Source organism: Hyperolius riggenbachi, chromosome 11 (genome assembly GCF_040937935.1).
Source record: "Hyperolius riggenbachi isolate aHypRig1 chromosome 11, aHypRig1.pri, whole genome shotgun sequence".
Taxonomy (NCBI): Eukaryota; Metazoa; Chordata; class Amphibia; order Anura; family Hyperoliidae; genus Hyperolius; species Hyperolius riggenbachi.
Window position 1 is genome coordinate 243,978,537 of NC_090656.1, and position 72,089 is coordinate 244,050,625.

The following is a 72,089-nucleotide window of genomic DNA, read 5'->3' on the forward strand; positions in this document are numbered from 1 at the left end:
CAAATGGAACCTCTCTATAAGGGAGATTTGGAACTTGGTATGGGGGTTAGGGAGCACCATTTCTTACCTGGGGGCTGCTCGTATAGCCCCTTGTCCCTGTGATGATTGCCAGCTGCAGCTTGCCGCACCTAAAAGAATCCCACTGTAGAGTGCGCTCCTGGCCGCACAGCATACTACAGCTCCCAGTATACATTGCGGCATGCATTGTGGCTGAGAGTGTACTCTACTGCAGGATTCTTTGAAGCAGCCCCCAGTAGGTAAGTCATGGTGCTGCCCTTAACACCCCCACCCCAAAGTATACTAAGTTAGGAACCTCACTTATGGTAATTCTGTTTGCAAGAAAATAGAGGTTTATCTTTTTTATGAATTAGTGCTCGATGGGCTCTATTCACAATAAGCAGTTCGGTAAGAAAAAAAAAATTGGAGATAAAATACCTTATGCGGTATTTTACACTTTTTATTCCAAATCCACAAACATTTTCTCCCATGAGGCAGAAGTTTGGTAATTTACCGAACAAACTGCCTCAATCCACTAAGCCCTGGTCAGTAAGTTTCACTTAGCAGCCTTCTAGCAGGGCAGCTGTGTGTGTGACTCAGAGGTTTTCCAGACTGTGCCGCCTGTCATTCCTGTAGATGTGCTGGAGCCACCAGGGGGAGCTCTTCTATGTGCTAAAATACAAATATGCACATCTAAATGCATGCCGGCAGAGTTGTAGCTTGTCTCTGCATTAATACACTGAAAGTCCCACCTGCATACCTATTGCATCCAATCAGGGCAGTTTCTAGGCTAAAATACACCCAGGGTGAGGGTTAACATTGTGCCCCCCCCCCCTCTCCCGCGAAGCCAGTGCATGTCCGCAGTGTAGGTTAGCCAGGTCTAGTTGCACTCAGTATAGGTAGCCAGCTATAGGTCCCCCCAGTATAGGTAGCTAGGCATAGTATAGGTAGCCAGGCATAGGTGCCCCAGTATAGGTTAGCCAGGTAGGTGCCTCCAGTATAGGTAGCCGGTATAGTTGCCCCCGGTATAGGTTAGATAGGTGCCCCTAATATAGGGAGTCAGAATAGTTGCCCCCATCCTAGGTTAGATAGGTAGGTGCCCCCAGTATAGGTTAGTTAGGTAGGTGCCTCCAATATAGGTAGCCAGTATAGTTAACACCAGTATAAGCTAGGTAGATAGGTGCCCCCAATACAGGTTAGATAGGTAGGTGCCCCCCAGTGTGGTTAGATTAGGTAGGTGCCCCTCAGTATAGGTTAGATTAGGTAGGTGCCCCCCAGTATAGGTTAGATTAGGTAGGTGCCCCACAGTATAGGTTAGATTAGGTAGGTGCCCCCAGTATAGGTTAGATAGGTAGCTTCCCCCCAGTATAGGTTAGATTAGGTAGGTGCCCCCCAGTATAGGTTAGATTAGGTAGGTGCCCTCCCAGTGTGGTTGATTAGGTAGGTGCCCCTCAGTATAGGTTAGATTAGGTAGGTGCCCCCCCCCCCCCAGTGTGGTTAGATTAGGTAGGTGCCCCCCAGTATAGGTTAGATTAGGTAGGTGCCCCCCAGTATAGGTTAGATTAGGTAGGTGCCCAACAGTATATGTTAGATAGGAAGCTGCCCCCCATAATGGAGGGGGGAGCTGCAGCTGCGGGGAGGACAGCCCGACCTCTCCCTCCCTTCCTCTCCGGGCGCCCTCTGTGCTCCCCCCTCCGAGTCTGACTGCACAGGAGCGCTGTGTACAGAGCGCATTAGCGCAACTCACCTCCCTGGTTCCAATCGCCGCCGGTCTCCTCTCCTGTCTTCTCCTCATAGCCGCTGACACGCTGCTTCCGGGTAAACAGGAAGCAGCGTGTGTATGAGCGGCTATGAAGAGAAGAGGAGACCGGCGGCGATTGGAACCAGGGAGGGAGGTGAGTTGCGCTAATGCGCTCTGTATACAGCGCTTCCTGTGCAGTCAGACTCGGAGGGGGGAGCACAGAGGGCGCCCGGAGAGGAAGGGAGGGAGAGGTCGGGCTGCCCTCCCCGCGGCTGCGGCTCGCCCCTCCGTTACTGCGCCCACAGTCCTTCGGCGCCCTAGAAACGGGCCTGCATCCAATTAGCATGAGAAGCAGGCTGTGTGGCTCTCCCTATTGGCTGCCAGGTTCTCCCCAAAGGCTGTCTGTCAAGTTACTGCACAGAGACAGCATGAGGAGAGCAGGTTGTTGGCTGCTGTGACCTGGAGAAAATTACCAAACGCTTTTGTCCGGTAAATGAAGTGTGCAAAGCATTGTGAATTGACATTTCCCGGCAAAAGTCGGTAATTTACCTCACTAGTCGGGAACTGGTTTGTTTCTGTTTTTGTTTCTGTGGTAACAAGTTTAGTGAATTGTAATTTATTAAGGTGATCAGAAAAATCAGCTGTTTTGAGCATTAACAAATGCAATAGTGCTTTCTGAATAGAGCCCACTGTACTTTAAAGTAGTGATGATCAATGAAACACAAATAGGTTCATGCGTATTTGTCTAAATGTTTATGCAAATATATGCAGCTTGAAAATGAACCAATCAATTGAACCTGTGTGGGACTTGACTGGTCAAATTCCAAGCTGAATATATTTGCATACAAATTTACATACATCCTGAGCTGTGGAGCCGAAGTCAGTTGAAGCAATTTTGGTACCTGGAATCGTTGGTTTCACTAAACTGAGGAGTCAGAGTTGGATGATTTTTGTAGCTACTCCACAGCTCTGCATAAATCTGCATGAACTCAAATATTTGCATCTCATTGGTCATCCCTACTTTACAGTGTACAAGCATTTATACTTGGCACTTCCTCCAGCCCCCTGTGGGCTCCCTCGCCATCCTCCAGGGCTGCTCCGTTCCTCCGCTGGCTGGCCTGGTTTAAGGGAACCTTAACTGAGGGGTATGGATGTTTCCTTTTAAACAATACCAGTTGCTTGGCACTCCTGATGATCTCTTTTGCTGCAGTAGTGGCTGAATCACACACCTGAAACAAGCTTGCAGCTAATCCAGTCTGACTTCAGTCAGAGCACCTGATCTGCATGTCTGTTCAGGGGCTGTGGCTAAAAGTATTAGAGACATAGGCTCAGCAGGGGAGTCGGGCAACTGGTATTATTTTTAAAGGAAAAATCCATATCCTTCTCAGTTTAGGTTACCTTTAAAGCTGTGACTGGGCTCAGTCATGTTCCCCTGTGTATACCTGACTGTGTGCAGCCCCAATGGTGCTTCTGTGGCCGGTTGTCTGCGCAGAATACTCCTAGCCACAGGAGTGCGGCCACGGATGCTCACAGTCATGCATTTGCAGAACTTCCAGACTACCGAGCTGGACAGCAGATAAATGGATGGGACTGGGAGGATGGTGAGGAAGCCCACGGCTGGAGAAAGCACCCAGGTAACTATAAATGCTTGCAGTCTGGAAGTCTTGGGTTTCCTTAATTACAAACAGGAGGTTGAACTGTGCTTGTTGGGCAGTTCCGTGGGTACTTATCCGTTAGCCGAGCGCATCCCGCAGGTGGTGCTAATTACTATTCCCCCTCCAGGCTGCCATGGATAGTAGGGAAAGATGTAACTCTGGTAGAGATTTGGGTACTTATCCGTTAGCCGAGCGCATCCGGCAGGTGGCGCTAATTACTATTCCCCCTCCAGGCCGACATGGATAGTAGGGAAAGATGTAACTCTGGTAGAGATTTGGGTGCTTATCCGTTAGCCGAGCGCATCCGGCAGGTGGCGCTAATTACTATTCCCCCTCCAGGCCGACATGGATAGTAGGGAAAGATGTAACTCTGGTAGAGATTTGGGTACTTATCCGTTAGCCGGGCGCATCCGGCAGTGGCGCTAATTACTATTCCCCCTCCAGGCCGCCATGGATAGTAGGGAAAGATGTAACTCTGGTAGAGATTTGGGTACTTATCCGTTAGCCGAGCGCATCCGGCTGGTGGCGCTAATTACTATTCCCCCTCCAGGCCGACATGGATAGTAGGGAAAGATGTAACTCTGGTGGAGATTTGGGTACTTATCCGTTAGCCGAGCGCATCCGGCAGTGGCGCTAATTACTATTCCCCCTCCAGGCCGACATGGATAGTAGGGAAAGGTGTAACTCTGGTAGAGATTTGGGTACTTATCCGTTAGCCGAGCGCATCCGGCAGGTGGCGCTAATTACTATTCCCCCTCCAGGCCGACATGGATAGTAGGGAAAGATGTAACTCTGGTGGAGTTTTGTCGCCACCTAGAGGATGCGCCCGGCTAACGGATAAGTACCGAGATTTGTTGCCTCCAACAGGATGCGCCCAGCTAAGGGAAAAGAACCGTTCACTGTACCGTCTGCTGCCTGCCAGTTGGTATGGGTCAGCCATCCTGCAGTACTTTAGGTCAGGCCCAGTGCACACAAAGCGGATTTGGATGCGATCCGCCAGCCGCATCCTCCTGTAAATCCGCTTGGCTAATGTATTTTAATGGGCTGGTGCACACCGGCGGGTTTTTTTTTTTTTTTGCCAAACTGCAAACGTGCCTCCTGCTGCACATTTGCAGTTTGCTAAAAACCTCAAACCGCCGGTTTGCACCAGCCCATTGACATACAATAGCCAAGCGGATTTACAGGCGGATGTGGCCGGCAGATCGCATCCAAATCCGCTTGGTGTGCACTGGGCCAAATCTCTGAAATCTGCACCAAAAATTGTTAGCGGTTTTGGTGTGCACTGGGCCTCACACAGCATAGCATCACCAGGTCAGTTGGTCACTCAGCCAGCTGACACAACACAGTCCGCATCAGCAGTTCATTAAGCCAGGCAGCACAATACCACAAGCTTGTTAAGCCAGCACTGCTCCCATCACTGCCAGTCCAGCCAGCACAACATCACCGGCAGGCCAGCCGAGCACAACACCCAGGCCAACACAGAAGCTCTGCCATTATTGTAAAATGCTGCCTGTTTATGGTATTTCTATGTGGGAACACGTGTCACAGCTTGACTCTGGCCTGGTGCCCCAGATCTCCCAGGGCCCTAGCAATGCCCCTGGTCAATGAAATGGTAACAATTTTGTGTTGATGTCAATTTTATATTGATTGGAGGCAATTTTTTGCTGCTTAGAATTTGACCATTAAAATATAGCCAGTATTTGTTACAGAGTCCCTGACTAGGGATCGGCAATGAAATGCAAATGATAGCAAGCTGGTGTAGTATTATGCAAAATTTACATGCAAATGTATGCATCTTGAAAATGGATAATCACCATGGCAGGATTTATCTGGCCAATTTCCAAGCTGTATATATTTGCATATAAAATTGCATGATCCTGCATCAACTTGTTAGCATTTGCATCTTATTGACCCTCCCTACTACTGCATTGTGGGAGTTCCCGCCTCCTGCACACAGGTGGTCTTAGCTCCAACTATAAGCTGTTTTCTGACTACCAGGGGAATTGGTCTGGTGTGAAGTGCATTCCTAAAGGTTGTTTTTTTTGAGGGGGAGGGGTGATGTGTTATTTTGGAAGGCAGGTGGGGTATACATCAGTACACATGGTGGATATGCTGCTGTGGTGGATAACAGGTCTGTATTAAGTGTGTGTGTGTGTGTGTGTGTGTGTGTGTATATATTATATGGGGCCTGGATCAATATAATACACTTTCTATTGGTTTTCAGGGGTGCTCTGATACTCCTTTTCAAAATCCGAATTGATCCGGATACCCAGATATCTGGATTGGATATCCACATCCAAACGTTCTGCTATTCGCGTTCATGTGGATATCCGAACGCGTTCCCTGTGAATATCCGACCTATTCAGATATCCGCATAGAAAACCAGAAGTGGCCTCTAAATTGCTTTTAAAACGTTTTTAGGGTAAATGATGCATGTATCATCATGTTTTATTAAAGAGAAACGCTAATTGATTATGTGGGGAGTTAGGCCTCGTTCACATCTGCTGCGCTGAAAAACGCGTGAAAGCGCGTGGTAAAAAACGCATGTGCTTTAGTGCGCGTTTCTGTGCTTTGCGCTGCGCTTCTTTAAAGCACGTTTTGCTTGTTGTACCAGCAGCAGTTGTCAATAAAACTTTGTTTTTGTATGTAAATGTATTTTTTTTCTCCAATTAGGGGTAAAAAACGTATGCGCTTCCATGCGCTTGTACGCGCTTTTATGCTCTAAAAACGCACCCATTCACTTGCATTGATGTGCGCTTTCCAGCTCAACGCACAGAAATGCATGCAACCCTACGTTTCTGTAACGCTGCTCAGCGCAGCGCATAGATGTGAACCAGCTACATTTAGTTACATGGGAAAATAAATACCTTGCTGATCGCACAGGGCAGTGCGCTGTAAAAAGCGCACAGAAACGGCCCTGATGTGAACGAGGCCTTAAAATACATTAAAAAAAAAAAGCTGTCAGTTAACATCCGTACTAGGTTCCAGACAGCGGCAGTGCAGCCCACATTGGCTATCATTCATAAAAGCATTGCAGTAAAAAGAAAATCTGTGCGTGAAAATATCGCATTCAGTATTTTAGACTTCTGTGTGCTCATTCATAAAAATGTTTACAGTTGCGATAGCACAGCGGTATTTTCCTGAACTAGGCTGGCTCTAGGCAGTTGGTAGGCTTGCGGAAACACTAGAAGCTGCCGAGTTGATACATTTTCTCCTCCAGAGACAGCGTTACTACAGAAGAGGCAGCCCCAGCATCCCATTACATGTGCATTTCTTTTAAAACTGCCTCTGTTTGCCCTGAATTTGCGCTGAATCTGTCTTATGCTACATACACACTTGAGATAAGTCTTTGGAAAAGGCAAGATCACAGACCAATTTTACCCCCTTCCATGTAGTATGAGAGCCATACTCTACACAGTCTATTCTATGGAGCTGCACTCCCCATCAGATAAAATCTTTGCAAGATGCTGCACACAAAGATGCCTGTACACATTCAAAAGATCATTATTAATGAATTATTAACCATCTTAGCGGTATGGACGAGCTCAGCTCGTCCATCACCGCCGATGGCTGCCGGTCAGGCCCTGCTGGGCCGATTTTGTTGAAATAAAAAGCAGCGCATGCAGCCGGCACTTTGCCAGCCGCGTGTGCTGCCTGATCACCGCCGCTCTGCGGCGATTCGCCGCTAGCGGCGAAAGAGGGTCCCCCCAGCCGCCTGAGCCCTGCACAGCCGGAACAAATAGTTCCGGACAGCGCTAAGGGCTGGATCGGAGGCGGCTGACGTCAGGACGTCGGCTGACGTCCATGACGTCACTCCGCTCGTTGCCATGGCAACAAAGTAAGCAAAACACGGAAGGCCGCTCATTGCAGCCTTCCGTGTTACTTTTGGCCGCCGGAGGCGATCAGAACGCCTCCGGAGCGCCCTCTAGTGGGCTTTCATGCAGCCAACTTTCAGTTGGCTGCATGAAATAGTTTTTTTTAGTTTTTTTTTTTTTTTATTTTAAAAAAACCCTCCCGCAGCCGCCCTGGCGATCTTAATAGAACGCCAGGGTGGTTAAGTAATTGAGATCTATTAGTCTGGTAAAGGAAATCAAGACCTTTCTAAAGCTTTGGGACTCCAGCGAACCACAGTGAGAGCCATTATCCACAAATGGCAAAAACATGGAACAGTGATGAACCTTCCCAGGAGTACCCAGCCGTCCAAAATTACCCCAAGAGCACCGAGAAAACTAATCCGAGAGGCCACCAAAGACCCAAGGACAACATCTAAAGAACTGCAGGCCTCACTTGCCTCAATTAAGGTCAGTGTTCACGACTCCACTGTTGTGAATTTTGTGTTCAATTGTTATCTTTGACTAATAGTTAACGGTTTTTGATAAGCAGAAACATTTAAGTGTGACAAACGTGCAAAAGAATAAGAAATCAGGAAGGGGCAAATAGTTTTTCACATCACTGTATGTATGTATGTATGTATGTCTATCTATGTTTATTTATTGTATTTATAAAGCACCAACATATTATGCAGCACTGGACATTAATTTAGGGTATGTAACAACACAACACAACACAACACAACACAACACAACACAACACAACACAACACAACACAACACAACACAACACAACACAACACAACACAACACAACACAACACAACACAACACAACACAACACAACACAACACAACACAACACAACACAACACAACACAACACAACACAACACAACACAACACAACACAACACAACACAACACAACACAACACAACACAACACAACACAACACAACACAACACAACACAACACAACACAACACAACACAACACAACACAACACAACACAACACAACACAACACAACACAACACAACACAACACAACACAACACAACACAACACAACACAACACAACACAACACAACACAACACAACACAACACAACACAACACAACACAACACAACACAACACAACACAACACAACACAACACAACACAACACAACACAACACAACACAACACAACACAACACAACACAACACAACACAACACAACACAACACAACACAACACAACACAACACAACACAACACAACACAACACAACACAACACAACACAACACAACACAACACAACACAACACAACACAACACAACACAACACAACACAACACAACACAACACAACACAACACAACACAACACAACACAACACAACACAACACAACACAACACAACACAACACAACACAACACAACACAACACAACACAACACAACACAACACAACACAACACAACACAACACAACACAACACAACACAACACAACACAACACAACACAACACAACACAACACAACACAACACAACACAACACAACACAACACAACACAACACAACACAACACAACACAACACAACACAACACAACACAACACAACACAACACAACACAACACAACACAACACAACACAACACAACACAACACAACACAACACAACACAACACAACACAACACAACACAACACAACACAACACAACACAACACAACACGTTTGGGGTTTACATTACAGACAGGAACCAAGAACGGCCTGGAGGTGCCTCGCTGGCCCCGACCCGCGGTCCGCAGCGTCGGCACCCCAGGCCTGCGGCCTGGAGGTGCCTCGCTGGCCCCGACCCGCGGTCCGCAGCGTCGGCACCCCAGGCCTGCGGCCTGGAGGTGCCTCGCTGGCCCCGACCCGCGGTCCGCAGCGTCGGCACCCCAGGCCTGCGGCCTGGAGGTGCCTCGCTGGCCCCGACCCGCGGTCCGCAGCGTCGGCACCCCAGGCCTGCGGCCTGGAGGTGCCTCGCTGGCCCCGACCCGCGGTCCGCAGCGTCGGCACCCCAGGCCTGCGGCCTGGAGGTGCCTCGCTGGCCCCGACCCGCGGTCCGCAGCGTCGGCACCCCAGGCCTGCGGCCTGGAGGTGCCTCGCTGGCCCCGACCCGCGGTCCGCAGCGTCGGCACCCCAGGCCTGCGGCCTGGAGGTGCCTCGCTGGCCCCGACCCGCGGTCCGCAGCGTCGGCACCCCAGGCCTGCGGCCTGGAGGTGCCTCGCTGGCCCCGACCCGCGGTCCGCAGCGTCGGCACCCCAGGCCTGCGGCCTGGAGGTGCCTCGCTGGCCCCGACCCGCGGTCCGCAGCGTCGGCACCCCAGGCCTGCGGCCTGGAGGTGCCTCGCTGGCCCCGACCCGCGGTCCGCAGCGTCGGCACCCCAGGCCTGCGGCCTGGAGGTGCCTCGCTGGCCCCGACCCGCGGTCCGCAGCGTCGGCACCCCAGGCCTGCGGCCTGGAGGTGCCTCGCTGGCCCCGACCCGCGGTCCGCAGCGTCGGCACCCCAGGCCTGCGGCCTGGAGGTGCCTCGCTGGCCCCGACCCGCGGTCCGCAGCGTCGGCACCCCAGGCCTGCGGCCTGGAGGTGCCTCGCTGGCCCCGACCCGCGGTCCGCAGCGTCGGCACCCCAGGCCTGCGCATTTTCAGCTGCTTTTTCAGAATTCTAAAATAATGTGGATACCTGCAGTGTGTTTTTTGAACTCTTGGAGTGCTGTTGAGTCGACAGGTCGTCCATAAAGGCTATTTTGTGCTGTGTCTGTTTAAATAAAACCTTTGCTTCCCAGTTCCTATTGCAGCGCCAGTAATGTTAATCTGCTGCTCCTCCCTCTTGCCATGGGATATCAGCCTCCACTGCTCGTCTCCAGTGGTTCTCACCTCTCAATCTCTCAATTGTACAAATCTCCTCCAACCATGCTCCAGCAGGTCAGAGTCCATCACATTGTTGTGATCGTTAGTATGGCATGGTCATATTAGTAAACCGTAATTACAGCCTGACTCACTGAACCACATAGCAGCAGCAGCCAGCTCTTGCAGCCTAGGGCCAATTGGGGGGGGGGGGGGGGGTTGGTGGAGGGAGAAATGTAGAAATTAAACAAACAATATAAAAACCATTGCAGCAGCTATCACAGACCACTAAAAGAAAGACCAATTTGTGTGAAGAAATGGAGGGAAGATTAATTTGTTTGCTAAGTTGTATGGCCCTGCTGCGAGCTGTTAAAGCTGCAGACAGTGCAGAGTGCAGAAGTGTAAAAAAATTTGCCTGGTCGCGAGGGGGGGTGTAAGCCTGTAGTCCTCAACTGGCTAAAATGTTTGCTTTTGATTTCCCCCCCCCCCCCCCCCCTGCAGTGACTCTATCTGGGTTTTTGGACACTTTGCAAACTTTTTTTTTTTTTTAAGTAATTGTGGCTGCAGGGATACCGTGAAGGTTTAGAAATTTGCCTATCATTAGTCAATGGGGCATCACAATGTGTTGTGTTGTTCAGCCACTCCTAATCACAGGCAACTGCTAACAAGGTTTAGTCATATACAGTGCTGCCCATAATTATTCATGCCTCTGGGAAATGTTGACTTTGTTACTTTTATTCAACCAACAAGTAATTTTTTTTGATGTGAAAGGACATGGGTGTCTCCCAAAAGATAAGCTGATGTACAAGAGGCGTTATGGGGAAAAATAACAGACAGTTAAACAGAAAGTGACCAGTCCAAAATTATTCATACCCTTCAAACCGTCAGTCTGAGGGGAAATCCAAAGTTCTATACCATTCCAAATAGTCCAAGCTGTTCTAAAGCATCCTAATTACCCTGATTAATTTGGAACAGCTGCTGTAATCTACTGAACAGATTAAAATCAGTGGCTCTCTGCAGTTGGTTTGTGGACAGTCATGGCTAAGACAAAGGACCTCAGGACCTACTACACTATATTGTCTCTCCCCACTCTTTTTGAACCAGACAAAACGGGCCCTCTCACAGTATAAAGTGTGTAGGAAGGGGGCAATTGTTTTCCTGTGCACTTGTACTATGCAATTGTACCGGCAGTAAAAGTTGTATTGAATGGTGTATGGCATTATGGCACAAATGCCACATTCAGAGACTGGGATCAGCTGTTCTCGGGATCTGGGATCAGCGCTGGTGTTCTTGCGGTTGCATGTGGCTCAATAATCAGATGGAAACCCATGCAGTGTGAAAGGGGCCGCATACTTCCTGCTGGCATTTGGATGTGTTTGGAACTGAATAATCCCCTCTGTATGTGCAGCTGCTGACATTATTCTGACATCCGTAGCAGCCAATCAGGAGCCAGATCTGCCTGACCAAGTTAGACTTTTGTAATGTGTGATGTGGAGGAGACTATATTCCTGCGATGGTGCTGTGCTCATACAGAGGTCATTCAACTGTAACTAGCAACATAATGACTGCTCAGGAAAGCCTTTGTTCTGTGTGTTTAGATGGGAGCCGTTAGCGTCTCTAGTTCAGAATCCTCACGATGGCGGCAGACCGTGCTGAGTGAGAGGAAGATGGCAGCCCGGAGATTGTATTGAGCGGTAACATCTTGGGATATTTTACAGAGAGCAAACACACAAGACCTGATTGTCAACCTGCAGATGTCCTGTATGGAGCCGGTGAGCAGAGAGGTGTGTGCACAGAGGTGTAAAGGTGAGCAAACCAGACTGTGAATCGCTAGATCCATATGTGTGTGACTGCGGGACATAGTGAGTCCTGCAGATTCAGAATCTGTTTGTGGGTAGAGGTGGAGGGGGGATTGCTGGGGGTAATAGATTGAACTCTGCGCTTGGGGATTAGGCAGGGGTAGGAGACAAGAAGCCTGTATGTTCCTTGTCTGAGTCTCACCATCCTCTCTTCTTTCATTGTAGTTATTATGGACAATTATCAGGAGCAGCCTCACCTTCTGGATCCACATCTGGGTAAGTTATTTTCATTACCATAGACAAGAGTCGGGGGCCAGCAAGGCACCTCCAGGCTGCAGAGAAATGTTGCTAATGTTAATAACAGTGTGGAGCCAGTTGACACTTCACTTTGTACACAGATCACTTTGATCAGGGCCGCTATATCAGGATCATGGCTTCAAAGTGATAGGTTCAGATCAGGGTCATGGCTACAGAGTCATTGCTTCAGATCAGGTTCATGGTGTCAGATCAGGGTCAGGACTCCAGTCAGTGGCTCGGATAAGTCATGCCTTCGAGTCGTGGGTTCAGAACAGGGTCATGGCTACAGTGTCGTGAGTTCAGATCAGGATCGTGGCTACTGAGTCATGGGTTCAGTTCAAGGTCATGGCGTCAGTCATGGGTTCATATCCGAGTAGTGTTGAGCCGAAATTTTCGAAATTTCGCGTTACTATAATTACGCATGCGAAATTTGCTATTACGATGCGAAATTATGGTAGCGTAATTGCCAATAAAATCGTAATTGAAAATACCGTAAGCGTATTTTTCAACGCGTAATTTCGCATTTCGTTCATAACGTAATTTCGCGTTAAACCATAACGTAATTTCGCATTTATTCGTAATTTCACGATTTTCGTAATTACTTGTTAGCAGGGTTGCTCGCAAATTTTCGCCAAAGGCATTTTCGTCTGCATGGCGAATTTTGATGCGAAATATCACTACATGGCGAATTTTATATGCGAAATAGCATACCGTAATGCGAAAACGACGCGAAAATTAACACTTACAGTAATATGAACTATCGCGAAATTATGTTATGTAACTACGCTTACAAACGGTTGCATGCAAGGCAAACATAATTTCGCAATACCCACTGTAATGCGAAAATTACGCTTGCGCGGAATTTCGCGAAATCCTTCATTACGATTATGTACTTACGGCCATAATCGTAATTACACTAATTACGCGAAATTTCGCAAAATCGTAATTAAGTCATTACGCTCATCTCTATATCCAAATCATGGGTTCAGATCAGGATAATGGTGTTTACGTTTCGAACCAATTTCTGACTCTGATGCATATTAAAATTTGTATGTAATCAAAAGTGAACCCGTTCAGTTATAAAGTTTTTATTATTACTATTTAGTATTTATATAGCTCCGACACCTTACGCAGAGCTGTACACAGTATAGTGTCTTGTCATTAACCAAGGAATAAACTCCATTCCAGTCAGTAGCTGATACCCCCTTTCCCATGAGAAAGCTTTACCTTTTCTCTAATAGATCATCAGGGGAGTCTGTATATTGTGGTGAAACCCCTCCCACAGTGTAATGTCATGACCATGGTCTTAACCGTTTGCTCTCTGAGAACCTCATTGCATTGTGGGAAATAACGGCTTTTTCCAACGGCCAAGCAAGCAGTATTTCACTCTGTGCATAGAACTCTTAGTAATGAACATTCCGCATAGATCACCTGGCAGAACTGAACACGTCAACACCAGTGATATATTTCAGAATGTTAACCAGGGAGAGGAAAGATTTTACAATGGGCCAACACTGACTAAATCTGTCTCCGCTTGGTGGATTTCATGTAGCTGAGACACTAATTACCCCACCTGTGCATAAGTGAGGTTGCCTGCAATCCATGCACTTTTGGGGAGCCACAAGGACAGGTTTAAGAAACTCACAATAAGCAATTGTATTATTTTCACTACAATTCCTATTTAACTGTCCCTCAGAGGGGCTCACAATTGAATGCCTACCATAGCCCCACGTCTATATTGTGTAGTGTATGTATCATAGTCTGTATGTTTTTGGGATGTGGGAGGAAACTGGAGTGCCCGGAGGAAACACATATAGACACGGGTGAACATACAAACTCTGTCCTTTGTTATAAGGTTACTGAATAGCCAATAAGATTCAAATAATTCATTGATGTCGAATTATGCAACATTGAAATGGCATATATTTGCATAATTCTGCATAATCTCAGTTTTATTTGCATCTTATTAACCACTGACTCATCTATAGCCTTTCATTTGTGAGGATTGTATATTATCTGGAGTATTCACACGGGCAGGGATAACACACCTTTATGGTAAGAAATGTATATTTACCATTTATTTCCTGTATGTATGTGTAATTGGAGGAGGTTGGAAGTGCTGTGGATAAAGAAATCTGAGTTGGGAGTTTTGCTTGTCCGAAGCCCTGCATAGCAGTGTGCTGATGGGTGCATTACTCATGTTTTACCACTAGGAGTCTCTCGAGCTCTCCTCTCTCTCCTGGCTCAGTGCAGTGATAGTAGTCCTGCTTTGTCTTGCAGGGTGGATGTTGGAGTTGCTGCTGGAAATTTATACAGGATAAATCATCCTTGCCTTATCTTCCACCTGACCTTCAAATTCCTCTTTATCATTTCAAAGGTAAGTCAGACAAACCCTGGCCTGGGAAAGCTCTCTGAAGGCCGGTGACACTGATATAGACTGTAGAGTATTGTACCATGTCAGCCATCAGTAAATACAAGAAGATTTGAATCAGGATGATGCTATTTACAGTGCTGCCCATAATTATTCATATCCCTGACAAATTTTGACTTAAAGTTACTTTTATTCAACCAGCAAGTGTTTTTTTTTTTTTTTTTTTTGTTGACAGGAAATGCGTCTCCCAAAGGATAAGACTATGTACAAGAGGCATTATTGTGTGTGTGTGTGGGGGGGGGGGGGGGGGGGGGGTAGAATCTCAGCTTTTATTTTCATTTGAGCAAGTGTCCAGTCCAATATTATTCATACCATTCTCAATAATCAATAGAAAAATCTCCATTGGCTATTATAGCGATCAAACACTTCCTATAATTGCAGACCAGCTTTTTGCATGTCTCCATAGGTATTTTTGCCCATTCATCTTTAGCAATAAGCTCCAAATCATTCAAGTTGGAGGGTCTTCTTCAGGGATGCTCGGGTAGTGCTTTTTATTTCCCGCCCGGATATCCGATCCGGATATCCGACCAAATCACCCGCGGGTACCCGACCTATTCGGGTATCCAGATAGAAAACCCGGAAGTGCCCTTTAAATAGCTCTAAAATGGTTTTTAGGGTAAATGATGCATGCAGCATCATGTTTTTTTTTTTTTAAAGGGAAATACTAATTATTTGGTGGACATAAAATGGGGAAAAAAACAAAACAAAAACTGTCAATTAACATCAGGACTAGGTTCCAGACAGCGGTCGTGCAGACCACATTGTGTCCAAAGTCCAATCGCACAACTGGGACATGACAGTTTTCAGCCCAGACACCTCCAAAAAAATGACACCGCAATTGTCTTTTGGGTTGAATATAGGTGGCGGTATCAGCAGCAGTGGCCTGTGGCACCGTGGCGGCCAGATTGGGGAGGTGAAGATTCCCCTGCGGCCTGAATGGGATGCTGCGGCTTTTCTCCCTGTGAGGGTTGAGTGGTGCGGCTGGTGGTAGCGGCAGAAGGATGTGGTGGGTCCCGCATTCCACGGCCACTGTCTGCAATGCTGATCCTCCGTGCCAAACCCACCGACGCATCCTCCTCCTCAGTCAGAGCTGACATCCCCATCCTGTGGATGGTAGTCACGGTCCTTCATCCCATCATCATCGTACCCCCCCCCCCCCCCCCCTCCTCCAAAACCCAGAACATCCTCCTCAAACTCCTTGCGGCTAACAGCCCTGAGTTCAATCGCGGCGCCTGGAGCGAAAAGCTCGCTGACTGAGGGTAGGCTGCCCGCTGGGATCGATACTGACACGGCAGATCTTCTGAGGGTGGCTGTAATGTTGCTCCCTGTCCTCTTGCCCTTGCTGCCCCTCCCCCCAGCTGCCTGTGTCAGCAGACATAGTACAACTTATACGTGATGATGTCACCAGATGATGTGGGGTACTCTTACTTTAATAAAATCGGGGTTGGACTTTGCATCAAATCAGCACGGAGTGACAGACCGCAGAGTAGAGGACAGACAGTGCACACTGTGTTATGGTGGCGGCCTGGCGGGTACACATGGTGCATTCCTGTACTCAATTTCCCGCTCGATTCCCGTTGACTCGATTATTTCCGACATGTCCGATTTGCATTTCGATGGATCGTTAGGTCGATTTGGCATACTTTACATGCGAATCGACCTAACGATCCATCGAAACGCAAATCAGACATGTCGGCGAGGGGAATCGAGCAGGAAATCGAGTGCGGGAACGCACCGTGTGTACCCGCCAGGCCGCCGCCATAACATCTAACTGCAGTACTAACTACAATATAATAACACAGTAATCCTCCTATTCCATATACTGTCCTGCTGGCCTACACAGACAGGACCTGAGTGAATGAAAGCAAACAATTACAAGCTAGCTAGCTAAAAACACAATAGAACAATAGTGTAGTGAAGGATTTTAGCACTCAAAGCTTAAGGTTTATCACTGTATGATGCACTTGCTAAGCCAGCACTGGAGCAAGTCTGTCAGTGACCAGCCAGCCACTCAAGCAAGGACGATCTGTCTCATCATGCCAGTCCTCCTTGCTATACAGGGGGGCTGGCCAGGGTTCCCTTCTGTGATTGGGTGCCAGGGCTTAGGCTTGAAGGCCTCTGATTGGCTCAATGAGGTCAGGTGGGGCTGGCCAGGGTTCCCCTCTGTGATTGGTTGCTAGGGCTTCTGCTGGGAGCCCTCTGATTGGCAGAATGAAATCATCTCCTTACTAGTTACAATATCTGGACGGATACCAGCGGGTATCCGGATTATGCAGCTATCCAGATAGTGGCCCAGGTATCCGGGTGCTATCCAGATAGTGGCCCAGTTATCCGGATCCGACCCGGATAGCGGAAAAATGGTCGGATATTGTACCCGGATCCGGATGAGCATCCCTGGTCTTCTTGCCTCACCCTGATCTTTAGCTCCCTCCACAGATTCTCAATTAGATTCAAGTCAAGACTGTGGCTGGGCCACTTCAAAACGTTAATGTTGTCTGCTAACCATCTCTTCACCACTTTTGCTGTGTGTTTTGGGTCATTGCCATGCTGAAATATCCACTGGTGCCCAAGGCCAGGTTTCTAAGCAGACTGCCTGATGTTGTCGTTGAGAATTCTCATGTATTGTGTGCTTTTTATAAATAAGGAAAACAGACACTGCACACTGCTGGGTTCCGTTCAGCTCTCGGCAATGCTTGGTCGCATACGTCACTTCCTGCTGACAAGTTCAGCGTGACGCCCGCTGTCTGTTCCAGCAAGCCGTAAGCTGCTCTTTCTGGTGACGTCACCTTAAAGCAATAGGATCCTTTGATGTGCAAATGGTCGCTAAGCGCTATTGCGGCCAGTTTAGTTCCTAAATGCTCCAGAAACGGTTTATTCAGTTACAAGAGAACCTCTACGCGTTTCAGCTATAATACGTTAGCCTTCTTCAGGAGGATTGATTTTACTCGACATAGTTCATCCACTTAAAAAGTGGATGAACTATGTCGAGTAAAATCAATCCTCCTGAAGAAGGCATTGCCGAGAGCTGAACGGAAAAGGGAGCTCTGAAGTACCCGGCTGAGTCTATAGCTTGAAGATCGGGGAGAGGAGCTTCTAAGACATAGAGGTACTCTGATTGAACATAGTTTGCTGTAAAGTCACGCTTGAAAAAGCGCTTGTAAATGAGACTGTTAGCACATATGAAACGGGCTGAATCCACTGAGGCTGATCTATGCATTGTGACTTATAAAGTCTTAAAAGATGCCTGTGTGAAAAACTGACAGCACATATCAAACGGGCTGAATCCACTGAGGCTGAGTGATGCACTGTTGGAACTGACACCTGTTTATTGCACAAAATTGATCAACTCTTCTCATGAATAGGCTCTTAATATACGATCTATTTTTGGAATAGTTGCTGGAAAGAAAGAAAGAAATGAAAAAAGCCTTTTTTCTATGCTCCAGGAATCCTATGCTATTAAGGACTGCCAACAAGCAATCTAGAGTCTAGGTGTAGATCTTAATTAGCTCAGGTTGTTAGGAAGAGGTTTTTGATACACCTGATGAATTTATGGTATGATTGTGAATAGTATGAAAGGCATGAGTGTTTTGTTATAGGTGTGGTTTTTTTTTAGCATTTTATCTATGTACATGAGAATTTTATAGATTAAATCATCATCATTAGCGCGTGTTCCTTATTTATAAATTGTTTATAGTTGATTTTTGAGGGTCCTGGGATCCCCTCTTTGGAACTTGCAGCTTAGGTGTTCTAGTCTCCTTAGTGCCAACTTCTGCTAATAAAATATTGTGTGTTTTTGTTTCGTCTGACCATAACATAGAAGACCAGAAGTCTTCTTCTTTGTCCAGATGAGCATTTGCAAAGGCCAAATGAGCTTTTGTGTGCCTTTATCTGGAAAAGTGGTGTCCTCCTTGGTCTGCATCTGTGGAACCCAGCAGTGTGCAGTGTCTGTTTTATTGTCTGCCTTGAGACATTGCCACCAAAAGTGCCCAGATTCACCAGGATGGCTTTGGTGGTGATCCTTGGATTGTTTTTCACCTCTCACTGTCCTCCTGGACAGCACAGGTGTCACTTTTGGCTTTCGACCACGTCCTCTGAGATTTTCTACAGTGCAGGACATCTTTTTAATAACACTTTGCATTGTAGCCACTGGAACTTGAAAACATTTAGAAATAGAGATGGCCCGACCGGTTCCCGGTGAACTTGCGTGGTTCGCCATCACGGAGAACCGCAAACTTTTCAGGAAGTTTCATTGGCCCCCCATAGTGCATCATTAGGGTAAACTTTGACCCTCTACATCACAGTCAGCAGGCACATTGTAGCCAATCAGGCTACACTCCCGGAGCCCTACCCCCTATAAAACGCAGGCAGTGTCAGGATTTTCATTCACTCGTGTGCCTGCAGTAATTAGAGAAAGGAGAGCTGCTGTGCAGAGACCTATAGGGAAAGCTTACTTGGGCTCTTGTAGGCTTGTTAGCTTGCTCCTTGCTAATCCTTATTGCACACACACACAAAAAAGCACCCATGAACAGCTCTTTTGAGAGCTAATCTTTTTCTTGTGATTTTTTTTATTTTATTTTTATTTTTTTTTGTGTGTGGCCCACTTGCATTATATACAGCCCTGTCAGTCAGTTGCAGCTGGCCTTTGGCTCCTTGGTGGTATAATTACTACTGTGCCAGGTGCACATTATAATACCCATCACTGCATACACCTACCTGTTGTTCACTTCAGTGCACCCACCTACCTACGTGAGCGCAAGCAGTGTCACTGTGCCTGACTGGTACTTGTCTGTGTGTGACAGGTGTACATTATAATACCCATCCATCACTGCATATACCTACCTGTTGTTCACAGTGCACCCACCTACCTAAGTGAGCGCACGCAGTGTGATATTTAATACCACCAGTCACTGTACCTGTTCACGGTACGTGCGTGTGCCAGGTGCACATTTGTAATACCCATCACTGCATATACCATATATGGTGGGTGGGTGCATATTGCGTGCACCCACCCACCCACCTACCTACGTGAGTGCACGCAGTGGGATATACCACTCTGTGAATACCTGTTAACTGCACCTGTGTGACTACACATTGTATTAGTCAAGTCAGTGAAAGTCATCTTTCACTTCACCCCCCCCCCCCATATGGACGAAAAAGGTAGAGGCAAACCCAGAGGAAGGCCACCCGGCAGCTCTGTGCGAGGTCGTGCTGATGTGATTTTTGTGCGGCCCTGGACCAAAGTACAGTGCTCAGAAGAAGATAAGTCCCATCAACTCCCAAGATTGTCAGGAGTCAGGACTAGAGATGGCCGCCGATTTTCAGTTCGGAACCGCGAACTTCCGCAAAAGTTTGGTTTGCATGAACTTTTGCGAACCGCAATAGACTTTAATGGGGAGGCGAACTTTGAAAACTAGAAACATTAATGCTGGCCAGAAAAGTGATGGAAAAGATGTTTCAAGTGGTGTAACACCTGAGTTTTTTTCAGTGACTACAAGAGGGAAAATAAAAATGTCAAAAAGACCTCATAGTTTTTGAGAAAATCTATTTTCAAATTCTACTTACCGTGAGAAAATTAAACCCCTGCCGAATTTAGTGGTTAATAGCAAAGCTCCTTTAAAAGCTAGAAACACCAAAACACAAAAACAGTGGGAACAAGAGGAACATTTATTTATTTATTTATTTTTTTCAAAAAGACCTTCTACTTTTTGAGAAAATCGATTTTAAAGTTTTTCAAAGAAAAAAGAGCTGATTCATTAAAGAGCCGATTCATTAAAAAGAACTGGATCATTCATGAACCGTTAGTATAGCTTAGAATGCGTCCTGTGCAGGACGTATAGCTGCCGTCTCCCGCTGTCTCTCCCCACCTGCCTTTACCTGTCACCCTCGGCTAGGCTGGCACCTGGTGTGAGGGTGACGGGTGAAGGCAGGTGGGGAGAGACAGCGGGAGATGGCAGCTATGCGTCCCAAAGAACGCATTCTCTGCTACGTGGGGGGCGGCAGAGATCAATCAACTTAATTGAAGATAGCAAGATAAGAGGATACTGTATTCGTGGGATCATTTACCGAGGATATTGGTGTGGGAATTTTTTTTTTAAGGCTACAGGTAAGTATTTCTGGTTAATTAAGAACATTAAAGGATTTTTTTTGTGGTTGTGTTTTTATTTCATTTAACCCTTTGTGGAGATGGGTAAGGGGTACTTTGTAACCCTATACTCATTTCTGCTGGGAGGGGGTGGGCATCTGGGCTGGGGTCCCCTTGTTAAAGGGGACTCCCAGATGCCACCCCCCCCCCCCACCAGGGAGTCATCACCCCCACCTAAAGATGCTAACCCTGCATTCAAAACTTGCAAAACTTTTTCTGTAATAATAATAATAATAATAATAATAATAATAATAATAATAATAATAATAATAATAATCTGAACATTTGTATAGCGCTTTTCTCCTGTCGGACTCAGCGCTCAAGAGCTGCAGCCACTGGGACGCGCTCAAAAGGCCACCCTGCAGTGTTAGGGAGTCTTGCCTTGAACTCCTTACTGAATAGGTACTTGACCTAGCCAGGATTTGAACCCTGCTGGTCTCCCACGTCAAAGGCAGAGCCCTTAACCAGTACTCTATCCAGTCACTTTATATTATGGTTTGGAGTTATCACATACTTTAGGAGCACTGGCCCTAGTGCCAAACAGTGCCAAAGAGTTGAATGCTGGGAGTTCTTTTTATCTATAATATATTCCTCCTCTTCCATTTATTTCCCTGCCTAGCTTTCTTATCTGAAACACCTCTGCTCGCGTCTAGTTAAAAATGGCGCCATTTACCGTTTTTAAAAAATGGCGCCCCATATAAATGCACTATTGAACGTTATTTTTCGTTTTATACTGTTAAAAAATGGCGCCGCTGTCCAAAACGCTATTTTTCGTTTAGGTGACAATTAGTCCGTGGTTTTGAACGGTATTTATAGTTTATGTAATCATTTCTCCAAAACGATATTTGTCGTTCCTTAATAGTTCCTTTCGACCCATCTTCTAATTATTCAATTCCTAAACGATATTTTTCGTTCTTTAATAGTTTATTTCGACCCGCCTTCTAATAATTTTTTGGCAAACATTTCTCCTAAACGATATTTTTCGTCCTTTCTTAGTTAACACATTTTTATTTATTTATTTATTTATTTTTTAAAACCATTGTAGTTATTATCAATATTATTTAAATATGTGACAATCAATGAATGTATTATTTTTACTCTTCTTTATTTACATCAATTAAATCAGTTCATGAAATTTATTAAATATTATGCATCATCTATCATTTATATATCTTTTTCTATGAAAATAATTATAGAATGAAAAGCATCTATTTAAGAATGTTCTGTGTTTTTAAAATATATATTAAAACATTTTTTTTTAAGTCTCCTGAGATTTGAACTCGCAAAATTACGAGTCTGCTAACCACAGGCATCTGACTAATCCACTACACTATGGCCTTTTTTTTTTTTTTTTTTTGCTGCTATTTCAATACTTGTGTTCATTGTGTTAATATATCCTACAAACAGTGCCATCTACTGTTTAAATGAAATATAGTTATGAAGGTTTTCTTTTCGAATCAATTTTGTATTTGCCTTAAAGGGAAGGTTCAGGGAGGGGATTAAAAAAATAAAAATAAATTTCCAATTACCTGGGGCTTCCTGCAGCCCGTGGCAGGCAGGAGGTGCCCTCGCCGCCGCTCCGCAGGCTCCCGGTGGTCTCCGGTGCCCGACCTGGCCAGGGCGGCTGCCAGGTCGGGCTCTTCTGCGCTCCATTTCTTGGCACTTCTACGTCCCACGCCGGCGCGCTGACGTCATCGGACGTCCGCCGGTTCTGCGCCTGCGCAGTACATAATACATTCATTGATTGTCACATATTTAAATAATATTGATAATAACTCAGCACAAAAATAGCGCTTCTCACCAGTGTGAGATCTCTCATGTCTGATAAGGTTTCCTTTCTCTCCAAAACATTTCCCACACTCAGCACATGAATACGGCTTCTCACCAGTGGGAGATCTCTCATGTCTGATAAGGTTTCCTTTCTCTCCAAAACATTTCCCACACTCAGCACATGAATACGGCTTCTCACCAGTGGGAGATCTCTCATGTCTGATAAGGTTTCCTTTCTCTCCAAAACATTTCCCACACTCAGCACATGAATAGCGCTTCTCACCAGTGGGAGATCTCTCATGTCTGATAAGGTTTCCTTTCTCTCCAAAACATTTCCCACACTCAGCACATGAATACGGCTTCTCACCAGTGGGAGATCTCTCATGTCTGATAAGGTTTCCTTTCTCTCCAAAACATTTCCCACACTCAGCACATGAATAGCGCTTCTCACCAGTGGGAGATCTCTCATGTCTGATAAGGTTTCCTTTCTCTCCAAAACATTTCCCACACTCAGCACATGAATACGGCTTCTCACCAGTGGGAGATCTCTCATGTCTGATAAGGTTTCCTTTCTCTCCAAAACATTTCCCACACTCACCACATGAATACGGCTTCACACCAGTGTGAGATCTCTCATGTCTGATAAGGTTTCCTTTCTCTCCAAAACATTTCCCACACTCAGCTCATGAATAGCGCTTCTCACCAGTGTGAGATCTCTCATGTCTGATAAGGTTTCCTTTCTCTCCAAAACATTTCCCACATGTGGAACAGGAATGAGACCCTCCAGCAGGGGGAGAGCTGTGCTGGGTATGGGGCCTTTCAGGGTTAGACAAATGAGGGGAGTCTGGGAGAATATTTGGGGTAAACAGGATATCTGCAGGAGACTCTTGTCCAATGACATCATCATTCGTTGTACAGTCTGTGGATACAGAGAGACGACTCTCTGAGAGGTTCCTGATGCCGGGACTCCACCCTGTATTGCTCTCTGTAACAGTTTCCTCCTCTTTATTTGTCCTCATCATGTCACCCTCCTCCACAGACTGCTGATCAGTCACTCCTCACATATGTCTCCTCTTCTTCCTCTTTACTTGTCCTCATGTCACCTTCCTCCACAGACTGCTGATCACTCCTCACATACATCTATTCACAGAACAGGTATGCAGTGGCGGGTTCACTGAACAGTACAGGTATGCAGTGACGTGTTCACTGAACAGTACAGGTATGCAGTGGTGGGTTCAACTGTTCTGTTCAGTGAACCCGTCACTGCATACCTGTTCTGTTCAGTGAACCCGCCACTGCATACCTGTTCACTTAATAGTACAGGTATGCAGACATCTCTTCACAGAACTCGCCACTGCATACCTGTTCTGTTCAGTTAACCCGCCACTGCATACCTGTTCTGTGAACCCACCACTGCATACCTGTACTGTTCAGTGAACCCGACACTGCATACCTGTTCTGTTCAGTGAACCATATGGGCTGTAAAGCCACCAAAACCTGCACTCTCGCCATGGTGCGCGCACTAGTCCAGCACGGCCGTCACTGCACAAACAGCTGTTTGCGTTGCGTTACACGGTGAGTTTGGTGTGTCAGTGTGAAGCAGTACCTTAATTACACTACCTGATTGATGTATACACATGCAAGATGTTTTAAAGCACTTTAGGCCTCCAAATTAGCATTCAATGTGATTTCTGCCCTTAAAACGCTGCTTCGCGTCAAATACAGATTTTTCCCGGGGACTTTTGGCATGTATCCCACTCCGCCATGCCCCCCGCTACAGGTGTTAGACCCCTTTAAACATCTTTTCCATCAGTTATGTGGCCAGCATAATTTTTTTTTCAAAGTTCGCATCCCCATTGAAGTCTATTGTGGTTCGAGAACTTTAACGCGAACCGAACCTTCAGCGGAAGTTTGCAAACCCGGTTCGCGAACATAAAAAAGGTTCCGCCCATCTCTATTCATAAATAGGCAGTGAATGTAATACTAAATGAAATATCAATAATATTTTAAGTGATAGTTACGTGAAATTACTATCATTTTTAAAGTTGAAAGCAATGTATGAACAATGTGCCAAACAGTGCCAAAGAGTTGAATGCTGGGAGTTCTTTTTATCTATAATATATTCCTCCTCTTCCATTTATTTCCCTGCCTAGCTTTCTTATCTGAAACACCTCTGCTCACTTGTGTTTACAAGCAAGGCTGAGGTGAATCAGCGATTGGAGGAAGAGACAGTGTAGTTCCTAGTATACACCTCAGTGGGAGTGTCTGAAGACTCTGGGAGGAGGGCAGCTAATGAATACACAATGAGCAAGAGAAGGGAGGGGGGAAAACAAGTCGGGGAGGATATGATGTCAGCATTAGCTTGGCAAGATGGCCACTGCCTTGAAAAGAATTTTCTGCTTTTCCTTTATAAAATTCACAGGAATCAGTACGTGGATAGCACAATACATCTGTTATGCAAGTAGAAGTAGTATTTATCTACTTATATATGTGTTTTTTATTTCTAGGTTAGCATGGGTGTCGCTTGTTCTTAAGAAGCAGTGTATTGGAACACAAACTGTGGAAGAAGACAGACATACCTGCAGATACATCTGTTCCTGGATTTACACAGATACATTCAAGGTAAGACTAATCCTGGTTACCAAACCTACTTTCATTTATAAAACTTTTTTTTTTTTTTTTTTAATATTTTTTTTTTTTTTATACAATCCAGATAATAGTATTACTCTGCAGTGACATAATGATTTTTTTTTTCCTGCTTATTTTTAATTTTTATAATGGTGGCAGCAGGTCTTTTCAGAACCGGTCCATCTCAGCAGAGCTAGGAGTGAATTGTAACTGTTGTTGCATCCAGTTATGTGATGTGTTCTGTATAGAGGTGCCCATGCAAGTATAGATTGCCACCCAATATGATTTATTATAATGGTATGGACCATCAATCTACGTTCGACTACAATCGATGTGCCGGAGATGTTAGGTCAACAGATAGTGGTCACCTGAGCCTGAAAATGGAGGCTTTTCATTAGGGGATCTTGCAGTGCTACTTTATCAGGCATCTCCTGAATTTACTGGTGTGCCTTTACATTGTCATCTATAGCATCACCAACACTTCTCTGGCTATAAATACCAGAGGTGTGCGGGAGAGAGCATATGGAGAATGGTAGAATTGAATAATCGTGCTGCTGCTGCAGTGGATGTGCGGATCGATAGTAACTTGCTGGGAGAAGTAGTGCAGCAGAGGTAGGCTACATTGTAGTTCGTACTCCGGGCTGTAGTGTGTTTGGTTCGTATTAACCCCAATCAGCACAATACGGTTCTTTATTCAATTACGATTCTATTTATGATCCGATTAAATCCGACATGTCCGTTCTGGATTCTATTCAATTTGATTTGCCATTGCAAAACAATCGAATCCCGATCGGACATGTCGGATTTAATCGGATCGTAAATAGAATCGTAATTGAATAAAGAATTATATCTTGTAGATTGGGCTTTAGGCTAATACTTAATATACACAATGAGATTTTCCGGCAGATGTGCTGCCAGATAAACTATTTCCAGCATGGGCGTAGGGGTCGCGGTGGCGGCTGGGCCTGCCTCCTAAAGAGGCAGGGCAGGGGCCCAGGGGCCTGGACCCCCCCAGGTGTTGAAATCCCCGCAGCGCACTGCGGGGACTGGCTCCCGGAGGCAGAGCAGGGCTACGGCAAGATTGCTGCCGAAGCCCTGCACTAGAGACTATTTGTGTCTCCAGTACAGGGCTTCGGGCGCCATCTTCCTGTAGCCCTGCACTCTGCCTGTCAGCTAGGGAGAAACTGGCTGCTCCGCTGCAGGATCGTCGCTGGAGGAGCTGCACGAGGGAGGCTGGTTGCACGTCGGGGAGCTCACGTCAGAGGCTGGCCAGGTGAGTGAATTTTTTTTTTATTTGTACAAGTTTATTTTGTGGTGACTGTCATTTGAGAGTAAAGGATGGCCACACTGTATGCAGTCTGACTGTACAATCAATCTCCAATCTTACTACTTTTATGTAGTATAAGACACTACCTGAAACTTATTGGTGTTTATAGTACATGGATGTTTGTAAGATTGTATAGTCACATTGCATAGTGTGAAGTACAGAGGGTGATGGTAGAATATCAGTAAATTACCCGATAATTTACAATAGTGGATTGTATAATAATGTAAAAATTTCAAATATTCAATTGCTGTTATTTCATGCCCATGTTTGAACACACCTTTGCTAGCAGTGTGGTTGAATATGTTGCTATACTGTAAAGCTCTGTCCACAAGCTTGATGAATGTTGACCGAGTTGTCCAATAAGGACTGCTTGTGCCGGGAATGCAACATTTGCACATCAGGGGCTGACATGGGCAGCATGGTGGCGTCATGGTTAGCGCTCTTGCCTTGTAGCGCTGGGTCCCAGGTTCTAATCCCAGCCAGGTCAACATCTGCAAGGAGTTTGTATGTTCTCCCTGTATCGACTTGATTTTCCTCCGGGCACTGCGATTTCCTCAACCATTCCAAAAACATACAGATAAGTTAATTGGCTTCCCCCTAAATTGGCCCTAGAGTACGATACACACACTACATGATGCATACATACACATATGACTATGGTAGGGACTAGATTGTGAGCTCCTCTGATGGACAGTTAGTGACAAGACAATATACTCTGTACAGTGCTGCGGAAGATGTAGGCGCTAAATAAATTAATAATAATATGCAAATGCTGGATTCCCAGCACAGGCAGTCGTTATTGGACGACTCGGGCAAGATTCATCCGCTGCTTGGCAAACTGGTGGATCACTTGGGTCGATTGGCTGAGTGGTTTTCTCCCCATGGCCATTTGTAGAGGTAGCTGGAGTGGGCGACTGACCGAGGTGTAGAGGTGGGTGAGCGTGGACACAGAGCAGTTACATATTACCTTCTGGGATCCACACACGCGTGGCCACTGTGATGACATGCAGGTATGACCTCACGGGGGCCTGTTACAAATGCAATGGATGCCTAGGAGGGAGAAGATGGATGCAGTGTGCATGCCGGAAGGTGATTTGTAACTGCTCTGTGCCCACGCTCACCTACTGCTACATCCTCCAGGAGCACCCATCCCTGGCTAACCTATACTGGGGGCTCCCATGCGTGGTTACATATACTGGGGGACTATCTGCCCTGGTTCTCCCCACTATCCAGCCCCCACATAACATCACTCTTGTGGTGCTCTGTTGGTGCCACCAGCCCTCCACCATATGACTAGAACAGGTTTATAACCTGTAGTCTAGTTCCGTCTCTGCTAGTCTCTGCCTTTCAATGATAATACAGCCATATGGCAACGGTTGTAGCACCACGCGTGTCAAGTGGTGAAGTAACCTGGCAGCAGAGGACCACAACTTGTTACACTTGAGCCTGGCTGCGGCCACGCTCAGATGTGAGACTCTGGGGGCAGAGAGGGGGTTCCTGTCAAGCGCTAGTACCAAGCACGTGGGCTGTGCAGGTGCATCCACTGCCTGCAGAAGCCTTTACAGTAGCATTATTATTATTTAGTATTTATATAGTGCTGACATCTTCCACAGCGCTGTACAGAGTATATAGTCTTGTCACTAACTGTCCCTCAGAGAAGCTCACAATCTAATCCCTACCATAGTCCTATGTCTATGCATCGATCGTGTAGTATATATGTATTGTAGTCTAGGCCCAATTTAGGGAGAAGTCAAATAACTTCTCTGTATGTTTTGGGGTGCTGGAGGAAACCAGAGTGCCCGGAGGAAACCCACACAGACACGGGAGAACATAAAAACTCCTTGCAGATGTTTACCTGGCTGGGATTTGAACCAGGGACCCAGCGCTGCAAGGCAAGAGCGCTAATCACTATGCCACCATGCTGCCCATGGTGGCGTAGTATGCATTGACATGTATCCGTTGTATTGGTGTGCAAAACGCACTCAATATGCCTTTTCTACCTACACTGTAACCCTGTTCTCTGAATAAAAATAGCCCAGTGTCAAATTAGCCCAACTGGTGAGTGGAAAATAGTGTACTGTGTTTGACTATCAAGCAGATGTTTGAGAAACACATTGTACTAACATGCCATATGTTACTTATCTTTGTAGTTCGGGGCATATAATTACTGGTTTTTGAAAAATAATTAAAAAAAAAAAAATCTATAATCGTGTAAGATTATCATCCAATAGGTTCAAAATGTCAAGTTCCAGTACTGAATGTGAACCAGAAACTCTTGGATATCTAGTAAATCTGGATGAGTCATACACGCGAACAATCACTCACGTTCCCATGCCTGTCGGCCGGTGACGGCCAAACCGGAAGTGTTCGTCGGCGGGTCCTGGAGCGTCAGAGCGGGGCTGCGAGGGCACCGATCGGCTGCAGGGGGCTGAGGGAAGCCCCAGGTGAGTTAATCTCAACTTTTTTTTTTTCCAGGCTTTAGGTTCACTTTAAGCAAGTTAGCACAGAAGCAAGAGACAGCACTCTGAACTTCTGTGATTCCAAACAGTAACTCCCTTTATTCAGTCAAACAAGACATTTTATACACAACAGCAGAGCCCCCACCTTTGGGAAGGATTGTCCATCCCAACCAGTTTATCTTTTAAACAGTTTATCTTATCTATCTGTACACAATAAGGTCCAGCACCTGGAATACACCACTGTACACATTACAACGGCTCCCCACAGAGATAATTAAATCAGGTGATAATCTAACTGGACCTATAGTCCTTTTAGAGACACACTGTCTCTCAAGGTGTTAAATGTCTCCAGCCATGTTGGCACCTTCCAAGGGCCTGTGACATCACAGGGCTAAGTAATGGCCCATACTCACGGGCTACTTTTGTAGATTGTCGCTAGCGACAGTTCGGCGACAGCTCGTCGCCAGGTCCCTCCGCATACATACCGCGGAAGAGGGATCAGTGATGCGGCGGAAGCTGTTGCTGACGTTCCTCCCCCCCCCCCCCGCCAGAAACTCAGTGCTCCGGCTATTAGGTTTCTGTCGCTAGTCAGCATACACACGCGGACTAGCGGCAGTTGCGGCGCCAACTGTCGCTAGGCGATTGACCGTGCCAATCGCCTGGCGATACCAGTGATGGTTCGGGGGGGCGCACGCCATGCTTATGGGTGATCTGTTGCCGCAACACACGTGCCACGTGGTTGCGGTGACAATTGTAGCCCGTGAGTATGGGCCATAAGTCCAAGACAGCCCGGAACCACTGTTTGTAATGTGGAAGTCTATTTCTTTCCAACCCATGCATGCTTCTCCAACGCATGGGTTGGCCAGTGAATCAGAGGAATGCTGTATACTTTGGGGACCCCTAAATGTTTCCCAATCCATTTGGTCCTGGCTCATGTGACAGTATGTTTAAATACACATGAATGTATGTATCTCTATCAAGCAATATACTTTTTTTATTTAATTTTTTTTATTACATAATCTTTTTTCAGACTGAATTCCAAGCAGCAGGATGACCGGAATATGTGGATTCAGAAATGACTGCTGAGGAGAGAGCACAAAGGGTAAGTTTACTTTGTATAATAGAGTAGAGTTCCGAGCATCTGGCATAAGCAGGGATAGCCTGATGAAAGATATGTGCATGCCAGTTGCTTGAGCATCCAGGGAAAAAAAAAAATCACCCTGAAATAGTCACTGATAATACAGTGACATCTAGTAGCAGCCTTTATGTATCTCCTTGCAAGCATCTTTCCATCTTCTCCCGCACATGACCTGCATTGGGTCAGGTGACAGGCCAGCTTATGTACTTGGATGCTGGAACCCGATAAAGACACCACGAGGAGTTAGAGCAAGGCTGCTAGATGTTACTGGAGGCTTGGAAAGTATCCTTCTGCCTGCCAGCACCCCATCAGGTGCAGTGGGCCTATCACTAGCTCTGCGTTAGTGATGTCATGATGACATAGAATGACATTGTGATAGCAGCTCCTGGCAAGTGCATGTTTCACAGTGAGTTTCATGTTTGATCTGTGTGCACTATTGTGTTTCCTGACATGCAAAGGTTGATGTAAAATGTTCCCAATGTGAAATCGCAGTACAAATCGCATAACACTATGTTTGCAATGCGAGTTGCATGCACTCCCATTGACTTGACAAACACAGCAACACTGCATCAGACACTGCAATTGTAAAGTGAAATAAACCACGCACCACTGATGAGGGTGGTCTTGTGATGGCCCAGTGTACTTGCAATGGGGAAATAAATGCAATTCGATAACGGAATAGTAAAATATGTCATGTGGCAGCGCCCTTAACCCTTCGCCAAACAGTAGAAACGCACCACAAGCATGGAGCAGAAGAGATCCTAATTTAGTGAAAATGACAATTGTGGTTGAAAAAATGTATAGTGGTTTAGAAAGGTAATTCAATTGCTTCGGAAACCTGAATGAATGGAAGGATCTTGTTGGCCACAAACAGTATTTTTATACCCGTTTAATTATTTTGCTATTTTTATCATTTGCAAAGTCTATATCAATTTTAGTACTTTTATAGAGTGTAATGTTTGTGTTTTCTTAATTTAGACACAAATGGTTATGGACGAGATCTACGCTACTTTCCCATATTTTGATGAAGATTGCAGCTTCCCATTCAATCCAAGAAGGCCCTTACAGACAGACAATGAAGGGTCACAGGCGTCAACATCTGACCATGCACCAGTTACAGGTAGAATTGGGAACAGCAACTGGTGTTTATGTGGAAACTGTATTTCCATGCCAACGGAAATAGAAAGCATCTGCTGCCAGGATGCCGAGGACATCAAGTCTTTCATACCTGATGACTTACAATGTATTACACAAATCTCAGACTTTCATCACCTTTGCACAAACCCAATTATTGTGGAAGCTCTTTTTAGGACTCATCTGAACAATACAACTCATCCTCCTGCCGATGTATATCACAGGTAACTAATCTCTATCCTTAAGCTGGCCATACACTGGCCCGATTTGTCGCCGTTTGACAGCAGATTCGATCACTGGGATCGAATCTGCTGCCAATCATTCGCGCTAAACGCACCCGCCGACCAGATTTCCTCCCGAAATCGGATTGGTCCATCAATCGCGCCGTGCGGGAAATTACCATCGATCGCCCATGGGTAGGGAGTGCGTCGCTAGCGGCGGCCGATCTGATACAGGTATACATTACCTGACGCTGGCTCCCGGGCATCTTCTCCACGCTGCACCACTCTGTTCCTGCTCCATCCCAGCGTACAGTGTATGGCTAGCTTAACTTCCTGTGTCACTCCAGTGACCAGGAAGTTCAAATAGAGGGTGCTGTATTTGAACATCCTGGTCACGGAGTGACACAGTGTACGCTGGGATGCGGTGCGGGATGCTGGGATGCGGTGCAGCACGGAGAAGAGGACCCGGAGCTAGCTTCAGGTAATATATACGGGGGGGGGGGAGACAGGCGGCAGGAGCAGCTCAACAGATTGTGATCTGTTTCAGGCTGAAATCGATTTACACTCTGCTTGCAGTAAAGGCAGCCATTCGATCCCTCTCTGATCAGAATCGATCAGATAGGGATCTGTCAGTTGGTCGATCTAATGGCAAATCGACCAGTGTATGGCTACCTTTACAGTTTTCTTCTCTATATAAAGAAGTGTACTCTTCATTAACTACAATTTTATTTTTCAGAAAACTCCATAGAACCGCATATCGTTCTTTTGCGTCATGGATTTATGGCTATCTTGGGAAAGGGAGGAGGCGTCCAATCCCATCTTGCACCGTAAAAAGTGTGTGAAACACTTTTCCAGACCCTCAGGGAATTTACAAGGGGTTTTATTATGGCAACGATTTTGATGCGGCTGAAATGCTTGATTACTAATTGTTTTAAATATTTACTTCCTAATAAAAAGTCAAGCTTTATTTGTATTATCATTTTTTAATACTGTTGGTTTTCCAATATGCGAAGTAGAATGCACCGACTCAGACGCCTAATGAATTTAAACTGTAATTAAAATAGAAAATATGATAAAATGTTCTATTTCTCAGATAATAGTCATCATAAATTATATATACAGCAATAGCTGTGTATAGCCCACAAAAATGAAATACACCAATAAAAAAAAGTTACTTGTCCTGCTTCAATAAAGCAGTCCCCATATTTTTAAAGTAAATAAACATATCTGATTGTGACTGTATATATGATGTGTACACTGGATTCTTTTATATATGTTACGGCCAGAACCCGAAGTCTGGCCACTTCAAGTTCTGGCCGGTCACAATGCGAAGTGGCTGCCTGATGCGGCCAATGTACAAAATGCTGCACAATTTCGGACTTTGGCCGGCCAGAACGCGTTCTGACTACATGTGGCTGGCCAAGGCCCGAAGTTCACCTATTTAGTGCTGTGCCGCTGTCCCCTGCTCTGCGTTCTGTTCCACTGTCCCCGCTCCATGTCCTGCTGGCCCCTGTTCTCCGTTCTTCCCTAGCTGTGAGGACCCGGGGCTGCCTATATGCTACCGGCTGCAGCTGATTTCACCGCTGGCGGACAGGAGGACCTTGGCGAGGACAGAAGTGACAGGTGGTTAGACAGGAGGAGGAGACGAGGACGCACACAGGCAGGGAATCCCCGAAATACAGTACATTCTAGATATCTATCTATCTAGAATGTACTGTATATATTTAGAATTACTGTATATATATATATCTATATCTCTCCATTATATTCATGTTGTGATCAAATTTACACAGAAACACAGATTCTGAGGGTTTTGTAATAGATTTATTCAGAACACTAACACAAACCATCTAACATGTCATTACAATGTAATTTGGAAAATTTAATAGACAAATATGGAAACCCTCAAAAAAAGAAAAAAAATAAGACTTAAACCAGAGAAAGGCGAAAAAACCCATGACACACTAAAAGGACAATATAAGTATAGCATGGGGAAAAAAAATCCTTTCTGATCCCTGTTAGGCGATCCCAGGCCCGGCCCTAGACTTTTTGCCGCCTGAGGCAATCTTGAAAGAAATCGCCCCCCCCCCCTCCAGGCCGTGGGTGTGGGGGGGGCCGCCCGAGCTGGAGGGGATAGCTGGCAGGAAGGGGGTATTGGGCCTAGCAGCGGGGAGAAGGGTCAGACCCCCCCCTCCCTCACCTGGGTCTCCCGTCCTCCACTCCCTCTCCAGCTTTAAAGAGTTATGTCACTGGCTGCATTGTAAGAGGCAACGGGCGGGGATCACTCACCTCTTCCTTGTTAAGCGTGCGCTCCACTGACGACACTTCCTGCGGCGTAGCAGGAAGTGACATCAGTGGAGCGCACGCTGGAACGAGGAAGAAGTGAGTGATCCCCGCCCGTTGCCTCTTACAATGCAGCCAGCGACGTAACTCTTTAAAGCTGGAGGGAAGTGGAGGACGGGGGACCCAGGTGAGGGGGGGCGACACCCCCCCCCCCCACCGCTAGGCCTAATACCCCCTTCCTGCCCGCTATCCCCTCCAGCTCGGGCGGCCCCCCACACCCACGGGGCGGGTGCCGCCCCCCCAGAAGTTCCGCCTGAGGCAAAAGTTTCACCCCGCCTCATGGGCGGGCCGGCTTTGGGCGATCCACTAATGGCTGTTTCAACTGTCTTATTTGTTGTTTAAATTTGAATATACACTTTTAGATTCTCCAGTTGGAGAAACGCCACCTTTGTCAACCCTTAATTGAATCTTAAATTTTTGTGCCCCATCCTATCGATTGTTTTATTAAAAATGTGGTCTTTCCACAAGATTTCTAATTAGAATGATAAATAAAATCCTATGGGTTGTGCGGCAGTAACATTCCTGGAAGAACAATATTGAACATGAAAAGAGCAAAACTATGTTAGGTGTGGGTGGGTGGTGGGAGAGGAGGCCACGGTTTTTACATCATCGCCCTGGGAGAAATGTAGGCTAAAGACTGACTTGTGCTCTGATGGAAATGGGCTGCTGCAAAGGAGAACAAAGCCAAAGTGGTTTCTTTGTAAGGTAAAAATGAAATCTATAAGTGTACTTTTAAAAAAAAACAAAAACATTGTAAAACTTTTTTTAAAAACAACTAAGAACGATATGAATAAATGAAACTTGACCTGTTGAAAAAAAAAAAAAAACACACATTTACAAGTAATACAATTGTCTTGGGTGAGGCACTGAGGTTGATTTAACAACCTGCGAAGCGGAAGCAGCGCAGCCAAAATGACAGGAGCGCAAAAACATCACACGCTATGCGGCGGTAGGGCCTCTAACATTGTGCTGGTAACTTTCATACGCTCCTTCTGACGATTAGCCGCTCCACTAAATACACCATGAGTCCCTGCAGGTCCAGTTGCTATAATGGACGTGATCCCAGCACTTTGATTGGCCCAGTAGGCTGTCTGAAAACTTGACAGGCAGCCTATTGGGCCAATCAAAGTGGGTTTGGATTGCGTCAGTAATCCACTTGACCCACGGACGGTAGTAAGTTGTGAGCGCAAGTTGCCAGCGCATGGTAGAAGCAGTACCACAGCATAGCGTGCACAATGCTTGCAATTCTGCTTTAGCGGCAAACTATGTAAATGTACAAAAGTATAGAGGTATTTACAGTTGATTACTTGAAACATTGAAGGCACTCCAAGGGATACGACTATCGGCTCCTCTGGGCAATCTGTGACAAGACTAAGGCCTTTGTATCAGTTATAAAGAAAGCTTGCCCTCCCCCACATTGTTGTTAGCAATAATCACATACAGCAGGCCCACCACACACAAAGGTTACTGTCATAGGAACGGTCCCTCTCCAACCAACTAATAGTGCCACCAATTGCACATGTCTAAACAAACCCAAATAGTCAATTTTCAGAAACCCTTTCTCACTTAAAAGCACACAGCCACCCTCTGCCCCATAGACCACCAACCATGAGGACACACACAGGGCCGGCCCGCTCATGAGGCGGGGTTAAACTTTTGCCTCAGGCGACAAATTTCTAGGGGCGGCATCCGCCCGTCGGTGGGTGCGGGGAGCCGGCCGCCCAGCTGGAGGGGTAGCGGGCAGGATGGGGGTATTGGGCCTAGCGGCGGGTAGGGGGGTCACCCCCCCCTCCCTCCCTCGCCTGGGTCCCCCGTTCTCCGCTCCGATCAGAAGCGCAACTCGTAAGAGGCAGTGGGCGGGGAGGACTCACCTCTTCCTCGATCCAGCGTGCGCTCCACTGACGTCACTTCCTGCAACGCCGCCCACTGTATTGTAAATGGACGGCGCTGCAGGAAGGGACGTCAGTGGAGCGCACGCTGGATCGAGCAAGGAAGAGGTGAGTCCTCCCCGCCCACTGCCTCTTACGAGAGTTGAGCTTCTGATGTATTTAAGGCTGGAGGGAAGCGGAGGACGGAGGACCCAGGCGAGGGAGGGGGGAAACCGAGAACCCCCCCTCCCTGCCGCTAGGCCTAATACCCCCGCCCGCTACCCCCTCCAGCTCGGCGGCGGCACCCCCATCCCCCCCCCCCCCCGATCAATTTTTTTTCAAAATTTGCCTCAGGCGGGAAAAAGTCTAGAGCCGGCTCTGGACGCACGCACGCACGCACACACACACACACACACACACACACACACACACACGGAGTGACGGCACAGCTGCAGCCAGAGGTAGTGACGGGAGAGGAGTGACGGCACACCTGGAGCCAGAGATACTGACGGGAGAGGAGTGACAGCACACCTGCAGCCAGAGGTAGTGACAGAAGAGGAGTGACGGCACACCTGCAGCCAGATGTAGTGACAGGAGAGGAGTGACTGCACAGCTGCAGCCAGAGGTAGTAACAGGAGAGGAGTGACAGCACACCTGCAGCCAGTGGTAGTGACAGGAGAGGAGTGACAGGACAGCTGCAGCCAGAGGTAGTAACAGGAAAGGAGTGACAGCACACCTGCAGCCAGTGGTAGTGACAGGAGAGGAGTGACAGCACACCTGCAGCCAGAAGTAGTGACAGGAGAGGAGTGACGGCACAGCTGCAGCCAGAGGTAGTGACAGGAGAGGAGTGACAGCACAGCTGCAGCCAGAGGTAGTGACAGAGGAGTGACAGCACACCTGCAGCTAGAGGTAGTGACAGAAGAGGAGTGACGGCACACCTGCAGCCAGATGTAGTGACAGGAGAGGAGTGACGGCACAGCTGCAGCCAGAGGTAGTGACAGGAGAGGAGTGACAGCACACCTGCAGCCAGAGGTAGTGACAGGAGAGGAGTGACAGCACAGCTGTAGCCAGATATAGTGACAGGAGAGGAGTGACAGCACACCTACAGCCAGAGGTAGTGACAGGAGAGGAGTGACAGCACAGCTGTAGCCAGATATAGTGACAGGAGAGGAGTGACAGCACACCTGCAGCCAGAGGTAGTGACAGGAGTGGAGTGACAGTACAGCTGTAGCCAGATATAGTGACAGGAGAGGAGTGACAGCACACCTGCAGCCAGAAGTAGTGACAGGAGAGTAGTGACGGCACAGCTGCAGCCAGAAGTAGTGACAGGAGAGGAGTGACAGCACACCTGCAGCCAGAGGTAGTGACAGGAGTGGAGTGACAGTACAGCTGTAGCCAGATATAGTGACAGGAGAGGAGTGACAGCACACCTACAGCCAGAAGTAGTGACAGGAGAGTAGTGACGGCACAGCTGCAGCCAGAAGTAGTGACAGGAGAGGAGTGACAGCACACCTGCAGCCAGAGGTAGTTACAGAGGATTGACAGCACAGCTGCAGCCAGAGGTAGTCACAGGAGAGTAGTTATAGCAGAGGTAGAGACAGAAGAGGTGTGACTGCACAGCTGTAGTCAGATATAGTGACAGGAGAGGAGTGACAGCACAGCTGCAGCCAGAGGTAGAGACAGGAGAGGAGTGACTGCACAGCTGTAGTCAGATATAGTGACAGGAGAGGAGTGACAGCACAGCTGCAGCCAGAGGTAGAGACAGAAGAGGAGTGACAGCACAGCTGCAGCCAGAGGTACTGACAGAGGAGTGACAGCACAGCTGCAGCCAGAGGAAGTGACAGGAGAGGAGGGACGGCACAGCTGCAGATAGAGGTAGTGACAGGAGAGGAGTGACAGCACACCTGCAGCCAGAGGTAGTGACAGAAGAGTAGTGACGTCACAGCTGCAGCCAGAAGTAGTGACAGGAGAGGAGTGACAGCAAAGCTGCAGGCAGAGGTAGTGACAGGAGAGGAGTAACAGCACAGCTGCAGCCAGAGGTAGAGACAGAGGAGTGACAGCACAGCTGCAGCCAGAGGTAGTGACAAGAGAGCAGTGACGGCACAGCTGCAGCCAGAAGTACTGACAGGAGAGGAGTGACAGCACAGCTGTAGCCAGATATAGTGACAGGAGAGGAGTGACAGCACACCTGCAGCCAGAGGTAGTGACAGGAGAGGAGTGACAGCACAGCTGTAGCCAGATATAGTGACAGGAGAGGAGTGACAGCACACCTACAGCAGGAGGTAGTGACAGGAGAGGAGTGACAGCACAGCTGTAGCCAGATATAGTGACAGGAGAGGAGTGACAGCACACCTGCAGCCAGAAGTAGTGACAGGAGAGGAGTGACGGCACAGCTGCAGCCAGAGGTAGTGACAGGAGAGGAGTGACAGCACAGCTGCAGCCAGAGGTAGTGACAGAGGAGTGACAGCACACCTGCAGCTAGAGGTAGTGACAGAAGAGGAGTGACGGCACACCTGCAGCCAGATGTAGTGACAGGAGAGGAGTGACGGCACAGCTGCAGCCAGAGGTAGTGACAGGAGAGGAGTGACAGCACACCTGCAGCTAGAGGTAGTGACAGGAGAGGAGTGAAAGCACACCTGCAGCCAGAGGTAGTGACAGGAGAGGAGTGATGGCACAGCTGCAGCCATAAGTAGTGACAGGAGAGGAGTGACAGCAAAGCTGCGGCCAGAGGTAGTGACAGGAGAGGAGTGACAGCACAGCTGCAGCCAGAGGTAGTGACAGAGGAGTGACAGCACAGCTGCAGCCAGGGGTAGTGACAGGAGAGGAGTGACGGCACAGCTGCAGCCAGAGGTACTGACAGGAGAGGAGTGAAGGCACACCTGCAGCCAGAGGTAGAGACAGGAGAGGAATGACAGCACACCTGCAGCCAGAGGTAGTGACAGGAGAGGAGTGACAGCACAGCTGTAGCCAGATATAGTGACAGGAGAGGAGTGACAGCACACCTGCAGCCAGAAGTAGTGACAGGAGAGGAGTGACGGCACAGCTGCAGCCAGAAGTAGTGACAGGAGAGGAGTGACAGCACAGCTGCAGCCAGAGGTAGTGACAGGAGAGGAGTGACTGCACAGCTGTAGCCAGATATAGTGACAGGAGAGGAGTGACAGCACACCTGCAGCCAGAGGTAGTGACAGAGGTGTGACAGCACAGCTGCAGCCAGAGGTAGTCACAGGAGAGCAGTGACGGCACAGCTGCAGCCAGAGGTACTGACAGAAGAGGAGTGACGGCACACCTGCAGCCAGATGTAGTGACAGGAGAGGAGTGACTGCACAGCTGCAGCCAGAGGTAGTAACAGGAGAGGAGTGACAGCACACCTGCAGCCAGTGGTAGTGACAGGAGAGGAGTGACGGCACAGCTGCAGGCAGAGGTAGTAACAGGAGAGGAGTGACAGCACACCTGCAGCCAGTGGTAGTGACAGGAGAGGAGTGACAGCACAGCTGTAGCCAGATATAGTGACAGGAGAGGAGTGACAGCACACCTGCAGCCAGAGTTAGTGACAGGAGAGGAGTGATGGCACAGCTGCAGCCAGAAGTAGTGACAGGAGAGGAGTGACAGCAAAGCTGCAGCCAGAGGTAGTGACAGGAGAGGAGTGATGGCACAGCTGCAGCCAGAGGTACTGACAGGAGAGGAGTAAAGGCACACCTGCAGCCAGAGGTAGAGACAGGAGAGAAATGACAGCACACCTGCAGCCAGAGGTAGTGACAGGAGAGGAGTGACAGCACAGCTGTAGCCAGATAAAGTGACAGGAGAGGAGTGACAGCACACCTGCAGCCAGAAGTAGTGACAGGAGAGGAGTGACAGCACAGCTGCAGCCAGAGGTAGTGACAGGAGAGGAGTGACAGCACAGCTGCAGCCAGAGGTAGTGACAGAGGAGTGACAGCACAGCTGCAGCCAGAGGTACTGACAGGGTAGGAGTGAAGGCACGCCTGCAGCCAGAAGTAGTGACAGGAGAGGAGTGACAGCACAGCTGCAGCCAGAGGTAGTGACAGGAGAGGAGTGACAGCACAGCTGCAGCCAGAGGTAGTAACAGAGGAGTGACAGCACAGCTGCAGCCAGAGGTAGTGACAGAGGAGTGACAGCACACCTGCAGCTAGAGGTAGTGACAGAAGAGGAGTGACGACACACCTGCAGCCAGATGTAGTGACAGGAGAGGAGTGACGGCACAGCTGCAGCCAGAGGTAGTGACAGGAGAGGAGTGACAGCACACCTGCAGCTAGAGGTAGTGACAGGAGAGGAGTGAAAGCACAGCTGTAGCCAGATATAGTGACAGGAGAGGAGTGACAGCACACCTGCAGCCAGAGGTAGTGACAGGAGAGGAGTGATGGCACAGCTGCAGCCAGAAGTAGTGACAGGAGAGGAGTGACAGCACAGCTGCAGCCAGAGGTAGTGACAGAGGAGTGACAGCACAGCTGCAGCCAGGGGTAGTGACAGGAGAGGAGTGACGGCACAGCTGCAGCCAGAGGTACTGACAGGAGAGGAGCCAGAGGTAGTGACAGGAGAGGAGTGACAGCACAGCTGCAGCCAGGGGTAGTGACAGGAGAGGAGTGACGGCACAGCTGCAGCCAGAGGTACTGACAGGAGAGGAGTGAAGGCACACCTGCAGCCAGAGGTAGAGACAGGAGAGGAATGACAGCACACCTGCAGCCAGAGGTAGTGACAGGAGAGGAGTGACAGCACAGCTGTAGCCAGATATAGTGACAGGAGAGGAATGACAGCACACCTGCAGCCAGAAGTAGTGACAGGAGAGGAGTGACAGCACAGCTGTAGCCAGATATAGTGACAGGAGAGGAGTGACGGCACAGCTGCAGCCAGAAGTAGTGACAGGAGAGGAGTGACAGCACAGCTGCAGCCAGAGGTAGTGACAGGAGAGGAGTGACTGCACAGCTGTAGCCAGATATAGTGACAGGAGAGGAGTGACAGCACACCTGCAGCCAGAAGTAGTGACAGGAGAGGAGTGACGGCACAGCTGCAGCCAGAGGTAGTGACAGGAGAGGAGTGACAGCACAGCTGTAGCCAGATATAGTGACAGGAGAGGATTGACAGCACACCTACAGCCAGAGGTAGTGACAGGAGAGGAGTGACAGCACAGCTGTAGCCAGATATAGTGACAGGAGAGGAGTGACAGCACACCTGCAGCCAGAGGTAGTGACAGGAGTGGAGTGACAGTACAGCTGTAGCCAGATATAGTGACAGGAGAGGAGTGACAGCACACCTGCAGCCAGAAGTAGTGACAGGAGAGTAGTGACGGCACAGCTGCAGCCAGAAGTAGTGACAGGAGAGGAGTGACAGCACACCTGCAGCCAGAGGTAGTTACAGAGGATTGACAGCACAGCTGCAGCCAGAGGTAGTCACAGGAGAGTAGTTATAGCAGAGGTAGAGACAGAAGAGGTGTGACTGCACAGCTGTAGTCAGATATAGTGACAGGAGAGGAGTGATGGCACAGCTGCAGCCAGAGGTAGTGACAGGAGAGGAATGACAGCACAGCTGCAGCCAGAGGTAGTGACAGGAGAGGAGTGACAGCACACCTGCAGCCAGAGGTAGTGACAGGAGAGGAGTGACAGCACAGCTGTAGCCAGATATAGTGACAGGAGAGGAGTGACAGGACACCTGCAGCCAGAGGTAGTGACAGGAGAGGAGTGGCGGCACAGCTGCAGCCAGAAGTAGTGACAGGAGAGGAGTGACAGCAAAGCTGCAGCCAGAGGTAGTGACAGGAGAGGAGTAACAGCACAGCTGCAGCCAGAGGTAAAGACAGAGGAGTGACAGCACAGCTGCAGCCAGAGGTAGTGACAAGAGAGCAGTGATGGCACAGCTGCAGCCAGAGGTACTGACAGGAGAGGAGTGACAGCACAGCTGTAGCCAGATATAGTGACAGGAGAGGAGTGACAGCACACCTGCAGCCAGAGGTAGTGACAGGAGAGGAGTGACAGCACAGCTGTAGCCAGATATAGTGACAGGAGAGGAGTGACAGCACACCTACAGCCAGAGGTAGTGACAGGAGAGTAGTGATGGCACAGCTGCAGCCAGAAGTAGTGACAGGAGAGGAGTGACAGCACACCTGCAGCCAGAGGTAGTTACAGAGGATTGACAGCACAGCTGCAGCCAGAGGTTGTCACAGGAGAGTAGTTATAGCAGAGGTAGAGACAGAAGAGGTGTGACTGCACAGCTGTAGTCAGATATAGTGACAGGAGAGGAGTGACAGCACAGCTGCAGCCAGAGGTAGAGACAGGAGAGGAGTGACTGCACAGCTGTAGTCAGATATAGTGACAGGAGAGGAGTGACAGCACAGCTGCAGCCAGAGGTAGAGACAGGAGAGGAGTGACAGCACAGCTACAGCCAGAGGTACTGACAGAGGAGTGACAGCACAGCTGCAGCCAGAGGTAGTGACAGAGGAGTGACAGCACACCTGCAGCCAGAGGTAGTGACAGGAGAGGAGTGACGGCACACCTGCAGCCAGAGGTAGTGACAGGAGAGGAGGGACGGCACAGCTGCAGATAGAGGTAGTGACAGGAGAGCAGTGACAGCACACCTGCAGCCAGAGGTAGTGACAGGAGAGGAGTGACAGCACAGCTGTAGCCAGATATAGTGACAGGAGAGGAGTGACAGCACACCTGCAGCCAGAGGTAGTGACAGAAGAGTAGTGACGTCACAGCTGCAGCCAGAAGTAGTGACAGGAGAGGAGTGACAGCAAAGCTGCAGCCAGAGGTAGTGACTGGAGAGGAGTAACAGCACAGCTGCAGCCAGAGGTAGAGACAGAGGAGTGACAGCACAGCTGCAGCCAGAGGTAGTGACAAGAGAGCAGTGACGGCACAGCTGCAGCCAGATGTAGTGACAGGAGAGGAGTGATGGCACAGCTGCAGCCAGAGGTAGTGACAGGAGAGGAGTGACGGCACAGCTGCAGCCATAGGTAGTGACAGGAGAGGAATGACAGCACAGCTGCAGCCAGAGGTAGTGACAGGAGAGGAGTGACAGCACACCTGCAGCCAGAGGTAGTGACAGGAGAGGAGTGACAGCACAGCTGTAGCCAGATATAGTGACAGGAGAGGAGTGACAGGACACCTGCAGCCAGAGGTAGTGACAAGAGAGGAGTGGCGGCACAGCTGCAGCCAGAAGTAGTGACAGGAGAGGAGTGACAGCAAAGCTGCAGCCAGAGGTAGTGACAGGAGAGGAGTAACAGCACAGCTGCAGCCAGAGGTAGAGACAGAGGAGTGACAGCACAGCTGCAGCCAGAGGTAGTGACAAGAGAGCAGTGACGGCACAGCTGCAGCCAGATGTAGTGACAGGAGAGGAGTGATGGCACAGCTGCAGCCAGAGGTAGTGACAGGAGAGGAGTGACGGCACAGCTGCAGCCATAGGTAGTGACAGGAGAGGAATGACAGCACAGCTGCAGCCAGAGGTAGTGACAGGAGAGGAGTGACAGCACACCTGCAGCCAGAGGTAGTGACAGGAGAGGAGTGACAGCACAGCTGTAGCCAGATATAGTGACAGGAGAGGAGTGACAGCACACCTGCAGCCAGAGGTAGTGACAGGAGAGGAGTGACAGCACAGCTGTAGCCAGATATAGTGACAGGAGAGGAGTGACAGGACACCTGCAGCCAGAGGTAGTGACAAGAGAGGAGTGGCGGCACAGCTGCAGCCAGAAGTAGTGACAGGAGAGGAGTGACAGCAAAGCTGCAGCCAGAGGTAGTGACAGGAGAGGAGTAACAGCACAGCTGCAGCCAGAGGTAAAGACAGAGGAGTGACAGCACAGCTGCAGCCAGAGGTAGTGACAAGAGAGCAGTGATGGCACAGCTGCAGCCAGAGGTACTGACAGGAGAGGAGTGACAGCACAGCTGTAGCCAGATATAGTGACAGGAGAGGAGTGACAGCACACCTGCAGCCAGAGGTAGTGACAGGAGAGGAGTGACAGCACAGCTGTAGCCAGATATAGTGACAGGAGAGGAGTGACAGCACACCTGCAGCCAGAGGTAGTGACAGGAGTGGAGTGACAGCACAGCTGTAGCCAGATATAGTGACAGGAGAGGAGTGACAGCACACCTGCAGCCAGAGGTAGTGACAGGAGAGGAGTGACAGCACAGCTGTAGCCAGATATAGTGACAGGAGAGGAGTGACAGCACACCTACAGCCAGAGGTAGTGACAGGAGTGGAATGACAGTACAGCTGTAGCCAGATAAAGTGACAGGAGAGGAGTGACAGCACACCTGCAGCCAGAAGTAGTGACAGGAGAGTAGTGACGGCACAGCTGCAGCCAGAAGTAGTGACAGGAGAGGAGTGACAGCAAAGCTGCAGCCAGAGGTAGTGACAGGAGAGGAGTAACAGCACAGCTGCAGCCAGAGGAAGAGACAGAGGAGTGACAGCACAGCTGCAGCCAGAGGTAGTGACAAGAGAGCAGTGACGGCACAGCTGCAGCCAGATGTAGTGACAGGAGAGGAGTGATGGCACAGCTGCAGCCAGAGGTAGTGACAGGAGAGGAGTGACGGCACAGCTGCAGCCATAGGTAGTGACAGGAGAGGAATGACAGCACAGCTGCAGCCAGAGGTAGTGACAGGAGAGGAGTGACAGTACACCTGCAGCCAGAGGTAGTGACAGGAGAGGAGTGACAGCACAGCTGTAGCCAGATATAGTGACAGGAGAGGAGTGACAGGACACCTGCAGCCAGAGGTAGTGACAAGAGAGGAGTGGCGGCACAGCTGCAGCCAGAAGTAGTGACAGGAGAGGAGTGACAGCAAAGCTGCAGCCAGAGGTAGTGACAGGAGAGGAGTAACAGCACAGCTGCAGCCAGAGGTAAAGACAGAGGAGTGACAGCACAGCTGCAGCCAGAGGTAGTGACAAGAGAGCAGTGATGGCACAGCTGCAGCCAGAGGTACTGACAGGAGAGGAGTGACAGCACAGCTGTAGCCAGATATAGTGACAGGAGAGGAGTGACAGCACACCTGCAGCCAGAGGTAGTGACAGGAGAGGAGTGACAGCACAGCTGTAGCCAGATATAGTGACAGGAGAGGAGTGACAGCACACCTGCAGCCAGAGGTAGTGACAGGAGTGGAGTGACAGCACAGCTGTAGCCAGATATAGTGACAGGAGAGGAGTGACAGCACACCTGCAGCCAGAGGTAGTGACAGGAGAGGAGTGACAGCACAGCTGTAGCCAGATATAGTGACAGGAGAGGAGTGACAGCACACCTACAGCCAGAGGTAGTGACAGGGGTGGAGTGACAGTACAGCTGTAGCCAGATATAGTGACAGGAGAGGAGTGACAGCACACCTGCAGCCAGAGGTAGTGACAGGAGAGGAGTGACTGCACAGCTGTAGTCAGATATAGTGGCAGGAGAGGAGTGACAGCACAGCTGCAGCCAGAGGTAGAGACAGGAGAGGAGTGACTGCACAGCTGTAGTCAGATATAGTGACAGGAGAGGAGTGACAGCACAGCTGCAGCCAGAGGTAGAGACAGGAGAGGAGTGACAGCACAGCTGCAGCCAGAGGTACTGACAGAGGAGTGACAGCACAGCTGCAGCCAGAGGTAGTGACAGAGGAGTGACAGCACACCTGCAGCCAGAGGTAGTGACAGAAGAGGAGTGACGGCACACCTGCAGCCAGAGGTAGTGACAGGAGAGGAGGGACGGCACAGCTGCAGATAGAGGTAGTGACAGGAGAGGAGTGACAGCACACCTGCAGCCAGAGGTAGTGACAGAAGAGTAGTGACGTCACAGCTGCAGCCAGAAGTAGTGACAGAAGAGGAGTAACAGCACAGCTGCAGCCAGAGGTAGAGACAGAGGAGTGACAGCACAGCTGCAGCCAGAGGTAGTGACAAGAGAGCAGTGACGGCACAGCTGCAGCCAGAAGTACTGACAGGAGAGGAGTGACAGCACAGCTGTAGCCAGATATAGTGACAGGAGAGGAGTGACAGCACACCTGCAGCCAGAGGTAGTGACAGGAGAGGAGTGACAGCACAGCTGTAGCCAGATATAGTGACAGGAGAGGAGTGACAGCACACCTACAGCCAGAGGTAGTGACAGGAGAGGAGTGACAGCACAGCTGTAGCCAGATATAGTGACAGGAGAGGAGTGACAGCACACCTGCAGCCAGAAGTAGTGACAGGAGAGGAGTGACGGCACAGCTGCAGCCAGAGGTAGTGACAGGAGAGGAGTGACAGCACAGCTGCAGCCAGAGGTAGTGACAGAGGAGTGACAGCACACCTGCAGCTAGAGGTAGTGACAGAAGAGGAGTGACGGCACACCTGCAGCCAGATGTAGTGACAGGAGAGGAGTGACGGCACAGCTGCAGCTAGAGGTAGTGACAGGAGAGGAGTGAAAGCACACCTGCAGCTAGAGGTAGTGACAGGAGAGGAGTGATGGCACAGCTGCAGCCAGAAGTAGTGACAGGAGAGGAGTGACAGCAAAGCTGCAGCCAGAGGTAGTGACAGGAGAGGAGTGACAGCACAGCTGCAGCCAGAGGTAGTGACAGAGGAGTGACAGCACAGCTGCAGCCAGGGGTAGTGACAGGAGAGGAGTGACGGCACAGCTGCAGCCAGAGGTACTGACAGGAGAGGAGTGAAGGCACACCTGCAGCCAGAGGTAGAGACAGGAGAGGAATGACAGCACACCTGCAGCCAGAGGTAGTGACAGGAGAGGAGTGACAGCACAGCTGTAGCCAGATATAGTGACAGGAGAGGAGTGACAGCACACCTGCAGCCAGAAGTAGTGACAGGAGAGGAGTGACGGCACAGCTGCAGCCAGAAGTAGTGACAGGAGAGGAGTGACAGCACAGCTGCAGCCAGAGGTAGTGACAGGAGAGAAGTGACTGCACAGCTGTAGCCAGATATAGTGACAGGAGAGGAGTGACAGCACACCTGCAGCCAGAGGTAGTGACAGAGGTGTGACAGCACAGCTGCAGCCAGAGGTAGTCACAGGAGAGCAGTGACGGCACAGCTGCAGCCAGAGGTACTGACAGGAGAGGAGTGACTGCACAGCTGCAGCCAGAGGTAGTAACAGGAGAGGAGTGACAGCACACCTGCAGCCAGTGGTAGTGACAGGAGAGGAGTGACGGCACAGCTGCAGGCAGAGGTAGTAACAGGAGAGGAGTGACAGCACACCTGCAGCCAGTGGTAGTGACAGGAGAGGAGTGACAGCACAGCTGTAGCCAGATATAGTGACAGGAGAGGAGTGACAGCACACCTGCAGCCAGAGTTAGTGACAGGAGAGGAGTGATGGCACAGCTGCAGCCAGAAGTAGTGACAGGAGAGGAGTGACAGCAAAGCTGCAGCCAGAGGTAGTGACAGGAGAGGAGTGACAGCACAGCTGCAGCCAGAGGTAGTAACAGAGGAGTGACAGCACAGCTGCAGCCAGGGGTAGTGACAGGAGAGGAGTGATGGCACAGCTGCAGCCAGAGGTACTGACAGGAGAGGAGTAAAGGCACACCTGCCGCCAGAGGTAGAGACAGGAGAGGAATGACAGCACACCTGCAGCCAGAGGTAGTGACAGGAGAGGAGTGACAGCACAGCTGTAGCCAGATAAAGTGACAGGAGAGGAGTGACAGCACACCTGCAGCCAGAAGTAGTGACAGGAGAGGAGTGACAGCACAGCTGCAGCCAGAAGTAGTGACAGGAGAGGAGTGACAGCACAGCTGCAGCCAGAGGTAGTGACAGGAGAGGAGTGACAGCACAGCTGCAGCCAGGGGTAGTGACAGGAGAGGAGTGACAGCACAGCTGCAGCCAGAGGTACTGACAGGGTAGGAGTGAAGGCACGCCTGCAGCCAGAAGTAGTGACAGGAGAGGAGTGACAGCACAGCTGCAGCCAGAGGTAGTGACAGGAGAGGAGTGACAGCACAGCTGCAGCCAGAGGTAGTAACAGAGGAGTGACAGCACAGCTGCAGCCAGAGGTAGTGACAGAGGAGTGACAGCACACCTGCAGCTAGAGGTAGTGACAGAAGAGGAGTGACGACACACCTGCAGCCAGATGTAGTGACAGGAGAGGAGTGACGGCACAGCTGCAGCCAGAGGTAGTGACAGGAGAGGAGTGACAGCACACCTGCAGCTAGAGGTAGTGACAGGAGAGGAGTGAAAGCACAGCTGTAGCCAGATATAGTGACAGGAGAGGAGTGACAGCACACCTGCAGCCAGAGGTAGTGACAGGAGAGGAGTGATGGCACAGCTGCAGCCAGAAGTAGTGACAGGAGAGGAGTGACAGCAAAGCTGCAGCCAGAGGTAGTGACAGGAGAGGAGTGACAGCACAGCTGCAGCCAGAGGTAGTGACAGAGGAGTGACAGCACAGCTGCAGCCAGGGGTAGTGACAGGAGAGGAGTGACGGCACAGCTGCAGCCAGAGGTACTGACAGGAGAGGAGCCAGAGGTAGTGACAGGAGAGGAGTGACAGCACAGCTGCAGCCAGGGGTAGTGACAGGAGAGGAGTGACGGCACAGCTGCAGCCAGAGGTACTGACAGGAGAGGAGTGAAGGCACACCTGCAGCCAGAGGTAGAGACAGGAGAGGAATGACAGCACACCTGCAGCCAGAGGTAGTGACAGGAGAGGAGTGACAGCACAGCTGTAGCCAGATATCGTGACAGGAGAGGAGTGACAGCACACCTGCAGCCAGAAGTAGTGACAGGAGAGGAGTGACGGCACAGCTGCAGCCAGAAGTAGTGACAGGAGAGGAGTGACAGCACAGCTGCAGCCAGAGGTAGTGACAGGAGAGGACTGACTGCACAGCTGTAGCCAGATATAGTGACAGGAGAGGAGTGACAGCACACCTGCAGCCAGAGGTAGTGACAGGAGAGGAGTGATAGCACACCTGCAGCCAGAGGTAGAGACAGGAGAGGAGTGACAGCACACCTGCAGCCAGAGGTAGTGACAGGAGAGGAGTGACAGCACAGCTGTAGCCAGATATAGTGACAGGAGAGGAGTGACAGCACACCTGCAGCCAGAAGTAGTGACAGGAGAGGAGTGACGGCACAGCTGCAGCCAGAGGTAGTGACAGGAGAGGAGTGACAGCACAGCTGTAGCCAGATATAGTGAAAGGAGAGGAGTAACAGCACAGCTGCAGCCAGAGGTAAAGACAGAGGAGTGACAGCACAGCTGCAGCCAGAGGTAGTGACAAGAGAGCAGTGATGGCACAGCTGCAGCCAGAGGTACTGACAGGAGAGAAGTGACAGCACAGCTGTAGCCAGATATAGTGACAGGAGAGGAGTGACAGCACACCTGCAGCCAGAGGTAGTGACAGGAGAGGTGTGACAGCACAGCTGTAGCCAGATATAGTGACAGGAAAGGAGTGACAGCACACCTACAGCCAGAGGTAGTGACAGGAGAGGAGTGACAGCACAGCTGTAGCCAGATATAGTGACAGGAGAGGAGTGACAGGACACCTGCAGCCAGAGGTAGTGACAAGAGAGGAGTGGCGGCACAGCTGCAGCCAGAAGTAGTGACAGGAGAGGAGTGACAGCAAAGCTGCAGCCAGAGGTAGTGACAGGAGAGGAGTAACAGCACAGCTGCAGCCAGAGGTAAAGACAGAGGAGTGACAGCACAGCTGCAGCCAGAGGTAGTGACAAGAGAGCAGTGATGGCACAGCTGCAGCCAGAGGTACTGACAGGAGAGGAGTGACAGCACAGCTGTAGCCAGATATAGTGACAGGAGAGGAGTGACAGCACACCTGCAGCCAGAGGTAGTGACAGGAGAGGAGTGACAGCACAGCTGTAGCCAGATATAGTGACAGGAGAGGAGTGACAGCACACCTGCAGCCAGAGGTAGTGACAGGAGTGGAGTGACAGCACAGCTGTAGCCAGATATAGTGACAGGAGAGGAGTGACAGCACACCTGCAGCCAGAGGTAGTGACAGGAGAGGAGTGACAGCACAGCTGTAGCCAGATATAGTGACAGGAGAGGAGTGACAGCACACCTACAGCCAGAGGTAGTGACAGGAGAGGAGTGACAGCACAGCTGTAGCCAGATATAGTGACAGGAGAGGAGTGACAGCACACCTGCAGCCAGAGGTAGTGAGAGGAGTGGAGTGACAGTACAGCTGTAGCCAGATAAAGTGACAGGAGTGGAGTGACAGCACACCTGCAGCCAGAAGTAGTGACAGGAGAGTAGTGACGGCACAGCTGCAGCCAGAAGTAGCGACAGGAGAGGAGTGACAGCACACCTGCAGCCAGAGGTAGTTACAGAGGATTGACAGCACAGCTGCAGCCAGAAGTAGTCACAGGAGAGTAGTTATAGCAGAGGTAGAGACAGAAGAGGTGTGACTGCACAGCTGTAGTCAGATATAGTGACAGGAGAGGAGTGACAGCACAGCTGCAGCCAGAGGTAGAGACAGGAGAGGAGTGACTGCACAGCTGTAGTCAGATATAGTGACAGGAGAGGAGTGACAGCACAGCTGCAGCCAGAGGTAGAGACAGGAGAGGAGTGACAGCACAGCTGCAGCCAGAGGTACTGACAGAGGAGTGACAGCACAGCTGCAGCCAGAGGTAGTGACAGAGGAGTGACAGCACACCTGCAGCCAGAGGTAGTGACAGAAGAGGAGTGACGGCACACCTGCAGCCAGAGGTAGTGACAGGAGAGGAGGGACGGCACAGCTGCAGATAGAGGTAGTGACAGGAGAGGAGTGACAGCACACCTGCAGCCAGAGGTAGTGACAGAAGAGTAGTGACGTCACAGCTGCAGCCAGAAGTAGTGACAGGAGAGGACTGACAGCAAAGCTGCAGCCAGAGGTAGTGACAGGAGAGGAGTAACAGCACAGCTGCAGCCAGAGGTAGAGACAGAGGAGTGACAGCACAGCTGCAGCCAGAGGTAGTGACAAGAGAGCAGTGACGGCACAGCTGCAGCCAGAAGTACTGACAGGAGAGGAGTGACAGCACAGCTGTAGCCAGATATAGTGACAGGAGAGGAGTGACAGCACACCTGCAGCCAGAGGTAGTGACAGGAGAGGAGTGACAGCACAGCTGTAGCCAGATATAGTGACAGGAGAGGAGTGACAGCACACCTACAGCCAGAGGTAGTGACAGGAGAGGAGTGACAGCACAGCTGTAGCCAGATATAGTGACAGGAGAGGAGTGACAGCACACCTGCAGCCAGAAGTAGTGACAGGAGAGGAGTGACGGCACAGCTGCAGCCAGAGGTAGTGACAGGAGAGGAGTGACATCACAGCTGCAGCCAGAGGTAGTGACAGAGGAGTGACAGCACACCTGCAGCTAGAGGTAGTGACAGGAGAGGAGTGAAAGCACACCTGCAGCTAGAGGTAGTGACAGGAGAGGAGTGATGGCACAGCTGCAGCCAGAAGTAGTGACAGGAGAGGAGTGACAGCAAAGCTGCAGCCAGAGGTAGTGACAGGAGAGGAGTGACAGCACAGCTGCAGCCAGAGGTAGTGACAGAGGAGTGACAGCACAGCTGCAGCCAGGGGTAGTGACAGGAGAGGAGTGACGGCACAGCTGCAGACAGAGGTACTGACAGGAGAGGAGTGAAGGCACACCTGCAGCCAGAGGTAGAGACAGGAGAGGAATGACAGCACACCTGCCGCCAGAGGTAGTGACAGGAGAGGAGTGACAGCACAGCTGTAGCCAGATATAGTGACAGGAGAGGAGTGACAGCACACCTGCAGCCAGAAGTAGTGACAGGAGAGGAGTGACGGCACAGCTGCAGCCAGAAGTAGTGACAGGAGAGGAGTGACAGCACAGCTGCAGCCAGAGGTAGTGACAGGAGAGAAGTGACTGCACAGCTGTAGCCAGATATAGTGACAGGAGAGGAGTGACAGCACACCTGCAGCCAGAGGTAGTGACAGAGGTGTGACAGCACAGCTGCAGCCAGAGGTAGTCACAGGAGAGCAGTGACGGCACAGCTGCAGCCAGAGATACTGACAGAAGAGGAGTGACGGCACACCTGCAGCCAGATGTAGTGACAGGAGAGGAGTGACTGCACAGCTGCAGCCAGAGGTAGTAACAGGAGAGGAGTGACAGCACACCTGCAGCCAGTGGTAGTGACAGGAGAGGAGTGACGGCACAGCTGCAGGCAGAGGTAGTAACAGGAGAGGAGTGACAGCACACCTGCAGCCAGTGGAAGTGACAGGAGAGGAGTGACAGCACAGCTGTAGCCAGATATAGTGACAGGAGAGGAGTGACAGCACACCTGCAGCCAGAGTTAGTGACAGGAGAGGAGTGATGGCACAGCTGCAGCCAGAAGTAGTGACAGGAGAGGAGTGACAGCAAAGCTGCAGCCAGAGGTAGTGACAGGAGAGGAGTGACAGCACAGCTGCAGCCAGAGGTAGTAACAGAGGAGTGACAGCACAGCTGCAGCCAGGGGTAGTGACAGGAGAGGAGTGATGGCACAGCTGCAGCCAGAGGTACTGACAGGAGAGGAGTAAAGGCACACCTGCCGCCAGAGGTAGAGACAGGAGAGGAATGACAGCACACCTGCAGCCAGAGGTAGTGACAGGAGAGGAGTGACAGCACAGCTGTAGCCAGATAAAGTGACAGGAGAGGAGTGACAGCACACCTGCAGCCAGAAGTAGTGACAGGAGAGGAGTGACAGCACAGCTGCAGCCAGAAGTAGTGACAGGAGAGGAGTGACAGCACAGCTGCAGCCAGAGGTAGTGACAGGAGAGGAGTGACAGCACAGCTGCAGCCAGAGGTAGTGACAGAGGAGTGACAGCACAGCTGCAGCCAGGGGTAGTGACAGGAGAGGAGTGACAGCACAGCTGCAGCCAGAGGTACTGACAGGGTAGGAGTGAAGGCAGGCCTGCAGCCAGAAGTAGTGACAGGAGAGGAGTGACAGCACAGCTGCAGCCAGAGGTAGTGACAGGAGAGGAGTGACAGCACAGCTGCAGCCAGAGGTAGTAACAGAGGAGTGACAGCACAGCTGCAGCCAGAGGTAGTGACAGAGGAGTGACAGCACACCTGCAGCTAGAGGTAGTGACAGAAGAGGAGTGACGACACACCTGCAGCCAGATGTAGTGACAGGAGAGGAGTGACGGCACAGCTGCAGCCAGAGGTAGTGACAGGAGAGGAGTGACAGCACACCTGCAGCTAGAGGTAGTGACAGGAGAGGAGTGAAAGCACAGCTGTAGCCAGATATAGTGACAGGAGAGGAGTGACAGCACACCTGCAGCCAGAGGTAGTGACAGGAGAGGAGTGATGGCACAGCTGCAGCCAGAAGTAGTGACAGGAGAGGAGTGACCGCAAAGCTGCAGCCAGAGGTAGTGACAGGAGAGGAGTGACAGCACAGCTGCAGCCAGAGGTAGTGACAGAGGAGTGACAGCACAGCTGCAGCCAGGGGTAGTGACAGGAGAGGAGTGACGGCACAGCTGCAGCCAGAGGTACTGACAGGAGAGGAGCCAGAGGTAGTGACAGGAGAGGAGTGACAGCACAGCTGCAGCCAGAGTAAGTGACAGGAGAGGAGTGACAGCACAGCTGCAGCCAGAGGTAGTGACAGGAGAGGACTGACTGCACAGCTGTAGCCAGATATAGTGACAGGAGAGGAGTGACAGCACACCTGCAGCCAGAGGTAGTGACAGGAGAGGAGTGATAGCACACCTGCAGGCAGAGGTAGAGACAGGAGAGGAGTGACAGCACACCTGCAGCCAGAGGTAGTGACAGGAGAGGAGTGACAGCACAGCTGTAGCCAGATATAGTGACAGGAGAGGAGTGACAGCACACCTGCAGCCAGAAGTAGTGACAGGAGAGGAGTGACGGCACAGCTGCAGCCAGAGGTAGTGACAGGAGAGGAGTGACAGCACAGCTGCAGCCAGAGGTAGTGACAGAGGAGTGACAGCACAGCTACAGCCAGGGGTAGTGACAGGAGAGGAGTGACAGCACAGCTGCAGCCAGAGGTCCTGACAGGGTAGGAGTGAAGGCACGCCTGCAGCCAGAAGTAGTGACAGGAGAGGAGTGACAGCACAGCTGCAGCCAGAGGTAGTGACAGGAGAGGAGTGACAGCACAGCTGCAGCCAGAGGTAGAGACAGGAGAGGAGTGACAGCACACCTGCAGCCAGAGGTAGTGACAGGAGAGGAGTGACAGCACAGCTGTAGCCAGATATAGTGACAGGAGAGGAGTGACAGGACACCTGCAGCCAGAGGTAGTGACAGGAGAGGAGTGGCGGCACAGCTGCAGCCAGAAGTAGTGACAGGAGAGGAGTGACAGCAAAGCTGCAGCCAGAGGTAGTGACAGGAGAGGAGTAACAGCACAGCTGCAGCCAGAGGTAAAGACAGAGGAGTGACAGCACAGCTGCAGCCAGAGGTAGTGACAAGAGAGCAGTGATGGCACAGCTGCAGCCAGAGGTACTGACAGGAGAGAAGTGACAGCACAGCTGTAGCCAGATATAGTGACAGGAGAGGAGTGACAGCACACCTGCAGACAGAGGTAGTGACAGGAGAGGTGTGACAGCACAGCTGTAGCCAGATATAGTGACAGGAGAGGAGTGACAGCACACCTACAGCCAGAGGTAGTGACAGGAGAGGAGTGACAGCACAGCTGTAGCCAGATATAGTGACAGGAGAGGAGTGACAGCACACCTGCAGCCAGAAGTAGTGACAGGAGAGTAGTGACGGCACAGCTGCAGCCAGAAGTAGTGACAGGAGAGGAGTGACAGCACACCTTCAGCCAGAGGTAGTTACAGAGGATTGACAGCACAGCTGCAGCCAGAGGTTGTCACAGGAGAGTAGTTATAGCAGAGGTAGAGACAGAAGAGGTGTGACTGCACAGCTGTAGTCAGATATAGTGACAGGAGAGGAGTGACAGCACAGCTGCAGCCAGAGGTAGAGACAGGAGAGGAGTGACTGCACAGCTGTAGTCAGATATAGTGACAGGAGAGGAGTGACAGCACAGCTGCAGCCAGAGGTAGAGACAGGAGAGGAGTGACAGCACAGCTGCAGCCAGAGGTACTGACAGAGGAGTGACAGCACAGCTGCAGCCAGAGGTAGTGACAGAGGAGTGACAGCACACCTGCAGCCAGAGGTAGTGACAGAAGAGGAGTGACGGCACACCTGCAGCCAGAGGTAGTGACAGGAGAGGAGGGACGGCACAGCTGCAGATAGAGGTAGTGACAGGAGAGGAGTGACAGCACACCTGCAGCCAGAGGTAGTGACAGGAGAGGAGTGACAGCACAGCTGTAGCCAGATATAGTGACAGGAGAGGAGTGACAGCACACCTGCAGCCAGAGGTAGTGACAGAAGAGTAGTGACGTCACAGCTGCAGCCAGAAGTAGTGACAGGAGAGGAGTGACAGCAAAGCTGCAGCCAGAGGTAGTGACAGGAGAGGAGTAACAGCACAGCTGCAGCCAGAGGTAGAGACAGAGGAGTGACAGCACAGCTGCAGCCAGAGGTAGTGACAAGAGAGCAGTGACGGCACAGCTGCAGCCAGAAGTACTGACAGGAGAGGAGTGACAGCACAGCTGTAGCCAGATATAGTGACAGGAGAGGAGTGACAGCACACCTGCAGCCAGAGGTAGTGACAGGAGAGGAGTGACAGCACAGCTGTAGCCAGATATAGTGACAGGAGAGGAGTGACAGCACACCTACAGCCAGAGGTAGTGACAGGAGAGGAGTGACAGCACAGCTGTAGCCAGATATAGTGACAGGAGAGGAGTGACAGCACACCTGCAGCCAGAAGTAGTGACAGGAGAGGAGTGACGGCACAGCTGCAGCCAGAAGTAGTGACAGGAGAGGAGTGACAGCACAGCTGCAGCCAGAGGTAGTGACAGAGGAGTGACAGCACACCTGCAGCTAGAGGTAGTGACAGAAGAGGAGTGACGGCACACCTGCAGCCAGATGTAGTGACAGGAGAGGAGTGACGGCACAGCAGCAGCCAGAGGTAGTGACAGGAGAGGAGTGACAGCACACTTGCAGCTAGAGGTAGTGACAGGAGAGGAGTGAAAGCACACCTGCAGCCAGAGGTAGTGACAGGAGAGGAGTGATGGCACAGCTGCAGCCAGAAGTAGTGACAGGAGAGGAGTGACAGCAAAGCTGCAGCCAGAGGTAGTGACAGGAGAGGAGTGACAGCACAGCTGCAGCCAGAGGTAGTGACAGAGGAGTGACAGCACAGCTGCAGCCAGGGGTAGTGACAGGAGAGGAGTGACGGCACAGCTGCAGCCAGAGGTAGAGACAGGAGAGGAATGACAGCACATCTGCAGCCAGAGGTAGTAACAGGAGAGGAGTGACAGCACAGCTGTAGCCAGATATAGTGACAGGAGAGGAGTGACAGCACACCTGCAGCCAGAAGTAGTGACAGGAGAGGAGTGACGGCACAGCTGCAGCCAGAAGTAGTGACAGGAGAGGAGTGACAGCACAGCTGCAGCCAGAGGTAGTGACAGGAGAGGAGTGACTGCACAGCTGTAGCCAGATATAGTGACAGGAGAGGAGTGACAGCACACCTGCAGCCAGAGGTAGTGACAGAGGTGTGACAGCACAGCTGCAGCCAGAGGTAGTCACAGGAGAGCAGTGACGGCACAGCTGCAGCCAGAGGTACTGACAGAAGAGGAGTGACGGCACACCTGCAGCCAGATGTAGTGACAGGAGAGGAGTGACTGCACAGCTGCAGCCAGAGGTAGTAACAGGAGAGGAGTGACAGCACACCTGCAGCCAGTGGTAGTGACAGGAGAGGAGTGACGGCACAGCTGCAGGCAGAGGTAGTAACAGGAGAGGAGTGACAGCACACCTGCAGCCAGTGGTAGTGACAGGATAGGAGTGACAGCACAGCTGTAGCCAGATATAGTGACAGGAGAGGAGTGACAGCACACCTGCAGCCAGAGTTAGTGACAGGAGAGGAGTGATGGCACAGCTGCAGCCAGAAGTAGTGACAGGAGAGGAGTGACAGCAAAGCTGCAGCCAGAGGTAGTGACAGGAGAGGAGTAACAGCACAGCTGCAGCCAGAGGTAGTAACAGAGGAGTGACAGCACAGCTGCAGCCAGGGGTAGTGACAGGACAGGAGTGATGGCACAGCTGCAGCCAGAGGTACTGACAGGAGAGGAGTAAAGGCACACCTGCAGCCAGAGGTAGAGACAGGAGAGGAATGACAGCACACCTGCAGCCAGAGGTAGAGACAGGAGAGGAGTGACAGCACACCTGCAGCCAGAAGTAGTGACAGGAGAGGAGTGACAGCACAGCTGCAGCCAGAAGTAGTGACAGGAGAGGAGTGACAGCACAGCTGCAGCCAGAGGTAGTGACAGGAGAGGAGTGACAGCACAGCTGCAGCCAGAGGTAGTGACAGAGGAGTGACAGCACAGCTGCAGCCAGGGGTAGTGACAGGAGAGGAGTGACAGCACAGCTGCAGCCAGAGGTACTGACAGGGTAGGAGTGAAGGCACGCCTGCAGCCAGAAGTAGTGACAGGAGAGGAGTGACAGCACAGCTGCAGCCAGAGGTAGTGACAGGAGAGGAGTGACAGCACAGCTGCAGCCAGAGGTAGTAACAGAGGAGTGACAGCACAGCTGCAGCCAGAGGTAGTGACAGAGGAGTGACAGCACACCTGCAGCTAGAGGTAGTGACAGAAGAGGAGTGACGGCACACCTGCAGCCAGATGTAGTGACAGGAGAGGAGTGACGGCACAGCTGCAGCCAGGGGTAGTGACAGGAGAGGAGTGACGGCACAGCTGCAGCCAGAGGTACTGACAGGAGAGGAGCCAGAGGTAGTGACAGGAGAGGAGTGACAGCACAGCTGCAGCCAGGGGTAGTGACAGGAGAGGAGTGACGGCACAGCTGCAGCCAGAGGTACTGACAGGAGAGGAGTGAAGGCACACCTGCAGCCAGAGGTAGAGACAGGAGAGGAATGACAGCACACCTGCAGCCAGAGGTAGTGACAGGAGAGTAGTGACAGCACAGCTGTAGCCAGATATAGTGACAGGAGAGGAGTGACAGCACACCTGCAGCCAGAAGTAGTGACAGGAGAGGAGTGACGGCACAGCTGCAGCCAGAAGTAGTGACAGGAGAGGAGTGACAGCACAGCTGCAGCCAGAGGTAGTGACAGGAGAGTAGTGACTGCACAGCTGTAGCCAGATATAGTGACAGGAGAGGAGTGACAGCACACCTGCAGCCAGAGGTAGTGACAGAGGTGTGACAGCACAGCTGCAGCCAGAGGTAGTCACAGGAGAGCAGTGACGGCACAGCTGCAGCCAGAGGTACTGACAGCAGAGGAGTGATAGCACACCTGCAGCCAGAGGTAGAGACAGGAGAGGAGTGACAGCACACCTGCAGCCAGAGGTAGTGACAGGAGAGGAGTGACTGCACCGCTGTAGCCAGATATAGTGACAGGAGAGGAGTGACAGCACACCTGCAGCCAGAGGTAGTGACAGGAGAGGAGTGACAGCACAGCTGTAGCCAGATATAGTGACAGGAGAGGAGTGACAGCACACCTGCAGCCAGAAGTAGTGACAGGAGAGGAGTGACGGCACAGCTGCAGCCAGAGGTAGTGACAGGAGAGGAGTGACAGCACAGCTGCAGCCAGAGGTAGTGACAGAGGAGTGACAGCACACCTGCAGCTAGAGGTAGTGACAGAAGAGGAGTGACGGCACACCCGCAGCCAGATGTAGTGACAGGAGAGGAGTGACGGCACAGCTGCAGCCAGAGGTAGTGACAGGAGAGGAGTGACAGCACACCTGCAGCTAGAGGTAGTGACAGGAGAGGAGTGAAAGCACACCTGCAGCCAGAGGTAGTGACAGGAGAGGAGTGATGGCACAGCTGCAGCCAGAAGTAGTGTCAGGAGAGGAGTGACAGCAAAGCTGCAGCCAGAGGTAGTGACAGGAGAGGAGTGACAGCACAGCTGCAGCCAGAGGTAGTGACAGAGAAGTGACAGCACAGCTGCAGCCAGGGGTAGTGACAGGAGAGGAGTGACGGCACAGCTGCAGCCAGAGGTACTGACAGGAGAGGAGTGAAGGCACACCTGCAGCCAGAGGTAGAGACAGGAGAGGAATGACAGCACACCTGCAGCCAGAGGTAGTGACAGGAGAGGAGTGACAGCACAGCTGTAGCCAGATATAGTGACAGGAGAGGAGTGACAGCACACCTGCAGCCAGAAGTAGTGACAGGAGAGGAGTGACGGCACAGCTGCAGCCAGAAGTAGTGACAGGAGAGGAGTGACAGCACAGCTGCAGCCAGAGGTAGTGACAGGAGAGGAGTGACTGCACAGCTGTAGCCAGATATAGTGACAGGAGAGAAGTGACAGCACACATGCAGCCAGAGGTAGTGACAGAGGTGTGACAGCACAGCTGCAGCCAGAGGTAGTCACAGGAGAGCAGTGACGGCACAGCTGCAGCCAGAGGTACTGACAGGAGAGGAGTGATAGCACACCTGCAGCCAGAGGTAGAGACAGGAGAGGAGTGACAGCACACCTGCAGCCAGAGGTAGTGACAGGAGAGGAGTGACTGCACAGCTGTAGCCAGATATAGTGACAGGAGAGGAGTGACAGCACACCTGCAGCCAGAGATAGTGACAGGAGAGGAGTGACAGCACAGCTGTAGCCAGATATAGTGACAGGAGAGGAGTGACAGCACACCTGCAGCCAGAAGTAGTGACAGGAGAGGAGTGACGGCACAGCTGCAGCCAGAGGTAGTGACAGGAGAGGAGTGACAGCACAGCTGCAGCCAGAGGTAGTGACAGAGGAGTGACAGCACACCTGCAGCTAGAGGTAGTGACAGAAGAGGAGTGACGGCACACCTGCAGCCAGATGTAGTGACAGGAGAGGAGTGACGGCACAGCTGCAGCCAGAGGTAGTGACAGGAGAGGAGTGACAGCACACCTGCAGCTAGAGGTAGTGACAGGAGAGGAGTGAAAGCACACCTGCAGCCAGAGGTAGTGACAGAGGAGTGACAGCACAGCTGCAGCCAGGGGTAGTGACAGGAGAGGAGTGACGGCACAGCTGCAGCCAGAGGTACTGACAGGAGAGGAGTGAAGGCACACCTGCAGCCAGAGGTAGAGACAGGAGAGACAGGAGAGGAGTGACAGCACACCTGCAGCCAGAGGTAGTGACAGGAGAGGAGTGACAGCACAGCTGTAGCCAGATATATTGACAGGAGAGGAGTGACAGCACACCTGCAGCCAGAGGTAGTGACAGGAGAGGAGTGATGGCACAGCTGCAGCCAGAAGTAGTGACAGGAGAGGAGTGACAGCAAAGCTGAAGCCAGAGGTAGTGACAGGAGAGGAGTGACAGCACAGCTGCAGCCAGAGGTAGTGACAGAGGAGTGACAGCACAGCTGCAGCCAGGGGTAGTGACAGGAGAGGAGTGACGGCACAGCTGCAGCCAGAGGTACTGACAGGAGAGGAGTGAAGGCACACCTGCAGCCAGAGGTACTGACAGGAGAGGAGTGAAGGCACACCTGCAGCCAGAGGTAGAGACAGGAGAGGAATGACAGCACACCTGCAGCCAGAGGTAGTGACAGGAGAGGAGTGACAGCACAGCTGTAGCCAGATATAGTGACAGGAGAGGAGTGACAGCACACCTGCAGCCAGAAGTAGTGACAGGAAAGGAGTGACGGCACAGCTGCAGCCAGAAGTAGTGACAGGAGAGGAGTGACAGCACAGCTGCAGCCAGAGGTAGTGACAGGAGAGGAGTGACAGCACAGCTGCAGCCAGAGGTAGTGACAGAGGAGTGACAGCACAGCTGCAGCCAGGGGTTGTGACAGGAGAGGAGTGACGGCACAGCTGCAGCCAGAGGTACTGACAGGGTAGGAGTGAAGGCACGCCTGCAGCCAGAGGTAGAGACAGGAGAGGAGTGACAGCACACCTGCAGCCAGAGGTAGTGACAGGAGAGGAGTGACAGCACAGCTGCAGCCAGAGGTAGTGACAGAGGAGTGACAGCACAGCTGCAGCCAGGGGTAGTGACAGGAGAGGAGTGACGGCACAGCTGCAGCCAGAGGTACTGACAGGAGAGGAGTGAAGGCACACCTGCAGCCAGAGGTAGAGACAGGAGAGACAGGAGAGGAGTGACAGCACACCTGCAGCCAGAGGTAGTGACAGGAGAGGAGTGACAGCACAGCTGTAGCCAGATATATTGACAGGAGAGGAGTGACGGCACAGCTGCAGCCAGTGGTAGTGACAGGAGAGGAGTGACGGCACACCTGCAGCCAGAAGTAGTGACAGGAGAGGAGTGACGGCACAGCTGCAGCCAGAAGTAGTGACAGGAGAGGAGTGACAGCAAAGCTGCAGCCAGAGGTAGTGACAGGAGAGGAATGACAGTACAGCTGCAGCCAGAGGTAGTGACAGAGGTGTGACAGCACAGCTGCAGCCAGAGGTAGTCACAGGAGAGCAGTGACGGCACAGCTGCAGCCAGAGGTACTGACAGGAGAGGAGTGATAGCACACCTGCAGCCAGAGGTAGAGACAGGAGAGGAGTGACAGCACACCTGCAGCCATAGGTAGTGACAGGAGAGGAGTGAATGCACAGCTGTAGCCAGATATAGTGACAGGAGAGGAGTGACAGCACAGCTGTAGCCAGATATAGTGACAGGAGAGGAGTGACAGCACACCTGCAGCCAGAAGTAGTGACAGGAGAGGAGTGACGGCACAGCTGCAGCCAGAGGTAGTGACAGGAGAGGAGTGACAGCAATGCTGCAGCCAGAGGTAGTGACAGAGGAGTGACAGCACACCTGCAGCTAGACGTAGTGACAGAAAAGGAGTGACGGCACACCTGCAGCCAGATGTAGTGACAGGAGAGGAGTGACGGCACAGCTGCAGCCAGAGGTAGTGACAGGAGAGGAGTGACAGCACACCTGCAGCCAGAGGTAGTGACAGGAGAGGAGTGAAAGCACAGCTGTAGCCAGATATAGTGACAGGAGAGGAGTGACTGCACACCTGCAGCCAGAAGTAGTGACAGGAGAGGAGTGACAGCAAAGCTGCAGCCAGAGGTAGTGACAGGAGAGGAGTGACAGCACAGCTGCAGCCAGAGGTAGTGACAGAGGAGTGACAGCACAGCTGCAGCCAGGGTTAGTGACAGGAGAGGAGTGATGGCACAGCTGCAGCCAGAGGTACTGACAGGAGAGGAGTGAAGGCACACCTGCAGCCAGAGGTAGAGACAGGAGAGGAATGACAGCACACCTGCAGCCAAAGGTAGTGACAGGAGAGGAGTGACAGCACAGCTGCAGCCAGAGGTAGTGACAGAGGAGTGACAGCACAGCTGCAGCCAGAAGTAGTGACAGAGGAGTGACAGCACACCTGCAGCTAGAGGTAGTGACAGAAGAGGAGTGACGGCACAGCTGCAGCCAGAGGTTGTGACAGGAGAGGAGTGATAGCACACCTGCAGCTAGAGGTAGTGACAGGGGAGGAGTGACAGCACAGCTGTAGCCAGATATAGTGACAGGAGAGGAGTGACAGCACACCTGCAGCCAGAAGTAGTGACAGGAGAGGAGTGACGGCACAGCTGCAGCCAGAAGTAGTGACAGGAGAGGAGTGACAGCACAGCTGCAGCCAGAGGTAGTGACAGGAGAGGAGTGACAGCACAGCTGCAGCCAGAGGTAGTGACAGAGGAGTGACAGCACAGCTGCAGCCAGGGGTAGTGACAGGAGAGGAGTGACGGCACAGCTGCAGCCAGAGGTACTGACAGGGTAGGAGTGAAGGCACGCCTGCAGCCAGAGGTAGAGACAGGAGAGGAGTGACAGCACACCTGCAGCCAGAGGTAGTGACAAGAGAGGAGTGACAGCACAGCAGTAGCCAGATATAGTGACAGGAGAGGAGTGACAGCACACCTGCAGCCAGAAGTAGTGACAGGAGAGGAGTGACGGCACAGCTGCAGTCAGAAGTAGTGACAGGAGAGGAGTGAAAGCACAGCTGCAGCCAGAGGTAGTGACAGGAGAGGAGTGACAGCACAGCTGCAGCCAGAGGTAGTGACAGAGGAGTAACAGCACAGCTGCAGCCAGAAGTAGTGACAGAGGAGTGACAGCACACCTGCAGCTAGAGGTAGTGACAGAAGAGGAGTGACGGCACAGCTGCAGCCAGAGGTTGTGACAGGAGAGGAGTGATAGCACACCTGCAGCTAGAGGTAGTGACAGGGGAGGAGTGACAGCACAGCTGTAGCCAGATATAGTGACAGGAGAGGAGTGACAGCACACCTGCAGGTAGGGGTAGTGACAGGAGAGGAGTGACAGCACAGCTGCAGCCAGAGGTAGTGACAGAGGAGTGACAACACAGCTGCAGCCAGGGGTAGTGACAGGAGAGGAGTGACTGCACAGCTGCAGCCAGAGGTACTGACAGGAGAGGAGTGAAGGCACACCTGCAGCCAGAGGTAGAGACAGGAGAGACAGGAGAGGAGTGACAGCACACCTGCAGCCAGAGGTAGTGACATGAGAGGAGTGACAGCACAGCTGTAGCCAGATATACTGACAGGAGAGGAGTGACAGCACACCTGCAGCCAGAAGTAGTGACAGGAGAGGAGTGACGGCACAGCTGCAGCCAGAAGTAGTGACAGGAGAGGAGTGACAGCAAAGCTGCAGCCAGAGGTAGTGACAGGAGAGGAGTGACAGCACAGCTGCAGCCAGAGGTAGTGACAGAGGTGTGACAGCACAGCTGCAGCCAGAGGTAGTCACAGGAGAGCAGTGACGGCACAGCTGCAGCCAGAGGTACTGACAGGAGAGGAGTGATAGCACACCTGCAGCCAGATGTAGTGAAAGGAGAGGAGTAATGGCACAGCTGCAGCCAGAGGTAGTGACAGGAGAGGAGTGACTGCACAGCTGCTGCCAGAGGTAGTGACAGGAGAGGAGTGACGGCAAAGCTGCAGCCATAGGTAGTGACAGGAGAGGAGTGACGGCACAGCTGCAGCCAGAGGTAGTGACAGGAGAGGATCGATGGCACAGCTGCAGCCAGAGGTAGTGACAGGAGAGGAGAGACGGCATAGCTGCAGCCATAGGTAGTGACAGGAGAGGAATGACAGCAAACCTGCAGCCAGAGGTAGTGACAGGAGATGAGTTATGGCACAGCTGCAGCCCGATGTAGTGACATGAGAGGAGTGACGGCACAGCTGCAGCCAGAGGTAGTGACATGAGAGGAGTGATGGCACCGCTGCAGCCAGAGGTAGTGACAGCCAGAGGTAGTGACAGGAGAGGAGTGACTGCACAGCTGCAGCCAGAGGTAGTGACAGGAGAGGAGTGATAGCATACCTGCAGCCAGAGGTAGTGACAGGAGAGGAGTGACGGCACTGCTGCAGCCAGAGGTAGTGACAGGAGAGGAGTGACGGCACTGCTGCAGCCAGAGGTAGTGACAGGAGAGGAGTGACGGCACTGCTGCAGCCAGAAGTAGTGACAGGACAGGAGTGACGGCACAGCTGCAGCCAGAGGTAGTCACAGGAGAGGAGTGACGGCACAGCTGCAGCCAGAGGTAGTCACAGGAGAGGAGTGACGGCACAGCTGCAGCTAGAGGTAGTGACAGGAGAGGAGTGACAGTATAGCTGCAGCCAGAGGTAGTGACAGGAGAGAAGTGATGGCACAGCTGCAGCCAGAGGAAGTGATAGGAGAAGAGTGACGGTACACCTGCAGCCAGATGTACTGACAGGAGAGGAGTGACAGCACACCTGCAGTCAGATGTAGTGACAGCTCTCTCGCAGCCAGAGGAAGTGACAGCAGAAGTGTGATGGCACAGCTGCAGCTAGAGGTACTGACAGAAGAGGAGTGATAGCACAGCTGCAGCCAGAGGTAGTGACAGGAGAGGAGTGATAGCACACCTGCAGCCAGAGGTAGAGACAGGAGAGGGGTGACTGCACAGCTGTAGCCAGATATAGTGACGGGAAAGGAGTGACAGCACACCTGCAGCCCGAGGTACTGACAGGAGACGAGTGACAGCACACCTGCAGCCAGAGGTAGTGACAGGAGAGGAGTGACAGCACAGCTGCAGCCAGAGGTAGTGACAGGAGAGGAGTGACGGCTCACCTGCAGCCAGAGGTAGTGACAGGAGAGGAGTGACGGCACAGCTGCAGCCAGTGGTAGTGACAGGAGAGGAGTGACGGCACAGCTGCAGCCAGAGGTAGTGACAGGAGATGAGTGACGGCACAGCTGCAGCCAGAGGTAGTGACAGGAGAGGAGTGACGGCACAGCTGCAGCCAGAGGTAGTGACAGGAGAGGAGTGACAGCACAACTGCAGCCAGATGTAGTGACAGGAAAGGAGTGACAGCACACCTGCAGCCAGAGGTAGTGACAGGAGAGGAGTGACGGCACAGCTGCAGCCAGGGGCAGTGACAGGAGAGGAGTGATGGCACAGCTGCAGCCAGAAGTAGTGACAGGAGAGGAGTGACAGCACACCTGCAGCCAGAGGTAGTGACAGGAGAGGAGTGACAGCACAGCTGCAGCCAGAGATACTGACAGGAGAGGAGTGACAGCACACCTGCAGCCAGAGGTAGTGACAGGAGAGGAGTGATGGCACAGCTGCAGCCAGAGGAAGTGATAGGAGAAGAGTGACGGTACACCTGCAGCCAGATGTACTGACAGGAGAGGAGTGACAGCACACCTGCAGTCAGATGTAGTGACAGCTCTCTCGCAGCCAGAGGAAGTGACAGCAGAAGTGTGATGGCACAGCTGCAGCTAGAGGTACTGACAGAAGAGGAGTGATAGCACAGCTGCAGCCAGAGGTAGTGACAGGAGAGGAGTGATAGCACACCTGCAGCCAGAGGTAGAGACAGGAGAGGGGTGACTGCACAGCTGTAGCCAGATATAGTGACGGGAAAGGAGTGACAGCACACCTGCAGCCCGAGGTACTGACAGGAGATGAGTGACGGCACAGCTACAGCCAGAGGTAGTGACAGGAGAGGAGTGACGGCACAGCTGCAGCCAGAGGTAGTGACAGGAGAGGAGTGACAGCACAACTGCAGCCAGATGTAGTGACAGGAGAGGAGTGACAGCACACCTGCAGCCAGAGGTAGTGACAGAGGAGTGACAGCACAGCTGCAGCCAGAGGTAGTGACAGGAGAGGAGTGACAGCACACCTGGAGCAAGAGATACTGACAGGAGAGGAGTGACAGCACACCTGCAGCCAGAGGTAGTGACAGGAGAGTAGTGACGGCACAGCTGCAGCCAGGGGCAGTGACAGGAGAGGAGTGATGGCACAGCTGCAGCCAGAAGTAGTGACAGGAGAGGAGTGACAGCACACCTGCAGCCAGAGGTAGTGACAGGAGAGGAGTGACAGCACAGCTGCAGCCAGAGATACTGACAAGAGAGGAGTGACAGCACACCTGCAGCCAGAGGTAGTGACAGGAGAGGAGTGACGGCACAACTGCAGCCAGAGGTAGTGACAGAAGAGGAGTGACAGCAAAGCTGCAGCCAGAGGTAGTGACAGAAGTGGAGTGACGGCACACCTGCAGCCAGATGTAGTGACAGGAGAGGAGTGATGGCACACCTGAAGCCAGAGGTAGTGACAGGAGAGGAGTGACGGCACACCTGCAGCCAGATGTAGTGACAGGAGTGGAGTGACGGCACACCTGCAGCCAGATGTAGTGACGGGAGAGGAGTGACGGCACACCTGCAGCCAGAGGTAGTGACAGGAGAGGAGTGACAGCACACCTGCAGCCAGAGGTAGTGACAGGAGAAGAGTGACAGCACAGCTGCAGCCAGATATAGTGACAGGAGAGGAGTGACAGCACAGCTGTAGCCAGATATAGTGACAGGAGAAGAGTGACAGCACACCTGCAGCCAGAGGTAGTGACAGAGGTGTGACAGCACAGCTGGAGCCAGAGGTAGTGACAGGAGAGGAGTGACGGCACAGCTGCAGCCAGAGGTAGTGACAGGAGAGGAGTGACAGCACAGCTGCAGCCAGATATAGTGATAGGAGAGGAGTGACAGCACAGCTGTAGCCAGATATAGTGACAGGAGAGGAGTGACAGCACACCTGCAGCCAGAGGTAGTGACAGGAGAGGAGTGAGAGCACAGCTGAAGCCAGAAGTAGTGACAGGAGAGGAGTGACAGCACACCTGCAGCCAGAGGAAGTAAAAGGAGAGGAGTGATGGCACAGCTGCAGCCAGAGGTAGTGACAGGAGAGGAGTGACACCACACCTGCAGCCAAAGGTAGTGACTGAAGAGGAGTGACTGCACAGCCGCAGAAAGAGGTAGTGATAAGAGGTAGTGAAAGGAGAGGAGTGAGAGCACAGCTGGAGCCAGAAGTAGTGACAGGAGAGGAGTGACAGCACAGCTGCAGCCAGAGGTAGTGACAGGAGAGGAGTGACAGCACACCTGGAGCAAGAGATACTGACAGGAGAGGAGTGACAGCACAGCTGCAGCCAGATATAGTGACAGGAGAGGAGTGACAGCACACCAGCAGCCAGAGGTAGAGACAGGAGAGGAGGGACAGCACATCTGTAGCCATAGGAACTGACAGGAAAGGAGTGACAGCACACCTGCAGCCAGAGGTACTGACATGAAAGGAGTGACGGCACACCTGCAGCCAGAGGTAGTGACATGAGAGGAGTGACGGCACAGCTGCAGGTAAAGGTAGTGACAGGAGAGGAGTGACGGCACAGCCGCAGAAGGAGGTAGTGATAGGAGAGGAGTGAGAGCACAGCTGGAGCCAGAAGTAGTGACAGGAGAGGAGTGACAGCACACCTGCAGCCAGAGGCAGTGACAGGAGAGGAGTGACGGCACAGCTGCAGCCAGAGGTAGTGACATGAGAGGACTGACGGCAAAGCTGCAGCCAGAGGTACTGACAGGAGAGGAGTGACAGCACAGCTGCAGCCAGAGGTAGAGACAGGAGAGGAGTGACAGCACACCTAAAGCCAGAGGTAGTGACAGGAGAGGAGTGACAGCACAGCTGTAGCCAGATATAGTGACAGGAGAGGAGTGACAGCACACCTGCAGCCAGAGGTAGTGACAGGAGAGGAGTGACAGCGCAGCTGTAGCCAGATATAGTGACAGGAGAGGAGTGACTGCACACCTGCAGCCAGAAGTAGTGACCGGAGAGGAGTGACGGCCCAGCTGCAGCCAGAAGTAGTGACAGGAGAGGCGTTACAGCACAGCTTCAGCCAGAGGTAGTGACAGGAGAGGAGTGACAGCACAGCTGCAGCCAGAAGTAGTGACAGGAGAGGAGTGACAGCAAAGCTGCAGCCAGAGGTAGTGACAGGAGAGGAGTGACGGCACAGCCGCAGAAAGAGGTAGTGATAGGAGAGGAGTGAGAGCACAGCTGAAGCCAGAAGTAGTGACAGGAGAGGAGTGACAGCACACCTGCAGCCAGAGGAAGTGAAAGGAGAGGAGTGATAGCATAGCTGCAGCCAGAGGTAGTGACAGGAGAGGAGTGACAGCACACCTGGAGCAAGAGATACTGACAGGAGAGGAGTGACAGCACCCCTGCAGCCAGAGGTAGTGACAGGAGAGGAGCGACAGCACACCTGGAGCAAGAGATACTGACAGGAGAGGAGTGACAGCACCCCTGCAGCCAGAGGTAGTGACAGGAGAGGAGCGACAGCACAGCTGCAGCTAGAGGTAGTGACAGGAGAGGAGTGACAGCACAGCTGCAGCCAGATATAGTGACTGGAGAGGAGTGACAGCACACCAGCAGCCAGAGGTAGAGACAGGAGAGGAGGGACAGCACATCTGTAGCCATAGGAACTGACAGGAAAGGAGTGACAGCACACCTGCAGCCAGAGGTACTGACATGAGAGGAGTGACGGCACACCTGCAGCCAGAGGTAGTGACATGAGAGGAGTGACGGCATAGCTGCAGCCAGAGGTAGTGACAGGAGAGGAGTGACGGCACAGCCGCAGAAAGAGGTAGTGATAAGAGGTAGTGATAGGAGAGGAGTGAGAGCACAACTGGAGCCAGAAGTAGTGACAGGAGAGGAGTGACAGCACAGCGGCAGCCAGAGGTAGTGACAGCACACCTGGAGCAAGAGATATTGACAGGAGAGGAGTGACAGCACACCTGCAGCCAGAGGTAGTGACAGGAGAGGATCGATGGCACAGCTGCAGCCAGAGGTAGTGACAGGAGAGGAGTGACGGCATAGCTGCAGCAATAGGTAGTGACAGGAGAGAAATGACAGCAAACCTGCAGCCAGAGGTAGTGACAGGAGAGGAGTGACGGCACAGCTGCAGCCAGAGGTAGTGACAGGAGAGGAGTGACGGCACATCTGCAGCCAGAGGTAGTGACAGGAAAGGAGTGATGGCACATCTGCAGCCAGAGGTAGTGACAGAGGAGTGACAGCACAGCTGAAGCCAGAGGTAGTGACAGGAGTGGTGTGACGGCATAGCTGCAGCCATAGGTAGTGACAGGAGAGGAATGACAGCAAATCTGCAGCCAGAGGTAGTGACAGGAGATGAGTTATGGCACAGCTGCAGCCCGATGTAGTGACAGGAGAGGAGTGACAGCACAGCTGCAGCCAGAAGTAGTGACAGTAGAGGAGTGACAGCACACCTGCAGCCAGAGGAAGTGAAAGGAGAGGAGTGATGGCACAGCTGCAGCCAGATGTAGTGACAGGAGAGGAGTGACACCACACCTGCAGCCAAAGGTAGTGACAGAAGAGGAGTGACGGCACAGCCACAGAAAGAGGTAGTGATAAGTGGTAGTGAAAGGAGAGGAGTGAGAGCACAGCTGGAGCCAGAGGTAGTGACAGGAGAGGAGTGACAGCACAGCTGCAGCCAGAGGTAGTGACAGGAGAGGAGTGACAGCACACCTGGAGCAAGAGATACTGACAGGAGAGGAGTGACAGCACACCTGCAGCCAGAGGTAGTGACAGGAGAGGAGTGACGGCACAGCTGCAGCCAGAGGTAGTGACAGGAGAGGAGTGACAGCACAGCTGCAGCCAGAGGTAGTGACAGAGGAGTGACAGCACAGCTGCAGCCATAGGTAGTGACAGAGGAGTGACAGCACACCTGCAGCCAGAGGTAGTGACAGGAGAGGAGTGACGGCACAGCTGCAGCCAGAGGTAGTGACAGGAGAGGAGTGACGGCACAGCTGCAGCCAGAGGTAGTGACAGGAGAGGAGTGACAGCACACCTGCAGCCAGAGGTAGAGACAGGAGAGGAGTGACAGCACAGCTGCAGCCAGAGGTAGACAGGAGAGGAGTGACAGCACAGCTGCAGCCAGAAGTAGTAACAGGAGAGTAGTTATAGCGCACGTGCAGCCAGAGGTACTGACAGGAGAGGAGTGATAGCACACCTGCAGCCAGAGGTGGAGACAGGAGAGGAGTGACAGCACACCTGCAGCCAGAGGTAGTGACAGGAGAGGAGTGACAGCACAGCTGTAGCCAGATATAGTGACAGGAGAGGAGTGACAGCACACCCGCAGCCAGAGGTAGTGACAGGAGAGTGACGGCACAGCTGTAGCCAGATATAGTGACGGGAAAGGAGTGACGGCACACCTGCAGCCCGAGGTACTGACAGGAGAGGAGTGATAGGAGAGGAGTGACGGCACAGCTGCAGCCAGAGGTAGTGACAGGAGAGGAGTGACGGCACAGCTGCAGCCAGAGGTAGTGACAGGAGAGGAGTGACGGCACACCTGCAGCCAGAGGTAGTGACAGGAGAGGAGTGACAGCACACCTGCAGCCAGATGTAGTGACAGTTCTCTCGCAGCCGGAGGAAGTGACAGCAGAGGAGTGATGGCACACCTGCTGCCGGAGGAGCAGAGCACAGTGATAGGAGAGCCAACCGCAATCTACCTAGCAGTCTTTCATGACCTACTGGTAGATGTTGATCGAGGCATTGGGCAGCCCTGTTCTATACACTCCTATCCAATTAATTTAATTGATGTTTTATTTGTTCACTCTCATAAACCCCATTTGAATTGTTTGGAGTTTTTTTGTCAACTACTGGTCACAAAGCATTATTTCCATATGAAGAATCATTCATAAACTATTTTTTTGCCACTTAAGGTAGCCATACACTGGTCGATTTGCCATCAGATTCGACCAACAGATAGATCCCTCTCTGATCGAATCTGATCAGAGAGGGATCGTATGGCTACCTTTACTGCAAACAGATTGTGAACCGATTTCAGCCTGAAACCATTCACAATCTGTGGTAGTGGTGGTGCTGCCGCCGCTTCCCCCGCCCGCATGCCCGCATACATTACCTGCTCCGCCGCCGCGACTCCAGTCCCCAGGTCTCCGCTGTCTTCTCCTCTCTGGTATCCAGGTCCAGCATGCTTTACTTCTTCCTGCCCGGCAGGAAGTTTAAACAGTAGAGCGCCCTCTACTGTTTAAACTTCCTGAGGAACTGAAGCATACCGGAGACCAGCGCGGACACGGAGCAGCGGTGACCGGGGGTAGTCGCGCCGGCGGAGCAGGTAATGTATTGCCGCTCTATTGCGTCGGTCATCGTGCACTCAAACGCCGCTAGCGACGCGCTCCCTACCCGCGGGCGATCGACGGTAATTTTCCGCACGGAACGATCGACGGGACCGGACGAAATGGATCGAAATACGGCGTGTAGCGCAAACGATTGGCAGCAGATTCAATCCCAGTGATCGAATCTGCTGTCGAAACGGCGGCAAATCGGGCCAGTGTATGGCCAGCTTTAGTATAGTTATTGCCTACCTCTTCATACACTCCCAGACCAATTGTCTAGGCAACACAATAGAACAAATTCAGCCTAATCCTATATGGACATATAAATACAGACACTCCCAAACACTTAGATTAGGCTGATGTGATTCAATTTTGTTGCCTATTGTGCCACTATTTGTGTATTCTGTCTTTGGCTTGTCTCTATTTACATTCCCAAATTGGATTAGGCTGTTTTTGTTCTATTGTATGGCCCAGAGAATTGGTCCTCTGTGTACTAAGTTTGCCATGAGGCCTTTGGTTCTGGTGTATTATGCCTGTGAAGTATACCTCTTATGCTGGGAATACACGGTTCATTTTTTAGCTGATTAGATGGTTCAATAGATAATTTCCGACACGTCCGATCTCCCTTTCGATGAAATGGCTGCTCGTTTTCTGTTAGAAGTAACTGGAAAAAAAGTACGAAAAACGAGCGGAAGATAAGAGACTCTACCGCAGAATCGAGTGGCAAAAACGTTTGAGAGCAGAAACGCACGGCAGAAACGAACTGTGTATTCCCAGCATTAGAGCAAATGTCTCCAAAATAACAAATAAATAACATCATATCTCATATCGCTCACGTCTTGTACCCTTATGTTTCCCCCTGGTCACCTCTTGTGCCCCTATGTTTCCCACTCTACCACCTCTTGTGCCCCTATGTTTCCCACTGTGCCAAACCACAGCTGCAGCCAGAGGTAGTGACAGAAGAGGAGTGACGGCACACCTGCAGCCAGAGGTAGTGACAGGAGAGGAGTGACAGCACAGCTGTAGCCAGATATAGTAACAGGAGAGGAGTGACAGCACACCTGCAGCCAGATGTAGGGACAGGAGAGGAGTGATGGCACAGCTGCAGCCAGAGGTAGTGACAGGAGAGGAGTGATGGCACAGCTGCAGCCATAGGTAGTGACAGGAGAGGAATGACAGCACAGCTGCAGCCAGAGGTAGTCACAGGAGAAGAGTGACAGCACACCTACAGCCAGAGGTAGTGACAGGAGAGGAGT

At 51.2% G+C, this 72,089-nt stretch overlaps 1 long non-coding RNA gene across 1 annotated transcript; it reads left to right on the top strand.

The window, feature by feature from the left end:
- Nucleotides 1-14,489: 14,489 nt before the first annotated feature.
- Nucleotides 14,490-31,419, top strand: LOC137538436 (uncharacterized). The gene is made up of 4 exons (XR_011024786.1): nucleotides 14,490-14,562; nucleotides 25,036-25,150; nucleotides 29,973-30,044; nucleotides 31,059-31,419. It is a non-coding gene; the product is annotated as an uncharacterized lncRNA (long non-coding RNA).
- Nucleotides 31,420-72,089: the final 40,670 nt, after the last annotated feature.